Source organism: Gastrolobium bilobum, unplaced genomic scaffold (genome assembly GCF_033153095.1).
Source record: "Gastrolobium bilobum isolate Gb01-03AN ecotype WA unplaced genomic scaffold, APGP_CSIRO_Gbil_v1 utg913, whole genome shotgun sequence".
In the NCBI taxonomy this organism is placed as follows: domain Eukaryota; kingdom Viridiplantae; phylum Streptophyta; class Magnoliopsida; order Fabales; family Fabaceae; genus Gastrolobium; species Gastrolobium bilobum.
This window is the reverse complement of record NW_026900059.1, coordinates 322,200-394,288: the sequence shown is the minus strand read 5'-3', so window position 1 is coordinate 394,288 and position 72,089 is coordinate 322,200. Positions and strand designations below refer to the sequence as shown.

The window sequence follows — 72,089 nt, the reverse complement described above, 5'->3', positions numbered from 1 at the left end:
AGTTCTCAGGGAAGCTTTCCAACTAAGAGAAACATCTCCCATTGATTTGCCCGCTGTAAGAAATTTTCTGTGATTTTGATCATACTTGATTTGCTATTCTTGCTGAAATTAATTGACATGCTATCTTAATTTTTTTCTTAAAATAGTTTTATGATGTGTTCTTTTTTAGCCTTATATATTTGCTTTTCCTGATTTTCTTCCCAAATAGGCGGAGAAAGGGATTCCAACTATTGCAGGGAAATCAAAAAGTGAGTATAAAGACAAGGAGAAGAAACATAAAAAGCATAAAGACAGGGACAAGGATAAAGACAAGGAGCATAAGAGGCACAAGCATCGTCATAAAGATCGAAGCAAAGACAAAGACAAGGACAAAAAGAAAGATAAAAGTGGGCATCGTGATTCCAGTGCTGATCACTCAAAGAAACACCATGAAAAGGTTTGAGAAATTTTAGTTTTCTTCATCTACATTGTTCACATTGAGGGAAAAAAATAAAAAGTGTTCTAAAAGTCCTCTCATGCTTTACATTGTAAATTAATTCAATAAATTGGCTTCATGAAATTTTCATTTATGTTTTGCTGATGTTGTTGTTAACATTCCATTGCTTGTGATTTAGGATCCAATGAAGGACATCTTTATCATTTTTATGTTAGCACTTTAAGGGGTTTTGCTTCACATACTGTTTGGACATGTTGCAGAAATTTAGTTCTATTTATCAAACAGTTAAATATAACAAATTTAATATATAATAGATAAAAAAATGGAATAAATAAAATATATAAATATAAATAATATATATATATATATATATATATATATATATATATATATAAAATAAAGATATATCTAAAGTATAAAATAATATAAATTTAGTTCTATTTATTAATCTTTTTTTTACTCTATATTTCAGAAAAGGAAGCATGACGGAGATGATGATGCTAATGATGTGCACAAACACAAAAAGAGTAAGGTAATAGAGGAAGAATCTTAAAGTCTTGGGATGAGTTGTCAACTGTTTTTCCTGTTTATGTTCTCTTCTCTATACATTTCTGTTGTCTATTTCTTTTTGGTTCACCATGTCCAATCTTTGATGATCTTGTCTTTTCAATATCTTAATTTCATTGCAGCATAAGAGCTCAAAAATTGATGAATTGGGGACAATAAAGGTTGCAGGATAAAATGGTTATTCTGTTTAGTTCACTTCTTTTCCTGAATTGGTTGTTGTCATTTGTTGAAGTTTGGAGGGGTCTTTGACTTGACATTATCAGATTTCTTGAGGTACTTCATTATATTCGCCGCAATCTTTAATTTTCCGCTACTATCTATGCGCTCTATTCTTTTTTGGAGTTCTCTTTTATTTTATATAGATTAATATTTGCTGAATTGTTTCAGCTATCCATCTGATTCCTCCTGGTTATAGGAGTTAGGTAGCCATCATGTGGTATATAGTTAACAAAAATTTCTGAATTGAGCAGCAAAATTCTATTGTCAATTTCAAATGTAGTAGTTGGGGAGGGAAAGGGAGAGGAGAGTGGAGAGAGTTGTTTATTATTTGTGAAGAATTTTGAGACGAATCTAACCTTGGCTGCTGTGATTTTATAATTTGATCATCATACATGATATATAGTGTTCTTTTATTTCAGCATTGCAGATTCAGTTTTGGCTTTCCTTGTCTTTTAGGCACTGATTTTTTTTTTCTTGCATGTAACATCTTGAGAGCTCTATGCTTTACTATGTGTAATAATGTTCTTCCCTAAGTCCTCTCTTTATCTAATTTATTTGATCATTTTAAAGAAAAAAATTTAATAATTTCACTTTTGGAATCACTAGGAGGGTTCTCATTTGTGTAAGTTTCATGAATCTCTAACTGGATATCATATGCTTAAAAACAATGCAAGACAGAAAAGGAAAAGAACTAGGAATTTTTACTTTTTGAGTTATGGCAAAGGAATCCATCCATGCCCATCAGTGCCTGTTTTCATTTTCCATAAAATAGAAAAACTCATCTTTGTTTCTCTCTATTTCATGCTAGGCATTGTTGATGGCTTAGTATAGATGATGTGTTCCATTTTTTTGGTTGCAGTGTAGCTAGTGATCTGACTAAAGATTGGTGAATTCACCTGGTGAAGGAAAAAGGATGCAGGTAAAAGTTGCTGAAGATAAACCTTTTTTTTTTTTTGTATAATAACAACTATCTTTTATAATTGACAGTAATTTTCAAAACTTTGGTCTTCCTTTTCCCAGTTTTTTGGCGCACTGGATAACTCAACATGTATGCATTACTTTGATTTATTTTATTTTTCTTAAAAAAGTATTTTGTAGCTTATAAATTAATTATTTATTAGTTTAAACTAGAGCTAGGAGCCATCTTGTTTAGGATAACTTAACTATGGGGGTTGTGTGTATCGATAATTTTCCCCCATATCATGTATCTAACAATAGAATGCCCAACGTATTGAATGTATGGCTTAACGTGAACCTCAAGCAAACCCACTATTGTGTATATTGATCAGCATCACCTTTGGATATATATATATATATATGCCTTAATAAATGAATAATTGATTGTTAACATTGAGAGAGGTGCGTATCATTTTTGTATTAGTATATCCATATTTAATTAATTTCTCAATGGGAAGGTTATATATACAAATTTTTTGTTTACAAATTATACTAAGTATGATCGATCATATTTTAATTAAGAGTGTGACGGGTCATATTTAGTGTAATTTATAAAAAAAAATTGTAAACGGATCATTTCTCATTTCTTAATGGTAACAAAGTTATAACTTCTATCATAGTGTCACTTCATTATTAAAATTCCGTAACGCTAAGAAGGCCAAGGATAAAAAAAAAAAATCATAACCAGCTCTTCAACGAAGCAAGTTGCTCTTTGCAATTGTCTTCAGCTTATTGAAGCTTGTAGGGACTAGAGGCTGGAGTTCAAGGCCAATATTGCATATCCATATTACTTCCTTTAAGCATGTGGGAACATCATTTGATTAATCCTCACAATGCCCCACAAATTGGCCCAAATAACCGAAAAATTCCTGTCATCTTCCTGCCCCTCTAAAATTATGAGGCCTTGTACGAGTTGTGAGAGTATGTGTTCTATTGGCGTAAAATTAAATCCCAAAGGATGACAAATTTGATCAAAGAGTGGATTAATGGGGTTGAAAGGTTTCTGGTATGATTCTTATGCGAAACAATTTGGGGTAGTGGCAAAAACTTTTGCATTTTACGTAATGATAGGAATTAGTGTCATTCAAATGCGTAGGGATATCTCTAGGAAATAAAATAATAATAATAATTATTATAACTATGGACTATTTTTATAATTTAATTCCTTTTAAGTTTATGATTATAAAATTTAATCCGAAGCTTATAAGCTGCTACTGTAGTACTTTGAACGTGTTTTTGTGTTATTTAATGAACTTGCTTGAAATTCAAAATACAATACTCTAAACTTGGAGAAAAAAATTAGTGTACTGAGATTATCGAATTCAGTGTTTCTTTTTACTAAAAACGAAGAAATTTTAGGACTTAAAAGAAAATATATAAAAAAAAATGAGTAAAAAGGAAAAGAAAAAACAAGAGTTCGGTGCTTTTGGTCTCCTAAACTTCACGCGGTGTTTTGTCAACAAGATTTGACTTACTGGTGCTGAAAACGTACTTTACCTTTGAAATGTAATTACATTTGCTTGACAAAGTTCTAAAAGATGTTCGGGAAAGTCCCAAAGCTACCAAAGCATCGCTCGTGATATTAGCACTAGGCATCATATTTTTTTTATTATATTTATTTTTGGGGGTACATTAAGCATCATAATTTCACAGGTTAATAATGTTCACCTTAATCCAAATGATTTCAATAGCGAATTGCTCATCAAGTAACGTGTGAAAGTTTTTGCACCATATGTTAAAGAATTGAAAGTTGTGAACTTATGATGAGTTTGAACAATTTCATCAATGATTATACTAATCTAGATGTAACCATTTTTTTATAAAAAAATATATATGCATTTTTTCGTGTGCATTTATAATTAAATTCATTATTTCTCAATTTTAAATACAAATTATATTGACATATTTTCTGTCACCAAATTATATTCTTATAAACTCACGAGTCACGATAACACCATTCTTAATGAGATTGCCCACGCACATATTTTTAAAGTTACCCTTTTGAGTGGTGTTGGCAAGTGCCTTTGCATGTGGCCACTGGATGATCTTGAGTTATAGAATATTCGATTGATTATAAGCATTTAGATGTTTGGGACCTCCACTCTTACTACCTTTGCTTTTTTTTCTCCTTTACCAAAAAGTTTTGATAGCATTAAACAAGTTTTTTATCATATTTCTTTCGGTAATTTCCAGCAATTTGTAAGCATTCTCGTTCTCAAAATAACCAAAATTTGGCCAATAGTATACAGATTTCAATTTTAGCCTTAGTTACTATATTACTATAACATTTTCTTATTTATTGATAATATATGGGCAATATTATTTTCGTGTAGTACGAGATAAGTTACTTTCTATTGCAGAGACAAATAATATGTGGGATCCACATAATTTAAACAAAAAATAGATGGTGCAATTTTCAATGAATCTACCGCAGATGATATGTCTCTCCAACAATTGGAGAGACATATTACCCATAATATATATTACATCTAAACTTTTATTTTAAATTTATACGATTACAATCTTCCAAATTTAATGCTGAAAGTTTACAAATTCTTCACATGGTAATGGTGCATCAACATTAGTGGAATATAAAACAGATATTAAATTAGTTTAACCCTATAGCTGCCTTGCCACTTTGTAACTAAATTGGTTTTATACTTTATTTCAGCTATAGGAAGCAGACCATGTACTCTAAATCTTATGGTGCACGTAATGAGAAAATAATGTGTATAGAAACCTTGGAAACAATTATCTTTTGTTGCATAATGCAAAATAATAAGGCCTTGTTCCTCTCCTCTTCCCATGTGACACTTCACTCAAACAAGAGTAATGCTCTACTGGGTGTGCAAGTATAGGACAAATTATAAATTTAAGGGCCAGCTAAGAAAAGTATACATACACACATATAGGTAGGATCTTTTGACACCGGTTAATTTGACACCTCATCTGATAGCCGTTAGATAAAAAAAGATCAATGGTGTCACATGTTTACAAATCAGAGTCGTTGATCTTTTTTTATCTAACGGCTATCAGATGAGGTATCAAATTTTAAATTTGACACCAGTGTCAAAAGGTCCTACCTCGTATATATATATATATATATATATATATATATATATATATATATATATATATATATAGTGCACAAGTAACATTAATTTTTCAATAAAATAAAGAGACACCTAAAAAATGATCATGTAATCCTAATTCCTAATTGCTTGCAATTCAAATTCATTTGTCGATAAGACAAATCGGCCCTGCTTATTTTTTGCATTATACCATTCACTTAGTACCTTCTAAGCTAGAAGATTTTGCAATAAGGACCAATATATGTTATAAACCTTCTCTTTCTTTCTTTTTCCTTCCTTTTTCTTTTCTTTTCCACTTTTGGGGCATCCTAGAAAGTTTTTACTTTCAGGAGCTAAGAGAATGCTAATAGATTCCCTGTTCCCATGCACCAAAGTGACAAAAGCATCTTCAAGCCCCCAAATTTGGTCCTCTATGCTATATCAATAAGAAATGTTTCATTTTTGTTTATTATTAATTGATTCAGTTGTATTTGTGATTATAATTTGAATCTTAAAATTCAAAAATAAAATAAAAAAGATAGATAATCAATTGACTCATGGCTCATAATTGTGGAGGTATTCATATTGCCAATCATAAATGTCTAAGTTATAATCACTATATTATTATAAATCTAGCTTTGGTGCCAATGGAGAGACAGTTGTAGTGTTAAAAAGAGACTGAGAATTTAAACTTGAATTAATTGAAAGGATAGTGACATCTCAATTGAGAATTTAGCATATCCCATTAATTACGTTATGTCTGAAAAAGTTGTGTCCGATGATGAATTAGTCTAATGAAAATTCTAACAATAATATAGCATACACTGAAATATTATATACTTGGGTTTAGACTTTAGAGGTACCCCCTTCACTCAAAATTCAAAGATGAAGGAGGCTTACGAGCCAAAATATAGGAACAGCTAGCTTGAAGAAAATATTTCCTATTATTCACTATAGTTTAGTTGGAATCCCAAATATAAAATTCAACCTCTGCTTTATTTCAAAAGCATCCCAATAATAAATTAATGTATCAGTTTAATGGTCGATGAATATCTAAATTGTGAATTAAACACACGATCATATTTTAAATTCAATATATTGATTATTTAAGATCATACTGCACTGAATATTTTTACATATCTCTTAGTCACAATATAAATTAAATGAGTTGCCTTTGATTTAAAAAAAAGAAGAAGTAAAGTTCCTTTATACACTACCTAACTTCAATAAAAAAATTCCAATAGAGTCCTATGAACACTTAATAACGATCTATAAATTTGATAATTAAATAATAGGCCGTCAGAATTTTTCTGTCAATTTTTTTTTTTGTCAAAATATGTTATTACTAATATTGACTTCTATACAAATACATAATCACTACCACTTTTAGTACTCATTTAACAATTTTGAATCGTGATAAATTCTAACTTAATTTTGTCATATATATTTTTTTAACTTTGTTGCATTGTTCATATAAAGTATTAATATAAAAAACTTTTAAACTCAAAACTCTCTCAGAAGAGTAAGTTGGACCTAATAAGACCATGACTTCAAAACTCCAACTAACTAGAAATAGATAATATCAGTTATACAAAAAAAAAAAAAATAGATAATATCAATTGTTAAAAGAAGAAAAATAATTTACAATAGAGGCCAATTTTGAAGACTGGATTATCAAAATAAACAAATTCGAAGATGACGTAATTATAAATACATTATTAATGTATATTAATTGAGAGTATTCATTTTAAATTAATCAGTGATCTTGAGTTTAAATCCTAAATATATAATTGTGTTAAAAAAATTGATAAAAGAGTTTTATTTTTATTTTTTGTTTTTATCTTGCAATCCGAATTAATCAACTTCCGTTTGGTGATTGAATACCGGTGTAATTTATAATAAAAAAATATTATCAACTAATAAATTCTCTCTACTTTTTCTTTCCTAGTATTTGTATATGGAAAACAACCATTTTCGCCTAAATATCCAACTTATGTGGATTGATCTCAGATCTAATATGGTTTTCCAGCAGCAATAATAACTAAATTAAATTACAAAACAGAATGTATTTTTTTATTTTTATGAGTTAACCCAATCTTAATTATATCTTTGAAGCATGGATGAAAATATTTAAACATCTACCAAAGATGACATATAGGGATCAAACCAAAACTCTTTCATTTCCACTTACTATCAAAACCATTTGTTGAAAAGACAATCTACTTGATCCTCGATCTACCTACCTTGCCATTCGTAGTTCCTAATGTGTTTTATTTTCGAATCATACAGCTATTTTGTTTAATTGAGCATTGTCCCCTTTATGAGAAACATACCATGTACTCGAACTCAATACTATGCAAACAACGACAAGAACCAATTCATAATGCAAAAAGAGGCAAAGTTGATGTCTTTTCTCCCCATGTGAAAAGAACCATTTCATAACGTTCACACTAACGGTAAAAGAAAAAAAGTAAAAAAGAACAAGAACATTTAGTCCAAACTACAAATGTTGGAGACACTTATCGCTAGCATTGGTGTCAATAATAGTACGTAACCAAATCATGAAGTTGCTTTGGTTTAAATTCTTTTTTCTTACCACAACCATGGTGGCTAATTTTACAAATATAGAATAAGAACTTAGCTATTTTTTAAATAATTTTTGGGTAAAAAAACAAAAAATCAAAAATTGAGCTTGACGCTTACTAATTTCCCTGCTAAATGATGTTAATTCTTTAAAGGTACATTTGGTAGAAGAGAAAAAAAAAATTTACTACAGAAATACAATTACTAGGTACATTAGGGTGATATAAAACTAACATAATTAAAACAAATAAATCATACCATTTCCAAAATGACCAAATTAAAAAAATGTGAACATATAAACCCTAAAATTTAAGTAGTGTACGTTAAGACGTCACTAATGAATAGATAAATAATAAACGATAAAAATCATTAGGGCACATGAACGCACGCCTAGAAAAGCAACTTTTCTATTGCTAGTTTATGTTTATTATTTAATTAGTACTAATGATCAAGTAACAATGATATGATGTTCCAACTACCCTGTTTATCTACAATGAAATATGAAATTACAGGTTACTATTACTCAATATGGCATCATGATGAAGAGGGAAGACTCGATTTCCTCGTAATCATTTTCAATAATTAGGCTATATTGTGCTCAATTTCTCAATAATGGAAGTTCTCATTTTTCTTCGTGCATACTCGTTCTATTATTTTACTTATATATGGCTGTTTATATAATGATAATATCATCATTGCCCCCATTATTATCAGTAACACGTCCTGTATTTTTATCTGTTGCAACTTGCAAATATTCAGATAACAAGTTCATTACTTCACAATATTTTAAAGGAAAATGGTATTTGCACATTATTCATTTAAAATAGAGTAAATATTTTTTTTGGTAGGTAGGGGGTGAATCCCTAAAAAAAAAACTGCGTTGTCTGCTACATAAATTAATAATATTAGATTTTTTTTAAAATATATTAATTTTTTAAGTATTAATAATATTAGAATTTTTTTAATATTTTTCTTTTGTTGCAGAAAAAAAAATTTATGTCGTATAAAAATAAGTACATCTCATTGTAAAAAGAAGAGAGAGAAAAATTAGTGGCAACCATTCACTTTTATATGAGTGTGAGTGTGTGACAGAGGAATTTTTCTAAAACAAAAGTTGAAACATTAAAAAAAAATTAATAACTATTTATATTTTTAATTACTAATTTAATAATAAAAATATTTTTAAAAAACTAACGTTGTGATATGCTATTTATCTGTACCTATACTATCAAATAATAGTTCAGTATAAGATTAAGAGAAAAGACTTAACGCATATATAAGAGAACACGTAAGAAATGTATATATGCAATCTCGCAAAGCAGGTAACTAAATCCCAAGCAACACATGTCCGATACTTATGATGCACGAACACGGGAGATATGGGACACGACATGACATGCCGACACGTTAATTTTAAAAAATGTCATATTTCGACACGTTGGGACACGTTTTGATATTAAATAAAACTTTTAATATATATAATATAATTTATATTTAATACATGTAAGAGTCCATAATAAGTCATATAACCAATCAAATATTTAAATTTCATAACATAAATATAAATATAAGTAATTTTTTCGTATTTTGTTAATTTTTAATGTCAAATTTCATAACAGAAAAAAATTAATTTATAAATTATTTCTTTTATATTTAGTTAACAAAAATAAAATTAAGATTTAAAAAAAAAAAGTGTCCGAGTGTGTCCCCAAATATTGACCGCGTGTCAGAACGTGTCGGAGAGTTGACCGCGTATCCCCAAATATTGACCGCGTGTCCGAGCATGTCCGTGTCTGACACGTCCGTGCATATTAGACCAATACAATGACAAGCATCGAACTAAGTGCATGTTTGGATTTTTTTTTTAAATTAAAAATTACTTTTAAACTAAAGCAAAAAAAATAAAGCTTTTAAAAAAAATTTAAAAATTATTTAGTAATTACATAAAAAATTTAACTTAAAAGCTCAAATCTCATTTCAAGAAAAGCTGATAAAAGCTTAAAAAAATTCTTCCTATGAGCTTTTGGTTTTAACTCTTTTTATTATAGAGCTTTTGTAAAAATTTGTTTGGCCAAATTTCTGTTTATAAGAAAAAAAATTAACAAAAGAGAGGATCCAAACAGACACTAAACCTAGACAACATAGCTCACCAATTGGCATCTTGTATCGAAGATTGAAAAGAAAATATGGCTAAATAACCACACAAGAGAGGAGTAAATTGTGTGTTACTTCTTCTTTGAGAAACAATAAAAAACACAACCTTTTAACAACAACTTCAACCAAAAATAAAATTTAATGAGTATCAAACTTTTCTTACCCAAAAACAGAATTAAAATGTTTCATATAACATCCAATTCAGAGATTAAACAGCGAAATCAAAATTAAATGGAAAAAGAGAAGAAATTAATGTTTATAGCAACCTCTTTCAAGATGATATGCAAGAATAAAATTAACTAGAAAATTATCAATTCATATCCCTTAAACAGATTTAAAACAACATATACAATGAATTAAAACGAAATCAATTGATCAAAATCAAAGAGATAAGGGTAAGGAAGAATTACACTAGCATATATCATGTTTCACTCTCTAACCACTTGAGAGCTACATTCAGATTGAGGTCGATCCTTTCGCTATGTTCTAGCTTCTAACCGGTGTTAGAAAAACCGTTTTACAATGGAGTCTTTTACAAGTCTATGACCAAACCTTTGATCACACTCAACCTATCACCTATAGGGTCTCTCCAATTCCCCAAAATCAATTACAACAATTCACTCTTGTCAAACAGATGTAGAGCAGTCTCTCCACGTCCAGTACAAACAAAAAGATAAAAAAAATTAGAAATGAGAGAGTAATTGAGTTTTTCCTCTAAGATATGCAAAAGTAGCCCAATAGGGGTTCAATTATGAGTTCTGTGTGATTTCGTTTTTTTCCCATTTAATTCTTTGTGTAAAACCCTAAAGACATGTATTTATATGTTTCCACTTGAGTTAATAGTTGTTTATAGTCATTGGACATCTAAAAAATTGAATTACTTAAGCTTTAAGTCACTTGTGATAATAAGTAATCGATTACTTTTCTGGGAGTATTTGATTACTTCTTCAAACTCAGCAAGTATTCAAATATTGTTCATGATGTATTCGATTACTTTTTCAAACCCGAAAACATTCAATTACTTTGCAAAAAGTATTCGATTACTTTTATGTAGATGAAAGTTTCTTGTTGGTTTTTCGAAATTTAAAACCTCTAAGTGATTTTCTGTTACTTCTAAATGAATTCTAGTGACTTCTATCATATCTATGATAATGTCTCACACTTATATAACAACTCTTGATATGTGTGGGACTTCTATACATGATCTAAGTGTATATGTGTCACTAATACGAGTTTATGGTCTAATTATGCATTTTCCAAGATAAAGTTCAATAAACTCATTCATATAAGTTCTAAAAACTTTAAAATAACTATTACAAATAATAAGTCTAAGTTTTCTTTGATCTTCACTTTATCTTCAATCTTTGAGCTTTCTAATACTTCTTTTAAACTTGAAATACTTTGACTTCTAGCTTGACTTTTCGCATTTGAGCATCCTTATCAATTTTGCATTATGCTTTGGTCTTCTAGTACTATTTCTGACTTGTTACCATGCCTTCTATTGAGAGCTTCTATGTTGAGTTATGTTAAACTTCAATATCATAGTCTTCATGACCTATAGTTCAACAAAGGTAGGCTTAGAAAAGCCAACTAAGTTCTCCATTAAGGAAACACAACAATTATAACACCATACTAAGGCGAGATGATTAATCAACAAGCATGTCATGCCACATACGATGAAAGGAGAGATTTAAGCCCATGTATGATCATCTTTTCTCAATATACTTAAGCTTATTAAACAAATACTGACTTGAACATCAGAGTGCTTTATATCCACTCCCTCATGTTCTAGCTAAATTAATGTAAAATATCAATTCAACTCAAAAGTTTAAGTAAAGGCTCAATCATTGATTTTTATATTATATTTCTTTAACACCCCATTAGGTAAAAGCTCTTTGGATTTGAAACGTAGATTTTGAATAGGTCCATTTTTTTATTTTACCTTGTACTAACTTAATTTTACTAGACAGTGAAGGATAGTGATGATAAAACTCGGAACCCTATGGTAATAGAATTAATTCAACCCAAAAATTTAAATTTGATAAGTGAACACCCAATCAATAATGTTTATATTATATTTTTATAACAATTATACAACAACAATAGAGAATCTATCTTGAATCAAAGCAGAAGTTCTATTTGTATCAATCTGTTTGAACTTGAACTAGGCTCAACCGTACCTGATCAGGCTTAACTTTTTGTGATCAGATTAGCTATTATTTAGAAGATCGATTTAAAAAATATGTTGGAATACTTCTCTTGTTTTATTAACCAAAAACTGATGTAATAAACATAATGTGAAGATAATTTCTATTTTTAAAATATAAAATAGGTCGAACCACTATACGTGCTCTTGATGCAACTCAATTAAAATAAATAAATTCCCCATGACAAAATGCACATTTACAGCAGTATGATTGACTTAACTGTGAAAACAATTCAATATTTGACTGTATATGTAATTGATTTTCTTCAAAATCAATTGTTATGGTCATTTTTATATAAAAAAATGTAATTTTTTATTTTTCAAATGGATGCAATTTTCTCTTCTTCCGTTTTTTTTAACTAGTTTTAACAATTAAGGGAAAAGTATCTGTATTTTTAAATGACATAAATTGTGTCATTTCACTTACAAAAAAATGCGACCCGCACCTTTATATTTTTTTTGTCCACTCTCTTCCCATGATTTATTTATTTCTTTCACTTAAAATGATACAATTTTATATTTTTTAAAATGACACACACTTTTTTCAACAATTAATATATATAATTTGGAGTTTTGTATGGTGAAATTCTGCTTTTAGCCATGCCCATCATTAGTTTTCGTGCAAGTTCATCAATAACATATAGAGGAAGCGAAGTGTAGTTTTTAATTACTCTCCAAAAATGAGTAGGTGTTGTGTCTAGTAGAATGGATAATGTCTTGCTCATATATATAACCATGAACTTCCCAACAAGAAGAGGCATTCATCCACCATGTTAATGTGCTCTTGAATGTTGTACCCATTCTGAAGTTGACAAAACATTGGGAATATAAGCAATAGGCATATTATTCTCTTTCCTTTTTTTTTTTAATACATATTATTCTCTTTCCTAAACCACGCAATCTTGTAATTGGTTGTTTAACAATTGATTAATTGGAATTGGTCCTCTCATGTGAAAAAGTGGTCATGTTATTTGATCACAATCACTCATTCATGATGAGATAAGAGAGAGAAAAATGTATAATTTTTAAATGAGTAGTTGTGATTAAATAACATGACCACATGACCACCTTTACACGTAATAAGATTCATTCTCTTGATTAATTGCTTCAACTTTTCAACTACCTCTCTGCAAACCGAAACCAGATTCTCACTAATTCCGCTACCACCATGTAATTAAGTAGGCCCTTAATGAAACCTTAAGGAGACTCCAGAGATACACAACCTTTTTGTACAATTTATAATTATCTCTTGAATCAATTGGAGCACTTTATTTATTTATTATTTAGCCTTAATTTTACACAACCTTGATCATTTATTATTATTTTTTCTTGTACATACTTTTGTCTGGACGTTTAACATTTCGGAGCTCCTTTTCTATTTCTGTAGATCACCTGATCAAGCACCAAACAAAGCAGTAAACAGTGACTGTTTCAACCGTATATGGTGGAAGTGGAATATGACCCTCTAAATTGTCGTGGCATGATACTCACACGTTGGGACCATCTGTACCAATGAATAAAAGGAAAATAACAATTTAATGTTCAAATAAAATTTATACCATTTTAATTCAAAGTCACATTTTTGTCACATATTTTTTATAATTAAATAGTTACGTTCTTATAACAACATAATCAGATCAAATCTAAAGTAAAATACATTTTTTTTACTTATATACGCAAAATCAGAAATATTTTTTCACATTTAATTCTTTTAGCAAATAATTTATTAATTTGATGCAAAAAGACGCACTTAAAGAATGTATTAACCTTTATCCATGATTGCGGATTTTTCTTTTCTTAATATTGACCTTTTTACTTTCTTGCATGCTCTTCGATAGGGATGAGATATAATTCTTATGAAAACACCATAAAGTTTTTTATGTTTTTCTTAGTGTGACAATTTGGGTTGATGTGACATGATACAATATAAATTTAACATAAACACGACAAGAATAAAATCAGATTAAATCACTCATTTTGCTGGTTGACATAACACGACTTAAATAATCTGTAATTTTAAAGCGTGTCTCTAATTATATAGATTAACATGATATGACACAAATAATTTATGAAAAAATCAATGTGGAATTGTTGGTCAATTTCATTTTTGGATTGACACACAACACAACACAAACTTTTTTCATATCAATTTTTGCCAATATAAATACGATATGAATTTAAAAATAGTCGATCGAACACAATTTTTTTTGTGGTGTGCTAGCGTCGTATCAACAACTCAGTGGGTCGAATTAAAAACTATTAGAACTAATTTTTCTATCCTTCTATAAAACAAATTTCATCTCTTTATGGTAATCACACCTATAATCAGATATTATGGTACTTTTTCTTTTCATAACTTCCCAATTCTTTAGTCAAATTAATCTTAGTCCTTTACTCATTAAATCAAAATGTTAATTAACATTAACTTTATACATGAAAGTTGAAACACATGTAGGTCTTACACAGATCACACGGTTAAGCAATCTAGAAAATAAATTAGACTTAAAAAGTTTTCCTAATTCTGCCCAATGATTTCACTGTAATAGTTAAGACTAACCCAACAATTTAACAATTCTACAAATTGTTAAGTTTGAAATTAAAATGTCTTGTAATTTACCCGTAATAAAAAGGATATGTATATATTTTAGCCAGAAAAAAATAAAATAAAAAATAATCCCCGAATGAATAGGAGGAACCCAATTTTGTGCTTGTACTTGTATCTCGCCATGCAATATATCTGAATCCTGGCATGGAAATGCTTATTAAACTTATTACATTGTCTTCACGTGTTTCTGATTTTGGTTTTTGAGATGAGATATTTGTACCCAAAGAAGAAAAAAATTACAAAAAGATGAAGTTAGGATCCTGAAGATTTTCTGGCAAATAGAATTGGACCATACACGTAGACAAGAAGCTTTGTGGTGATGGATTATCAGATTGCAAATTTAACATGACGCAAGCAACAGTGGTTAGTGTACTGAGTGTACGTACTGCCTGAAAAGCTTATTACTCAGTCTTCTATTGCCTATTTCAGGCACATAATGCAGTTTAATGCAATGCATACCTCCTACATTAAATGTCACCTACATATAATTTTTTTTTCGAGTAATTTTTTTTTTCTCAGCAAATTTTATGATGTTCGCTTTAGTCCCTAGTAAATAAAAAAGTTATTTGTGGTTCTTAAGAAATTCAAAATAGATCAATTTAGTTAAAATCGTGGTCTATCACAAATTTAAAAAAGACCTATATTAGTCCCTCAGAAGAACTAAAATGAGTCAACTTCAAATTTTTTAAGAACTACGAATAACTTTTTTATTTGCTAGAAACTAAAACGAGTATCATAAAATTTGTAGAGGAACGAAAAAGTATTTACTCTAATTTTTTTCCCAAGATAGATATTATGAACTAAAACAGTAACTTTAAGTGTTAGCTTAACGTTAAGGGAGTTGGCCAACACGAAAAAAAGTTAAAAGAGTTAATCTGGTTGTTAATATTAATAAAGCATGTTTCTGCTTGTTTGGTCTATTTAGATTTTTATCTCAAGCTAACATATGCAGAAATTAATTCCACTAAAGTACACTTTGATCAGATCATTTGAGAAAGAAAAATATATATTCTTGAGCCATAAAAGATGACTCGTAAATGTAATTATTAAGAACAGAAGAAAAAACATTAATAGTTTTATAAGTGTTCTATTTAGGTTATTGAATTATATTAATTAATTAATTATTAATTTTAATAAATTATAATCGTCAGATTTATAAAAATTATCAGTTGGGATAAAAAGTAATATTTCTTACTTTTATATTGGAGTCAAAAAATATTTCCTTATAAAATAAAATAAAATATTTTGACTCTAATATAAAAATAAAAAGTCTTATTTTTTATTCAACTTAACAAAAACATTAATTGTTTTTGTGCTAGCCAACATTTCACTCTATATATGATCGTACAAAAATCCCAATACACAGTGTCATTTCGTCAAATATTATTTGATTTATAGCTTACATTCTCATGAATATCTCATCTCTTTTACAATATTTATTTCAAATATTTAAATGCATATTTTTTTCATTCATCTTGTCATAGTATATTCACTGATTCTTTATCTCCTCCTCTTAGCTATAGTGAACTCACACCTTTTGTATTAAGATTTACTTTGGTTTAGCGAAGATCCTTTAGACTTCAACATATTTTTCTATAATTCTAATTTAAATATTAATACTAGGGCTGACCTCATCAATAAACATAATATTATCTTCAAATAACGTGACACCTCACCTTTAATACCTTTTGTTAGAATGTTAACTCATCCATAACTACAAAAAAAGATAACAACTCAAAGCAAAATTATAGTGTAAACTTTCAACTGTTGTAAAATAATTTGAAGTGTCATTGGAAGCCTTCACACAAATAGTAATATTCTCCTTCATTAATATCCTTGATTGTTTTTGCGTACTCTTAATTTAAAAATCCATCAAAAAACTTTTCTTAAAACTCAATAATATAAAGGATTTTACATTTTTACGGCTGCTGCTGTACGTACAATAATTAAATACTTGTCAAATATATATTTGAAAGCATTAAATGCAGAGAATCATAATTATACAAAGAATGAAAGCATTAAATATAGAGAATCATAATCATATACTATCGTTGCTGTACATAAAACGACTGGAGAAATAATTTTACCCAATATAAATACCATATATAAAATTAATTTTTTCTTGATATCTCTTCAGCAATTTTTTCTTGAAAACTTATATATTTCATAATTCTTTTTAAAAAAAATTGTTAAAAATTATAAAAGTAATACAAAACTACAACATTATCAAATAAACTAATAACTTTGATAGAAAAAAGACTGATCAGATGTCAATACAATAAGAATTAATAACTCTTCTTGTATTAAAAACTTATTTGGTTATGGATTTTAATAAGAACTTACTAATTTAATATTGAAAAAAAAATACAAATTTTTTTAAGTAACGAAATCTTGATAAAAGATTCTCTTCCCTGATAACAGCATGGACAGAAAAGTAATATGGCAAGACCTTAGGATGCTTGCTGGTAAACGCATTGAAGACGGTGCATAGGGAAGAGTGCAGTGGAATATGTGGTGGAGTGGAGGCACCCCGTTTTCGGTGACCGACATCCGTATATAAGGGTCCTTCCTTAGCTACCCAATCAGGAGCCTTGTCATACTCGTACATACAAATAAATCTTAAGTGTATCTGTTGCATCTAGATTCAGTGCATCCTATCAACGGAAGCATTACATATCAGAGGAGAGAGAAAGAATTTGGCAGAAGAAAGAGAATATTGACTGACATGTAATATTTTTATTAGTGGAATGTACTGAATCTTTGGTGCAATAGTAATACCAAAGATTTATTCCATACATACCCATGTCTTAAATTCTATTTTTTTTTTTTTTTTTTATACTTTCACTCCCTCCCCTCCTATTATTCGCCACTGAACACGTGTCTGAATAAATCTTTGCACTCCTATTATTCACTACTGAACACGTGTCTGAATAAATCTTTGCAATATGTAAACAAAAAATATCATATTATCTTTAAAAAGTGAAAATTAAATAACAGTTGATCAGATGATATAACTTTTTTTATACACGTCCATAAAATGAATGATAGTGGCAGGATACTCCTTCAAGTGCTCCGATGGAAAAATAAGATGTTATCGACTCTTAAGTCAGTATGAATTATAATTATAGTACATAAGATAAAATATTTATGTGATTCATATTGCTCCTTAATGAAGATGAAGACCCCTATTATATATAGGGTATAATAGGGACCATAGTTGTTAGTATGATACGATTCAAAAATTTTGTGATACATATTGGTTGATTGTATTAGAATGAGTTTTGTATTGAATTTTGTATCGTATGATACCGTATTAAATCATGTATTATACAATATAAAAAAGTAAACAAAAATTGGCAATTTTCATTTTTTTGAAAAGTATCTATTGATTAGGAAAGATAAATAAAGATATAATTTGTGGTTCAAATTCAAAAAAAAACTAAAAAATCATTATTAATAAGGGATGAAAACAAAGATTTGATTTAAATTCAAAAATAAATTAGCAAAACCCAGTATTAATTGTCAGGTCTTGATAATGATAGTGATAATATTAATCTTAATTATTGATAAATAGAAGAAGAATAAATTTGAATTTTTGTTACTTATGTGTTTTGTTGGTTGAATTCCTTTTGAAATTTAAATTCATATAATATTATATATTTTAAATTATACTTTTATATGTTACGATTCAATATAATTCCCGTTAAACGATATCCTATTCAATAACCTTGACAGTGGCCGGCTGCTTAAGAGTCTAAAAGAAATTAAGATTTTCTCCTTAATCATTAGACTCAACGCTTAATTAAACTAAACCGCATATATATCCGGAGTAACTTTCATTTCCATTTCCATTTCCTTGCTCCTTGCCAAAAAGTTTGAATAATGAAATAGTAATATAAGATATATAATAAAAATAAGGGTTCGCTTTTTTTTGCAGTTAAGTTATCTGCAGTAAGTCAATACGACGTTGTTTTGGTGGAAATCATGATATTTTTGTAATTTTAATTTATTTTAGAGTTATAATAGTCTTTATATTTAGAATTTTTTAAGATTTCAATATCAAAATGACGTCGTTTTGAAAATAAATGCAGATAATTTATCTGCTGCAGAAATATTTTTCCCTAAAAATAATGGGTAACGCTTATTCAAAGACACTTTGGTTTTTTTTTTTTCTCTCTCTTTTCATCTTATTTTTATTCTTTATGGTTAATTTCCTTTGTTGAATCTTTCCCCCCACCTTTTAGGGATTAAATTGTTCTCACTGTTTTTTTTTTTTAGGTCTAGTCAATTGTCAAACTTAAAAGTGTTCCCATTTATTCATTCTTATTAAAGAGTGACCGCATTGAATTGGAGTAGATATTTGGTAGTAAAGCTTAACTGTTTTACAAGAAGAGTAAAAGGCTCTGCCAAATTACACAGTGAATATAGATAATATTTTTGAACACTGATTATAAATAGTTAGAAATTGTCCATTTAACGAAATAATTTACTTTAGCTCCGAGACTTTAGAGGAAGGAAATTTTTTTGGTGTTTCAGATTGCATGTGATCCTTTCATCTGACACTTTATATAATTTTTTATTTTTTATTTTTTCCCAATAATTATTTGATTTCATTTAGTCTGAATTATTGAATTAACAATAATTCGGAATCATCGAAATTCTTCTCATAAAATTTAAATACGATAATATAAAAAATTAAAAATACAAATAAGTGATTCGCAATTAATGCTCTGTTCATTAAACACCAATTTACCTTGACCAAATAATGAAACTACTGCCTTTGCAGCATTGCAAATTATTCGATTCCCCCTACCCTCTTATCGCTTTGCATCACACAACGCTAATTTAGTTTGGTTTGAGTGTTTTTGGTAAGATTTAAGAAGGCAAATTTTACCTCATTTTTTCGCTTTTTAATTATGAGTTAGGATATTGTTATTTTTAAGTTTTTCTATTACCAATTTATTATTATTTTAATGAAAAAAGTTATATTTATAATATATTTTTATTTATAAAATAAAAATATATTACAATTATATTTTAATTACTGATTTCCGTCAATTAACGGTTTATCATTTATTGTGAATTAATAATTAATTAATGAATTTGATTTGTGAAATTAATTCATTATAAGAAGTTATAAACAAAAACAGGTTATAAGTATAATGTTCCTCTGCTCCAATATAATTATATATTTTGGGTAGTATATTAAACGTTGTTTTTCTTTTCTCTCTGTTCAAAACTTTTCAAATATTACCAATTAAAAAATAAAATCCAACAATAATTATAGTAATAATAAGTTCGTAGCAAATGAAATTGATAGTAAGAATATCTACTTCTTTTGATATATTTTCAACTTTGTATTGATTTTATTCGAGAATTTTTTTTTTAGGCCGATAAACTTTTTTTTGTACCTTTATCAAAATTTAACAGTTTTTTTTTTTAACTTAGAAAGTAAATTACACTTCAGTCAAATGTTTTCTTTATCCCTTTAATATATCTACCAACAGAAATGTAAAGAAGAATAAGAATAAAAAATTATAAAAATTTAAGAATATCCTACTTCTTTTGATATATTTTCAAGTAGCTTTCAAAAGAACTATATCTGTAAAATATTTTAAGCGGCGTTTGGTTGAGTAGAAATTTTTTGAATACTAGAGAAATGTAATTGATAGGGAAATGATTAAAAAATAAGTTTGGTAGGAAAATGTAAAAAAAATTGTTTGGTTAGAAAAAAATTTAATGGGCAAATTAGATAAGATTTATAAAGTCTATGTTTGGTTTGAGGTAAAAAATAGATGGGAAAATAACTTCAAATTACAAATATAACCCGATAAAAAAAAGTGAAACCTTGGCACTTTAGATGAGGGTATTTAAGTTTATTAGTGAGTTGCTCTTTTGCCATTTAGCTAGCTAAATGTAAAATACCACCTCAAGTTATCTTTCTAAATAGTAACTTTGCCTTACTTTCTATGAACAAATAAGGAATGCTATGCAAATACAAATACCTAAGAAAATTTTGTAAAATCATCTACCAAACATTACTGTCTTACTTTGCCAATTTGATTTACATAAGTAAGTTTTAAGAAATCTTCAACCAAACACCATCTAAATATTAACAACATAAAACTTTCCTTTAAAACTAGTTAAAAAGTAAAAAAATATCACATAATAACAAGCTAGAGAAAAAAAAAAGGGACAATGATTGATTGAGATCACATAAGGCAATAATATTAAGGGTGGAAAATGGAAATAAATAACAAAACACAAATAAAAAGACAGAATCTTAGCTGGATCCACCATTACCTAAATTTTAGTCTCTCCCTTTCTCCATTTTTTTTTTTTTTTTTTCTTTCCCATCTCATTCAACCTTTTTCACACACACACACACTCTCTCTCGCACTAACAAAAAAGAAAAACACAACACACACAAACACAACAAATCTTGTTCCTCAAAATCACATTTCCCACTCTCTCTCTCTCTCTCTCTCTCTCAACATTCAACTTTCAGAGAGAAAGCACATAACAACACAGAAGAACACAATGTTGTGCAGCTTCTCCACCATTACCCTTACCTTCACCTTAACCTTGTTCCTTCTCTTTGCACCTCTTCATTCTTCACAACCCATCATCATCATCCACCGTAGGATCCTCCATCAACCATTTCTTCCATCTCAACCTCCAAACCCTTCACCACACTCTTCTTCTTCTTCTTCTCCTCCACCTTCAAACCCCAAGTACCCTTTTTCTTCCATAACCCCCACCACAAACAACACCACTACCCCTAATGATTCTTCTACACCCTTTTTCCCTACATACCCATCACCACCACCACCTCCTTCTCCTTCAACCTTCGCTTCCTTCCCTGCTAACATTTCTTCTCTTATACTCCCTCAACCCCCCAAATCCAAATCATCTTCTACTAAGCTAGTCGCCGTCGCCATTTCCGCCGTCGCTTGCGCCGTCGTCGTCGTCGCCGTCTCTTCCTTCGTCTACTGCCGACGCAGGCGTAAAGGCTACTCCGCCGACGAGAAAACACTCAGATCCGACAGTAGCATTCGCTTGTTCCCCCGTGAAGCTGCTTCCGGCGCCGGAAACAGAAAGTCGGCGAGGCAGAACTCTTCCACGAGCTCTGAGTTTCTCTACCTTGGCACCATTGTTAACTCACGCGGTGGAGTTGATGATCTTCCTGATTCTCGCGGCGGTGGTAGTGGCGGCGGTGGTGGAGGTTTGAATCCTCGGAAAATGGACTCGCCGGAGCTTCAGCCGCTTCCTCCGTTGGCACGGCAAGCTTCGAGGCTACGCGATGATTCAACCACCGTGACGGTGGAGGATGAAGAAGAGGAATTCTACTCGCCGAGAGGGTCTCTTGGTGGCCGCGAAAGCTCCACCGGAACCGGATCGGGTTCCCGGCGAGTTTTCTCCGCCATTGCCGCCGATAATCTTGTCGGTCGTAGCAGCACTGAATCAAGCTCAACTTCTTTCTCTTCTTCCACTTCTGCTTCACCGGATCGGTCTCATTCCATTAGCCTCTCGCCGCCGGTGAGCATAAGCCCCAGAAGATCACAACCCAAGTCGCCGGAAAATGTACTAACCCACATTTCTACTCCTCCTCCGCCGCCGCCGCCACCACAACCACTCGCCGGAGGCGACGGTAGAAGCTCATTATCGTCATCCACACTATCGTCACCGCTAGTTTACCAACAACACGTGCAATCAAAATCTTCTTCAATGTCTTCAACTCCAGAGCGAGCCTTCGCCGGAGAGTGTCAGTCACCGTCGCTGTCACCGCTCACACTGTCACGGAACGAAAACCAAAACACAGATGGGTCGAGTGTTTTACCTGAAAAGACTCAGTCTTGTGGTTCATCGCCTAAGAAAAACGAAGTTGCATCATCGCCGAGACTATCCAATGCTTCAAGTGGTGGCAAGTCTGTGTCTTCTTTGTCTTCAGGGTTTTCTCTACCGTCACCTGAGAAAGTGGCAATGATGCATCACGGTTTGGATCAGTCTCCGACTATATCTGATGTCTCAGATCGGTATAGGCATTCTCCTCTTTCATCTTTGCCTTTGTCACCAACCTTGCTTTCATCACCTGAGAGAGAATTGAACACTCAATCAGCACCACCTTCTCGGAAGCAATGGGAGATTCCAGACCTCTTAACACCCATTGGTGAATCACCAATGAATGTTGAAACTGTTTTGCTTCAAAATGGGGTACCTCCAGCTCCTCCTACCTTGCCACAGAGGAAACATTGGGAAATTCCGGTTCTTTCAACACCAATTGCTCAATCTCCTAGAGTTTCAACTCCTCCTCCTCCTCCACCACCACCGCCTCCTCCGCCGTTGAATGTGCCGCTGCGGCAGCGGAAGCAGTGGGAAGTGCCTTCTCCCTCTACACCTGTTGATCAACCCATTTCGAGGCCACCGGAGCTTACCCCTCCTTCTAGGCCTTTTGTGTTGCAAACTCCAACAACAAAGGTTTCTCCTGTTGAGTTGCCACCAAGTTCTCAGAATTTGGGGGTGATTGAGGAGAACTCTGAGGAGGCATCAAAACCCAAGTTGAAGCCTTTGCATTGGGACAAAGTGAGGGCCAGCTCTGATCGTGAGATGGTGTGGGATCAGTTGAGGTCTAGCTCTTTTAAGTAAGAGATCTTCATTTCTCACTATGTTACTCTCTTGTTCTTTTGTTATAGCTTTTTTTGATATCTGTGATGGTTACTTCTTTGGAAATGGCACTTAGTAGTTGATAATTCATATTTGTATGCTGCTATCACTGTTCTTTAACTATGTAGTTTAAATTGAGTTGGCTGCAGGTTGAATGAGGAAATGATTGAAACGTTGTTTGTAGTGAACACACCAAACCCCAAACCTAAGGATACCACTCCACGCTCAAATCTTGCCCCGCAAAATCAGGAGGATAGGGTGCTGGATCCTAAAAAGTCCCAAAATATTGCTATCTTGCTAAGAGCGCTTAACGTGACTATAGATGAAGTGTGTGATGCACTGTTAGAAGGTATTGTCCCTTGTTTATAGGCTTGAGGTCATGACTTTAAATTCTCCATGTTTTGTGGTAATTATTGACTGGACCTATCTTTGAATAGCTTCTCGTTTAGGTGTTGTGGTCATAGTGACACCTATATAAATTCTTGCTTGTTTAGCTTCTTGTTAATCTTTTTTAGTTATATGTGAAGTTGATAGTTACCTATTTTAAACTGTTGCTGGATACAATGGGAGATTTTTAACGGAAAAAGACAGAGATAGGTTGACCATAACTTGGCGAAATCTTTTGATTTGGTTTAGTTGTTGTGTAGAAGTTAGGTGCAGGCTTCACTGAGAGTAAGATATGTATGCTGTCTAGATATTGGGTAATAAATGAAAATGTTAAAACAATTAGTGTGATTATTACATATCACTTGGTGAAGCTGGTGGACAATTTTGTTCTGCTGTCTTATTACTTTATTTGAGTAGAATTTCTTTTAGTTGCGTTATTTCTGTCTTCTGGTAGCATAGATGTGTGCAACCATAAATCTATGCTTTTGTTAGTTTATATATTTGTTATGTGGTTCTCAATGTTTATCAAGTACCAAATGATAAGAGTTTTTGTGGTGTCTCTTGTTCATGTTGTTCTTCTCTATAATGTTTTTTCTTTGCTCAGAAATGAAATGAATGGTTACTTCTTTATCTTTTAAAAGTTTGCTTGTGGTTGTGGCCCTTGTGCATTAGAATGTGCTGATTGACAAATGTTCTGAATGACTAAATCTATCCACCATGATCCAATTTTTAGTACTTAGATGCTGATTATGTAACTAAATCAATTTACCTTTTGACAGGTATTACTGATACACTTGGAACAGAACTACTAGAAAGCTTGTTAAAAATGGCACCAAGCAAGGAAGAAGAACGTAAATTAAAGGAACATAAAGACGACTCTCCAACCAAGCTTGGTCCTGCTGAGAAATTTTTGAAGGCAGTGCTTGATGTACCTTTCGCCTTCAAAAGGGTGGAAGCAATGCTTTACATAGCCAATTTTGAGTCGGAAGTGGAGTATCTTAGGAAATCCTTTCAAACTCTGGAGGTAACGAGTCACTCTTTTCCTACTGATTTATTTATTTCCTCTCCCATTATTTCTGTGTGTGTCTCTTCCCATTATTCTCTGGTGATAGAGGCCAAGCAAAAGCTGGTAATGATGTCATATATGATTCTTAGGTGGTTTCTCTTGTGTATGTCATGAGTTCTAGTATCTTTGCATTTACTGATTGATGTTTTTGCAGGTGGGTTGCGAAGAGCTGCGAAACAGTAGAATGTTCTTGAAGCTTCTAGAGGCTGTTCTTAAGACTGGGAACCGCATGAACGTGGGGACAAACCGCGGTGATGCTCATGCATTCAAGCTTGATACACTTCTCAAGCTGGTTGATGTCAAAGCAGCAGATGGGAAAACCACCTTACTGCATTTTGTTGTACAAGAAATTATTCGAACTGAAGGTGCTCGTCTCTCAGGTAGTAATCAAACTCCAAGCACGACTACGAGTGAAGATGCCAAGTGCAGGAGGCTTGGCTTGCAAGTAGTATCTAGTCTAAGTTCAGATCTAGCAAATGTGAAGAAGGCTGCCGCTATGGATTCTGAAGTTCTCAGCAGTGAAGTGTCTAAACTATCCAAAGGAATTGCACACATTGCAGAGGTTGTGAAGTTAAATCAAATGGCAGGATCAGATGAAAGCAGTCAGAAATTTACAGAATCAATGAACAAATTCATGAGAATGGCTGAGGAGGAGATTCTAAAAATTCAAGCCCAAGAAAGTGTTGCTTTATCCCTAGTGAAGGAGATTACAGAGTATTTCCATGGGAACTTGTCCAAGGAAGAAGCTCATCCATTTAGAATCTTCATGGTAGTAAGAGACTTCTTAACAGTTCTTGACAGGGTCTGCAAAGAAGTTGGTATGATAAATGAGAGAACCATGGTTAGTTCTGCTCATAGATTCCCTGTTCCAATTAACCCCATGCTTCCACAACCCCTTCCTGGTCTACACGGAAAGCGACATTACAGCTCCTCAGATGATGATAGTCCATCTCCTTAGCCATATAGGGTGACACATCTTGGCTGCATCTTCTGTTAGAAAAAACCTGGAAGAACCAGGTGATTTTGACGGGTCTTGGGGTGCATGTATCTGGCCCAAATGATTTTTTTCTTTCCTTGTTAAATTGTATAAATCCGTGTAAAAGATTTGAGTTATATATAATAGATTATATATATATAGAGTAGAAGATTTTCTTTGGGATAAAATAAGCTTTGCCTTGTATGAATAGGACATGTATTATATATAAGGTTGTAATGTACAAAGCTTTTCAATTGGAGACAGAACTTGGTTGCAAATCCTCCATAGAAATCTATAGTAGCTAAATTCTAACAGATCTCAGTCTACTCCACTCTAAAAAAGGGTTAAGTCAGTTAAGCTAAATTCTTACATGTCAAGTTAGCAGAGATGACTTTATGTCACCTTAACAAATGTTTGTATTATAGTTAAGACAAATATATACAAAATATCAAACTTAAATAGTTTTTATATATACACGGAGTTTATATTTTTTCTTTTTCTTATATGGTTTTATGCATTTTTACATGGGTTTGCATTCTATCATTTAACATGATCACAAAAAGTTTTTACACACACAATATTTTGTGGGGCCCGTATGTTTTGAAAAAAAAAAAATTATAACATGCAAAACGAATCTCTATAACATAACACAATCACTTTTCCTACAACATAATTTTTATAAAACCTTTTTTATATATACATATAGGAGATAATTTTATCATTTATAACATGAAAGACATTAAACTTTGATTTTATACAAGGGAGGTGAAGTTTACTAAAATTGTGTGACTGAGACCGACCAAAAATGTTATTTATATAAAGGGAAACGATTAGTATTTAACTGACAGTTAATGTTTACTTCTTCATTTGAAGGCATATTCCATGTTATGTACAATTGCAAGCACGTGATGCAGTGGGGGTGAGAAGAGTCAAGAGTGTAGTTTAGTTGACCGATTAGGGAAGTAAACGGCAAAATAGAGAAGTTTCTCCCCATGACATGAGCCATGTGCCTGCAAAAAACATGTGAAGAACACCAAAGCAGGAAGGTACATAAATTCAAGCCAGACATTGGTCTTCGTTGTCTATTAAAAACAGGTTCATTCATGTACAAGTTATCTAAGCACCAGTTGTGCCTACTATCCGTTGGAAATATAAATTAACCAAACATAAAAAGGCTAACGGGTCAACAATTAAGTCAAACATGTACAATGAAATAGATGTTCTACCAAATAAATATAGTGTTTCAATTTTTGTTATACAGGAGAAAATTTTATCATGCTATAGACATATTTTATATGAAATTCATATCTACTAAAAACAAAAAAATATTGCACGAAAATTGAAAAATCACTTATAAAAGAAAACAATTCTAGAAAATGCTTTCCCGTAAATAAATATATAATTGTTCAGCCAATCAACTAGAAGCTGAAACTTTAGTTATTTAAGAATCATAAGTACTAAGTAGGCCCAAAAATTAAAGGTTTGGGCATGTCGGTGGCGTATGACATATTGACATGGCTAGTCTGAAGTCCATTCTCTATATAGCAATCCTTCACCATAATGGTCATTTTCTTCTTCTAGAGTGAATAAGCAAAATTGTATCTATTCTTGGATGGGGAAGGATGAACTGCAAGTCTAAAAATTATTATTTTTAATAAATGAGAACTATAGATACAAGAGTTGAAACCAAAACTTATAAATTCATATAAACTATTCAAGCACTTCACAATTAACTTTTGGGTAAGTCTAAAAGGTATCATCATTCAATCACCTTTAACTATCTTGTCCGTAAAGTACGATTCTAGAGCTAGCTTCTTATTAAAATAGAGGGTGTATTAAATTAAAGGGTAATGTAAGATTGATCCCCACCAAAACTTAGAGTGCAAAGGTTTCATCTCTAGTCCTAAATTTTTTTTCTTCAAGAATTGAATGAATATTTATTTAATGAATCTTGAGGCACACTCCATTATAAAGTATATTTATTTAATGAATATAAGTATATACAAGAATTTTATGTAATGTGAGATTTGAACTACACATAAATGATAATGATTAAGTTTGAAAGAAATTGATGGTAACATTGTTATATATAACTTGCCTTTGAATTTCGGCGTACCGCGTACACCATCTTTGTTACAGACACCAAAAAAATTTACTAGTTAATTGCTGTTTCTCTTGCTACTCTCATGCTCTCTAGAATTCATGCGCACATGTTCCTATATATGAATAACTGCAAGTTTTCATTATCTAAGCTCTCTAATATTCGATTACTAAAATAAAAATAAGATCTCTAATATTCAGGATGCTTCCTCCTCTATTGGTGGCACAACATTCCTAAGTTCAGTAATTAACTATTGCCTCAGGATGTAATCTGAAAATGAAATAGAAATTATTCGACACCTGTAAATTAATTTTCAGCCACATTGTTTTTTTTTTCTTTCTCATTTGTTTTTCCCTGTAAATTTTCTTTCAATTTCCAATAGTTTTCAAATGTTGAATTTAGATAATTTTATCTTATGCACACACAAAAAAGTGGATGAAACTTGCTTTTTTTTTTTATCTCTCTTTTCCTTAATAGGCCCCATCCATTTTTTTATGTATGTTGCGTGAGACAAAATTATCTCATGTAACATAAAAATATAATACCCTTTAATTTATCGTATAAAATCTTTTTTTAATATTTATCTACTCATTATTTTTCTTATTGGCTTTCGTTTCCTTCTCATTAACAATAACTTATCTACAATGTCATTTTGTAGGACCGATTTCAGTCAATTGAAGCACTTATACAAAGTGATTTTCTGAATTCAACTTATTCAAATGACTATAAAATTTCAATAAAAAAGGTGCATCATCATATTAAAAAAGTTTAATATGAATTCAACTTATTGCTTATGAAGGTACGTGTATTAAATGAAGAGTAGGTAGAAAGAATTGGTCATTTCAAACAAAACCAGACAGAGCCATAAAACTCGCGGGAATGTTGTCCCCCCACAGAACCGTTCACAATGAATGTTTGTGTGATCAAGATCAAGCTCACCACGTTTTCCAAAAACATTCTAATCTTGCACTAAAACTCACACAACTTCCCGGAAAATTTGTTGTTGTTCTTTGCTAATATTACAAAGTTCCAACATTTTACTATAGGCCATTTTGCATTTTTTTTTTTTAATTTTTTGTTTTGTTTGGTTCCTTACATAATTCATTCCTATGCCAAGAATATTTGATTCTCTTGGAAAATTTGTGGCATCACATCTTGCATAGAAAACACACAATTCAATTTTTTTTTTTTTTAAATTTCCTATTCATTTGAATGTACTTGAAGGAAGGAATTTTAATTTGGTTTTGTACCAAATTTGAAAAGCTTTGATCTGCATCAGTTTCACACTAGAAGGAGCTTGATCTCAATCTCCTTCTTTCATTTTTTGATTGGTTAGCATCTAAACTCATTGATGAATTATATTTGTTTTCTTTTGTGAATGAATATTCAGCCCCCTCTCTTTCTTTTCAGGAATTGTTTTAGATCAAAACCAAGTTATGGAACAATTTAGACAGATTGGGGAGGCACTTGGGAGTTTGAAGGCTGTGATGTTATTCAGGGAGAACATTCAAATCAATCAGAGGCAATGTTGTCTCTTGTTGGATGTATTCAGCTTTGCATATGATTCTATTGCAGATGATATTGTACAGAACCTTAAATTTGAAGAGAAGAATGGGAAGTGGAAGGTTCTTGAACAGCCCTTGAGAGAGATCCACAGGATTTTCAAAGAAGGAGAAGTTTACATTAGGCATTGCTTGGAAACAAAGGATTGGTGGCCTAAAGCCATCACATTGTGTCACAACACAGATTGTGTTGAGTTTTACATACACAACTTGCTTTGTTGCATGCCCATTGTAATTGAAGCTATTGAATCTGCTGGAGAAACATCAGGGTGTGATCAGGATGAGATGCAAAGGAAGAGGCTTATCAACTCCAACAAGTATAGGAAAGAATATAAAGATATGAAAACTTTCCAGTGGAAATTTGGGAAGCAGTATCTCATTACTCAGGACTTGTGCAACCGTTATGACAGAGTTTGGAAGGAAGATAGATGGTTTCTTCTCAACAAAATCCATGAAAAGAAAATGTCAGGTGCAACAAAGTATGAGAAGAAGTTAATAGATCTTCTTTTGAGGAATTTAGAAAGATCAGAATCACTGGAAGGGAAGCTCCTTCCAAGCTCAATATTGGTTGGGTCTAAGGACTACCAAGTGAGGAGAAGAATGGATAATGGGAGTCAGTACAAGGAGATTCTATGGTTAGGTGAAAGCTTTGTCATAAGACATTTTTGTGGGGAAATTGAAGCCTTGGGAGCTGAGATCAAAGAACTTTTATCTCTTTCACATCCAAATATAATGGACATTCTTTGTGGTTTTACTGATGAGGAGAAGAAGGAATGCTTTTTGCTAATAGAAATGATGAGCAAAACCCTTTGCACCCACATCAAAGAGATTCATGGCCCAAGGAAGCGAATACCATTCTTGCTTCATGTGGCAGTTGATCTTATGCTTCAGATTGCCAGAGGAATGGAATATTTGCATTCAAGGAAAGTATATCATGGAGAACTAAACCCTTCAAACATTCTTGTTAAGCCTAGAGGTACATCCCCAGAAGGTTACTTGCATGCCAAGGTATCAGGGTTTGGCCTATCTTCTGTCAAGGACTTGAACCAGAAGGGGAATACAAATCAGAATGGAACTCTCCCATTCATTTGGTATTCTCCAGAAGTTCTTGAAGAGCAAGAACAACCAGGGGGTGCAGCACACTCCAAGTACACAGAGAAATCTGATGTGTACAGTTTTGGAATGGTTTGCTTTGAGCTTCTAACTGGTAAAGTCCCTTTTGAAGATAGTCATCTTCAAGGGGAGAAAATGAGCAGAAACATAAGGGCAGGAGAGAGGCCACTTTTCCCACTCAATTCACCAAAATATGTTATCAACTTGACAAAGAAATGTTGGCATACTGATCCAAATCAACGTCCGAGCTTCTCCTCCATATGTAGAGTTCTTCGTTATACAAAAAAATTTCTTGCAATGAATCCCGGTTACAATAGCCAGCCAGAACCACCATTGCCACCAGTAGATTACTGTGATATAGAGTCAGCTCTTTTGAGGAAGTTTCCTTCTTGGGGAAGTTCTGAAGCATCATCAATATCAAAAGTTCCATTTCAAATGTTTGCCTATAGTGTTCTAGAACGAGAAAAAATAAGTACATGCTCTAAGGAAAACTCTGAATCTGGAAGTGATGCTTCAGCCTGTGGTGATGATCATGTTACTTCTGGGGATGAGCCATTTCCATCTACAACTGAAAGGAGGTCATTATCAGTAGGATCTGAGAGTATGATGAGGAGGCTTACAATGAACAGGAAATCTCTAGATTTGAAGATCATCAAACAACCAGGTTACTTTCTATCTTTTTTGCTTTTGTTGGTATCCATGAAATTCTTATAAACAGCAATTGATGATTCTTAAAAAGCTAATGTTTGAATTATACATTCACTATACAAACTCCATCATGCTAAGGATGCAAAAATGCCTGCTAAAAAGAGCCTAATATAATTACAGAAGTATTTTAGATATCAAATTTTTTTGCATTCCATGCTGATATCATTGATTAATGAAAAAAAGAAAACGACTATTATGTCGCATATTAAGTTACCTGAAAATGTATCATAATTTGGTGGACCGAGTAGGATTTCTAACAGCATGTGGATATCTTTTGTGAGAAATTTCAACTCAGAACAAGTACAATTTATGGTCTCTGAAATGGTATATAGCATTACAAGGAATTTAGCAAGCCCAAAAGAAGTACTTCCAAGAACTACTGTTACTTGAGTTGACAATACATCATGTTCTCATAATTTTACAAAAAAATTTCACATCAACACTACTGAACGAAGTAATGCATATAAACAAGAGAAATTATTGAAATATACAATTTTTTACCATTCTGTGCATGAACACTTAACACTGAGTAGAACAGCATATGAAAGCATGAAATTCTGAGAAAATATCCTAGGTACATCAGCAATAAATACTTTCAATGTTACATCAAGATTAATACTTAATTGAATGCTAATTGTTTCTTGACATGGTCTTGTGTTTTTCGATGCAGGTACACCAAGAGGGAGAACAGCTAGACCTCCACAAATATCTCCTCGTGGAAGAACTCCGAGGATTAATTCAGAGAACCACCTAATATCAAGTCCAAGAATAATAAGAAGAGCATCTTCTGGTCATGTCTCAGACTCTGAGCTTTCTTAGATCACACAGCATATCGTCATCAGATAGCTTGACCAATTATAAACTCAAAGACTCTTCTCAATTGCAAGGAAGGATTCACATAATTAACTTAAGTAGTTTAAATTAAGGTATTCTTGACATAACTAGTTTTGTGACCAAGGATAGTAACAGCAAAACGTACTGTGACTGACTCCTTGTCTTCATGTCACAGCGAGTCTCTAAAAAATGCATTAAAAAATTTTCCCCCACCATTTCCTTGTCCTCACTGACTAGGTGGAAATAGAAACTGGTCAATTCAACACTGTAGTTCTGCAAAAATCTTTCAAACATAACAGGAAACTAAAACAAAAGATAGAAAAGGTTTCATCAGTTCTACCTAAGGTCTCATTCTTTACCAATCTTTGACAGGATATTCTTTTTCAGTAAGTGATAACAAAGTACTTTGAAAGAAAAAGATGACCAAAGGAAGATAGAATTCTGAGCATCATAGGGCTAGAATTGGCAGCACATAGGAATAAACATGCAAATTTTGCATAATTTTAAATGATGATGTACAAGTAATATTTTAAACATCGTGTCAACTACAGTTAGTTTTTGCAAATAAATGCAAACCATAGATGATATCATGTACATTTTTGATAAATTACAAGTAATTTGGAAGTTAAGGCAACTAGTATATCTCTAGACTGCATCCAGATCTGCTTTAGTAATATGTTTTTCACTTCCTTTACAGACTGCAGTCTCAGGACCATGGATGTATTGATGCAAGGAGCTATTATGAGAAGGGACTTGTGAAACAAATTTGGCTGTTTCAAGTTCAACAAAACTTTCAGGTCTGTCTGGTGCCCCTCCCATTGATTAGAAGTTCTTGAAGGAAAAAAATTTGCATTGCACTTTGGAGGGTGTGCTAATACACAGGAGCAGTAATGGATCAGAGGAAATCACAAGTCATGGGTGATATTTTGAAGAGACTTGCATGCTCCAGCTTCACCAGTGCTTCAGTTCAAAAGCCTATATTTGTACATGCTTCATACATTTCTTCTTCAGTTTATTTTGGTTCAGATTTTAAGAAAAAGTGCTCCTCATGTTATATTGTAGAAAACAAACTCCTGACAGGATTACCCATCCGTTGAAATTAAAGAGACACCTCTGTGAATTAAAGCAAATGGTGACCCCACTCTTTAAGCTTTATTCCCCATTAATCATTAAATCCTGAATAAAGCACTGGTTTGAGTTCATCCCAAATAAAGTGTATGCCAAGTCGGGAATGAATCCTCTCATGTGACATGAGGTAATGAGAAAGAATCTCTTACCATCCACAAACAAATCAACAATTATCTTTTCCCATTTCCCATTCTAATGTTCACTCTATGGAGTTAATTTGTTTGTGGACGGTTGAGATTCTCTCGCATGATCTCATGTTATATAAGAGAATCTATTCCCGCGCAATAAATCAAAATATTATGGTCTCAGGAACTGAACTGCTTTTCAGGTTTCAGTGTTAATGAAATATGTTATCTTTTCTGTCAGACCATCTGCAGTAGTTTCACAATTCCAACTGAGTTGGCGGCAACAAGCATGTTAGATTTCTTTCTCCAGCAAACACTAGAAACAAACTGTCCATTATTATCACCACTATTTGAATGACCAGAAATGGGATCAATTGACTCAAATTTGTGAGAAGCAATTGGCACTGGCAAAGATTTGTGATAACAGTATACCTGAAAGGTAAAGATGTTTAAAATGAATTAGAAGTTTTTATCTTTTTATCACATATTTAATAGCAAAGTCAATTAAGAGAAACAAGCTTCAATAGATATTATTGGCGTGATCTAAATAAGAATAACCCAATCACCTTTCTCATCTGTTTTAGTTTGGTAGAATAGGGTATATTTTATCTGAGGCACAAGGGCCTAAGCTCAATTAAATGCTGCTGCTACATGCATTATGCATACCCTTGGCTTGATGTTTAGCCTATCTATTGGACATAAAATTTTAAGCAGTATTTGCTAAAGAAAGTGAGATTAGGGAAGGCCATTTGTTGATGAACATATGAACATCTAATCATGAATTATGGAAGTACTAACAGTGTAAAACGAGATTAGTCTACATGTAACTCCATTTTATGATCAGGCTCCTAAAAACAATGAGTAACCTAAAAGAGAAAAATCCCCAAAATCAAGAGACACTAATTTCATTGCCCACTGGTAGTGCAGAATGTGAAATATTTAGCTGGCCTCATGACACAATCAGCATTCCAGGGACTAAAAAATATACCATATTATAAAGTCAAGGTTACGATAAAATAAAAGCTATACCTCATTAGATTCTGAACCACATGCAATATATCCATCCAAAACAGATAAACCCACGAAATTCTGAAGAAGAAGATGAAAAATAAACAATTAGAAACAGACAAAAGAAGACAAAAAGTGAGGTAAAACATGTAGAGAAACCAACCTTTTCATTTCTATGACCTTTAAAGGTTAAGCCACAAGCATCAGATGACAACTCAGAAGAGCTGGTTTTCTTCAGGTTCCATAGCTTCAAAGTGTTGTCAGTGGAAGCAGAGACAACTGTTTCAGCATCTAGAAATTTCACATAGCTAACAGTTTTTCCATGACCAGCTAATGTGCACAAAGGGATTCTAGTGTGACGAAGATCATAACCATACACCTTGTAATCAGCTGATCCAAAAAATATAAGATGGGTTGAGTATGCTGAGAACTGAACACAGCATACATTGGCAGGGCTCCATATGGTTCCTAAAGAATTTCTCTGCAAAATCAACCACCATTTGAGACAATTATTGTGTGCTGTGAATAAAAAAAAAAAATTGTTACCATATCCTCTTCTTCGTTTAATGAACTTTGTTACTAAAATTGTGTTTGTTGATCGGTTAACGAATAACTAAAATTTTCACATGACATGATCATGTTAAAACAAGATTTCATATTATTCTTTCTTCTGGGGAAGGGGCAAAAGAATGTGAAAAAAATTCTACTATATAGCTTCTTTAAAGAACCAATTCAACCCAATTAATGGTTTTATATATCTCAACACGATCCCTCACACGAGAGCCCACTGGGCTTGAAAAGTGGATAATGCACATGTCCACCTACATGTGCGAATAATATAAACCATTAAAAAGATCTTCACCCAACACCTTAAGGTTTTGGGTTGAATTGGTTCTTTACATGGTATCAGAGCCTTAGTGACCATAAAGTCACGAGTTCGATCCTCACCGCCTCCCGCTTTCTAGTGAAATTAAATAAAAGCACAAAAAGATAAACCAAAAATTGGGCCTGTGCAATATCCACGCTTCAAGCCCAAAGGGCTCTTGCGTGAGGGGGTGTGTTAGAGAATAATATAAACCACTAAAAAGACCTTCACCCAACACCTTAAGGTTTTGGGTTGAATTGGTTCTTTACAGCTTTAAATATTATAAAAGGGTTGAATGTTTCTTCTGTAAGTTGGAAATAAGTTATCTCCTACATACACGGAGAGTGGGAGGATCCCTTTTTCTCTCTCATTTTGCCTCACAGGACTCCACCTACTCCCTATATTTGCAGGTATCTTCAGCTTGCAAGAGAAACATTAACCTTAATATAAAATACCAATATAATGTTTTAGTAATGGCTTGTTATTAAAATGTATAAAAGAATGCATACCTCGCTGATATTCCAGAGTTTCACAGAGCAGTCATCACTTCCACTAGCAAACATTTTTGGGTCGGAAAGAGAAAAGTGAACAGACCAAGCTCTCTTTTGGTGCTCCATGTATTGAGACAATGGCTGACCAGTGCCTGCATCCCACATCTGAATTCATCCACACAAGTTATACTGTTAATATCAATGGAAACCTAAGAAATAATCAACAGCAAAAGCAATGATATCATAGTTTGGTTGGTATGAAAGAAAGGACATGACCAAAATAGTTTGGTTTTCATCAATTATAGTTTTAATGTTACAAAGATTACACACCTGAACCACACCATCATAGTCAGTAGATGCCAGATGATTTTTTATGTAAGTGTTCCAACACACACAGCTAAGTTTTGATTTATTTGACATCTCAACTACAGGGTATTGGATGTCAATAGAATCACTAGAAATAGTATTGAGGTCAAAAATCTTGATTTTCTTTGAAACTCCACCTGCTGCAATGTAATCCTCATCACGGTCAAAACTTAAAGCACATGTTACATTAGCAGAACTAAGAAGATCTCCATTTCTTAATGTACCACACTCTTGAAACTTGCTGTAACGAGCAAACTTGCATAATCCTTCAAAGAAGGGTCCTAGACAACCAACAGAACTCCGAATTTTCCTTGGATCCTTATTAGCATTCTCTACATGAGGCAATCTCAATCTACTTTCTATCACATTTTTATCATAGCTTGCAACAGCTGAAACTTCTTTAACCAGAACTTGGGATCTCATGGAAAAGTAAGAATTCTCTAGCTGATTTATGTTACTCATAAGTCTTGCTTCATTAGCAAATGACCTTGGAATAGGTCTACTAATATCTAAAGTGGAAGGATCTTGAAAATGTAAACTGTTTCCTTTCAATTTAGGATAGCTCATTTGTGCCAGAGTAAATAATGAATCTGTCCCAGATGAATAACTCCTTTCTACTTCCTTAATATCTTCATTCAAGCAATTTAGCTCTTCTGCCAACTTGGCTGCCTGTTTTTTCTTATTTTCTTCAAGTGAAATTAAAAAGTGTATTAATTCCTCAGTTTCAGCCTTATCATCATCAGTTACTGCAGCATCATCTCCAGAATTTGATTCCTCTGGTTCACATATAAATTCAGATTCTAAAATCATCCTGTTAAACATAAAAGGAGATTCACAAAATTATAAAGGAGACACAGGATGCCCCTTCAACATCAATATCAAAATTCTTTCAGCCATATGATGATTATTTAAACATATTAAGGAAAGTAAAGATATTGTGTTACTTTTTCTGAACAGTTATCTTTATTTACAAAGAGCCAAGAAGTATCAAGGTGCCAATGGCCAAAAATAATTAGCACTAGGTGCTAGAATGAAGTCTGGATAATAAAGAAATGCCAAAATTCAAAACCCACTAATGAATGATTACCACCTGAATAGCATGTCCTCAACCAAGGGAAACTAATAACAAAATACACTAAGCTGCAATCTGTTTCCTAGTCTTTTTACATGGATATTTGACCAAGTTTTTATGGAGCTTAGAGACATTTTATAAACACTCCTTTTTATCCCTTTCTCCCATTTAGTGCTCTGGTTTGTCAAGCATTATGAACAATAAGAGTATCAGTTTGGCTATCCTATCACGTTAAGAAGGAGCTTCTTTTTATTCTCTAAAAGCTAAGGTTGTACAATAAGAATATCAAGCAACTCTCTCATGAAACAAGGGTTGCAGAAATCAAATATTAATGAGTTTCACATAAAATTTAAAAGTACTTGTAACTACTGATATTATGATATAAGCTAATAAGTAGAGCAGAAAATAATTGATGTAACCAAATGGAACCATGCTAATTACACAATTATAGCAGTCACAACTTTGCACTACTGCATACATTGCTTCGTAGACTAAAACAGAGACATGTACAGTTCTGTAGATAGTATTGCTCAATCCTATGTAAGGCCAGTCAAAAACATGGTAGAAACTTTAATTTTTCCAAATGGTGTCCTAAATTTCGTTCAACGTCACTACTATCATCGTCCATCATGAAGCCGGTAAAGATGATACTGTCAGAATGCACCTTCTGAGTATGAAAAATTTTACAGATTCAAATGAGACAGAAACATAGCACCACGTATAAGAACAACAGCATATTACATTACCTGGTATTGGGGCGAGAAGAAGGTTCAGGATGCAGAAGCCAAAGACAAAAACCAGCTTCCCTTGGATTTTCTGACAGAAATCTTGGCGGTAAGATTCTATGACACAAATCCAACATCATTGTTGAATGCGCCTCCCATGACTCAAAATTGCACAGCAACTAAAGGAAGCATTAACATAAATGTCAACAATATGACTGAGAAGCAACTTATGCAGTTAAAAAGACCAACATATTTAACTACTCTAATCCAAGAAGTTTCAATAGAACTCAGTAACTTGAACATCAAGGTTTCCATGTCATTTCCAAAAATTAAGGATAAACCCCGGTGCCCAAGGATCCCAACTTGTGAGGGTAGGGGTAAAGGTCGATTGTATGCAGCCTTACTCTAGCATTTTTGCAAAAAAGCTATTTCCCATACTCGATCTCGTGACTTTCCAATCACAATAAACAACCTTACTGCTACTTCAAGGCTCACCCTCATTAACATACGGGGAAAAAATAAATGGTGTAAATAAGAGCTATATGGTTAGTTTAAGAAATGGAATACAACAAAATAATTTGGCTACCAAGAGGAAACACTAGAAGATAAAGCTTTACAAAAAGTAACAATGGGTGAGAAATAATACTAGCTTACCTCAAAAAGAAGAATTCCAAGGCTATAAATATTTGATGAAAACGTGCAAACTCCCTCATTGAGCTCTTCTGGACTACAATACCACTTTTCTTCTAACTGAATGGTTACAGACATACAATGCTTTTCTTCAGTAAAAGTATGTTGACAACTGAAATCATTTTGGCACAGAATTTCTTTATTCCTTGATTCCAAGGGCCTGTTTCTGTAAGATTCATTCTGATTCACTGTTGTAGACCTGCAGCCATGAATAAAGGTGGAGTGGTCCTGCTGCCTAAGAGATCTTGTTTCCTCACAAAGCTTTTGCTGATTAGCACTGAAACTTTGGCAAGCACAGATATCCTGCTCCAAAGGCCTTTTCCTAGTCACATTGCAGGTCATGACTTTATTATGTAACTCTAGTTGGCCACATGAACCAATGTATTTAATTTTACTTGCAGAGGATAAAATGAAACAAGATGGTCGTAAGTCTTGCAAGAAAACCCCTTGTGAGTGTGCAAAATCAACCAAATCCAAGATCTGCTTAAATATATGTAGCCTTTCTGATTTCTTCATTTCATGACCTGAAGATTTCAGCCACCCTCTTAAGTTGAGTCCATCGTTTAAAGATTCTGTGCCAGACATGTCAGTTCCTTGCAAGGAAGGCTTATTATCATCATCAATATTTGATCTCAGAAATGTATCAGATTGAAACTTAGTTGCAAAAGCAGGTTTCTCATCCTCTTGCCTTTTGTCTAAATCTTTGTAAATAACTCCCTTTCCCTTCATTGTTTGCTTTACAATCAATTCAGGAAAATTATATGTAGATGAAGGTTTCTGCATTGTGTTGCTAACAAGATGTGCATTGCTTGAGGTGCTAGTCTTGTCCATATTGCTTATATTTATAGGGTCTTTCAGTAGCTCATGATTTAAGTTCTTGCTACACAAAGACTTCAGGCCCCAAAATCCAGAATCAATTTCCTTAAGTCCTTTGCTTAATCTATGTGGTATCTGCTCTTCAACCTTTGGTACAATTTCTCTACTCAAAGTATTATACTTAGACTCAATAGCCAAATGATTCTTCTGAGGCTGTCTTGAATTGTGAGAGTGGCTAAGTAAACCTGTATTTGGGTTCTTATAATTCCTAACATGTAACTCTTCAACAATGTGTTCAGAATCAGTCATGGAACAAAAACTAGTACTAGCAGTTCCAGATCCAGCTAAGGAAGTAACATATCTACTCAAACCATTATCTTCATTACCAATCACATTTTCATTTGGTAAACTCTCTGGCCAGTCCTTCTTAATAGGTGTGCACAATCTAGGTGACCTTGGCATATTTTGCTGTCTCCCTGGCTTGAGAAAAGGATCATTAGTTTTTCTCTTGTGCTCCTCAGTCATGTCTTTCAATAGTCAATCCGAGCAATCCAAATGCAGTTCAATCAATTTGAAAAACCTGCAGTAAGAAAATTTCAGATCAATAAGTTTATAATATATATCATTAGTGAAAAACCTCAACATAAAGTGACAAATGATGAAAAAGACTGAAACACTATGAATGTTTTGGACAACACACGGGAACAGTGGACTCATATCATCAGACAAAACAAATGGGGTGCAAAAAACATAGATGTAGAAAAGGTATTTTCCTTTGTAAAAGGAAACAGAATTGACATTTTGATGAGAAAAGATGAAATCAACCATTTTGCTCACATGGACTACACAGATTGTGAAGCAACAACATATATAAACAATGAACAAAGTAGTCCTTCAGAGAGAGATAGTAACAATGGAACTTCAAACCAGAAATCAGAGAACAAAAGGGATAAAATAAAATGATAAAGAACATGGTTACCTAGAGTTCCTTGTAAGGGAAAATATCTTGGCCACCACACTGACAAGGAACAAATACTTGAATTCAGAATAAAGCAAAACCTGGGTTGGTAGTTTGTGTTGGATATTTATTATAATTATTATGGACAGAATTTAATAATTTTTATAAAGTTTTTCATTTATAATAAACTACAGATTTGTCCATGTCTGAGGCAAAAAGTGCAGCCACGATATTTTGTTTCATGGCCGCAGCCAGCTACACACATTTTCTTTCAAGATATTTTGTTATGAATTGTGTCGTAAGTCAACAATTTAATCTTTCTTGATTTTTTTTTTATTTGTTTTAAGTTATGCATAAAATTTGAGGCTAGTTTAGTCTTTTGATTTGCCTAGTTACTTAGGAGCTACGAAGCACTGACACATGTGTCGTATCCGATAGGGGTGTTCACGGTCTGGATTGGATCGATTTTAGAAGCAAAACTCATCCGATCCAATCCCTTCGATTCGATCATGTAATTATCTATTCAGTTTAGATTTTTTTTCAAATCCGATCCGATCCAATCCAATTTTTTTCGGTTTCGATTGGATCGGTTTTCGATTTTTTGAATATTCTAAAATTAGTTTCATAATTATTGTGCAAATAACATCTTTTGTATATATTGGCTTTGTAAAAAAAAAAATTGAAATAAAAAAATATAAGTAAACAATACTATAGTTGATGAGACGTGGCTAAGTTTTTTCTTGGGTTTAGTTGATGAGTTAATGAGTCTTGAGTTTAGAAATTTTTGGGCTATGATTGGGAAAAAGACCAACTAGGTAGAGGAGAATTAATATATTGGATCGGTTTGGATTGGATCGATTTTCATCAACCCATCCGAAAACCGATCCAATCCAAATAAAATTTGCAGTTTTTTTTTTCGGTTTTCGATTTTTCGGTTTTCGGTTCGGTTTTCGCGGTTTGAATCGGTTTGGATCGGTTGATGAACACCCCTAGTATCCGACACTTCTAGACACTCAGTAATTGCAAAGATTCAAAAAATATTTAAAGTTATGTTGCATTGCATTTTGAGTTCCAACAATTATATTTGTTAGATTACAATTACAATTTTATTGAGTTTAATATAAATATTTAGAATATCTTATGTTTCTTTGTAAAATTAATGAGTATTATAAGTATAGTTTTATTTTTTTTTGTTAAATTATTGAATATTAAATATAATATACACAACATAAATTTAAAATATTATATAATATCAAAATGTGTCCTGACATGTCAAAATCTAACATATTTTAAAATTAACGTGTCGAAGTATCGTGTCGTGTCATATCTTGTGTTTCGTATCGGTGTCGGTGCAACATAGCTTAGGAGGTCATCCTTTGTGGCATGTTAGTTAAGAACAAGATAGGAAAATTGAATAGATTACTCAAAACTCATATAGTTTAATATTTCTTGTGTTATACGAGATAAATCTATCTCCTGCACACATAATAATACGTAAGGCTTATATAGACCCATGTGAGAAGAAAAAGAAGAAGAAAATAACATGGATATGTCATGTGTATATAAAAAATAAATTTATTTTTTATAATATGAAAAATATTAAATCCAAACTCAAAGTCGGGTTTAACTTTAATGCCATCACAATTTTATATTTTTATTTTATTTTAATGGAATATAATAATAGGAAAAAATTACTCTCATGCTACATGTGATAAATTTCTCTCCTACACATCTTTTGATAACTGTGTCACTTTTTTCTTTTCTTTTATTTTTATTTTTCAGGTGGTGAAACCCACAAGTTTATCTCTATGACATGAGATAATTAATCTTCTTTAACATGAGATTAATAAAATGGGAAAATAGCTTCTCCTGTTAGGAAGAAGTCTATTCTCCTGCTAAGTGCTAATCAAAAATTACAACAATTAATTTTTTTTAAAATAAAATAAAACATGGTGGGTCCTATGATTAAATCTCTCTATAGGAATGGAATCAATTCTCCTGTTACCGGAGAATTGATTACCCCTTAATAAAATCCATAATAATAAGGGCCTAATATTTTTATTATTGTTGTAGAATTTTTTTTTTGATCTAGTGACATTCGAAGCTAGTTTCATTCGTGAGAGTTGTAATTACTGGCAAAGTAAAAAGGCTTAAACTAAATCTCAAGGGTAGTTCAGTTGGCAACTGAGTTCTCAAGGATTTGCTTGGAGCAGAGATTTAAATCATATCTCAAGCAAATTTTTGAAAAATATTTAAGGGTAAGAGAATGTGTCTCTCTCCTTTAAGGATAGTCTCATCTTTTCTCTGATAGCGAAGTTTAATACACCTATTATTCTAATGAGGAGTAGCCTTTAGACCATACTCCAAAGAACCGGAGGAGGTTGAACAAGAATACCTCCGGGCCTCCTGGGTTATAAAAAAAAAAAAAAAAACCCTCAAACTGAAACAGGATTAACGGAGCCCATTGGAATATAATATGTGTGGTTAGTAAGATTACACGAGATAAGATACAACGATCAATGGTTACACGTAGCAGCAGCGTGATCTGATTGTAATTAATGCCAGCATTAGTGGCATTTATAAAAGCGTAAAAGGAGAGGTCTGCGATGTTTTGATGGGTCCTACTTTGAACGTGCCGCTGATATTATTTAGATCATATCATATGTCGTGGCTACTTTGTGGCCACATTCTTACTTATTCACGTCACGCAATGACGCCAGCCAAAAAATAAAAGAAGTAATAGTTATTTTTATTAAAATTATTATTTATAGTAAAAATAATACTGTTTTCAATTTTAATTTTGTATTCATATTATATTATATTATATTTTTAATAAATAAAAATTCTACTACAACCAAACAAACCAACGTTTTGAGAGTTGAAAGAAATAATGACGGATATTTTAATAAAATTCATATAATAAATAAATAAATAAATTTTTAAAGAAAAAAGTTCACCTATGTCCGTGTGATTTACTTCAGAATCATCTATATTCTTGTATTTTTTTATCATATATACCTCTATGGTTTGCAAAAAAGAAAATTATCATGTCATTTTGCTTAACACTGTTAAATATTATTCAATTCTTCTAATTTTGCCCCAGAAAACACTATTTAATAAAATAAAACTTAAAATCTTGCCTAGCTAACATATTTGGAACATCGACCAAAGTGTTACTGTTTGGCAAATTTTTTATTCAAATATTACGCGAATAGTACTTTTTACCAAACTGTCATGCGACATAATTCACTACGACTGGTAGCGAATTACGTTTGCCAATGATTTTGTGACACGTGATACATTTTCGCAGAAAAAAACTGAATGAACGAAATTCGTTACTAGTGGTCGCGAATTTGGTACGCAATGTGGCCAAGTATCACGAAATCATAGGCAAGTTCGCTACCAGTCATAGCAAATTACGTCACATGGTAGTCTAATAAAAAGTACTATTCGTATGACATTTGAGTAAAAAAATGATTAATTAGTGACACTTTTGTCACTATTCCAACATATCCCTTAAGGATTTGCCACGTCCCTTAAGGCATAAAAGAAACATTTATATGAACTAGCTTATTTAAATTGGAAATTTTTGGCTGTCTATCTGATAATAATTCTTGTCAATTTTGGCTGTCTATCTAAACTAGCTTATTCAAATTAGACATTTTCTTCTCTAAACTAGCTTATTCAAACTAGAAATTTTATTTTCTGTTTATAGCCAATATTAATTCTACACAGCACCTCAATCAATATTTCTATACACACTTGTTGAGTTATATTCCAAACAGAACCAAAATAAAGCAAGATAGATTTCACAAATGGACTAATATAACCTGTTCAATTTGGCAAATCAATTTATATTAACTCAATAAGCAAGTCTACATCATAACATGCTCCATCTATTATATTTACATTATATCAAATCTAAAAGCAACTCTACTTGTAGTTTGCACTTCACAAAATGTACATGAGTGCATTATACTTTATCATATCAAAATTTGTTTTCTTCCTGCTGCTCAATTTGTCAATTTGTCATGTTGAATATAAATTGATTTTCCAAATTGAGCACGTATGTACGTCCATTTGTGAATTCTATCTTGCTTTATTTTGGTTTCATTTGGAATATAACTCAATAAGCGTGTGTAGAAATAATGATTGAGGTGCTGTGTAGAATTAATATTGGCTGTTAATAGTGAAGAAAATGTCCAGTTTGAATAAGCTAGTTTAGATAGATAGACGAAATTGACAAGAACTATTATCAGATAGTCAGCCGAAAATGTCCAGTTTGAATAAGCTAGTTCAGATAAATGTCCCTTTTATGTCTCAAGGGACGTGTCAAATCCTTAAGGAATATGGTAGCTGGGTAAGATTCTAAGTTTTATTTTATTAAATAGTATTTTTGGGGGCAAAATAGGAAAAATCAAATAATATTTAACAGTGTTAAGCAAAAAAGACATGGTGGTTTTCCTTCTTGCAAATCATAGGACATAGGTGATTCTGAAGTAAATCACAGGAATATTGGTGAACTTTTTCCATTTTTAAAATATTTTTCATTAATTTCTTCGATTCTCAAAATAATGTAATTTTGGAATTACTGAAAAATAACTTTATCTTTTGTTACGAGACACAGTAAACCCATAAAAATAAATGTTGTTTAAAATTGTGTTCTTGAATCAGAAAAACCGAAAGAAACAATAATATATATGCATGATACTAAACTATAATACTGTAATACATCGAATGTCTAGCTATGTTTGATATGATAATTCACTTCATACTTCAAGAACAAGGAAGACTTACTCTTAGTTTGACAAATTTTTTTTATAAATAATGATTATGTGAAGTTTATAGGATAAATATTAATTGAAGTAGGATATTCATACTATCATTTTTTCTATTATTAATCTGTTAATACTTTAATTATCATTGGATCAAACTTTTAAGCAATTTTTTTTTCTCTATTCAGCCCATTTTTTACTAAAAAGTTTGATCCAACGATAATTAAAGTGATCGTAGATTGATAGTAAAAAAAGTGATATAATATGAATATCCTACCTCATATTAATTATAGGATAATAGTCAGTAATGCTCTTAAAATAATTGACATGATAACTAATATTTAATACATTAATTTATATTTATCTTTAACGATAACAAATTTCAATTATTCATTTGTATACTTGATGGACGATTCAATTGAAGATAAAAAATTAGTGAATTTATCATTTCTCCCTCCATAAGGTATTAAGGTTGTAATTAACATCTGAAAGAATTGAAGTACAGAAAAGAGATAAAAATTTCATCATGATTTCTTTATTATAAGAATAATCAGATACGGTTTCTCAGTGAAAAATTTATATATTCAACATCTTAAAGATATTAAATTTAATTTTCGAAATGCTTGATCACGCGTCATGTTTTTACAAATTAGAAATAACACATACGTGTCTATCAAAAAAAAGAAAAAGAAATAACACATACGTTTCTGTATTCTCTCCCATTTTATGATTAGTTTTTACCTTGTATGCTATATAATATGATTCTTTTATTTTAATTTAAAATTTTACCTAAATTGATTTATTACGATCTATATTGTACCGAACACTTCACAAAATCTAAAGTGTTGTATCTGACACGCTCCGACATCTATAATATTTAAAATTTCATTACATATTATGAAAAATTGATCGATATTTTACCAAAATGATATAATAAACATTCAAAATGGATACAACTCACTGGAGAGTATTAGAGATTTTCATTTTAAAAATATAATAGTACATATTTACATTTTATGTTTCTTTGCAAAATTGATGGGTAGTTGAGATTCTGATCTAACCAATGTTATAAAAACCGACCCGGTTATCGAACCGGTCGGAGTACTGGGTCATTGGATCACTGGTTCAACCGCATGACCCGAATATATTTATATATATATATACTTTTAAATTTTTAATTTGGGATACTAGTTATAATTTTTTATTTTAAATTAAAATAAATATGAACATATTACCATTAATAAATTAATAAATAAAAATAAAGGTGCACACATGTAAATAGAAGAAAAATGATACATGAAACAATATGAAAATATAAAAGATTTCAAAATTATTAAATTTTTCTTTGTGGGTTTTTAGATTTGGCCCATTTATTTCAAAAAGGATTGAACAGGCCCAACTTTCCAAAACCCTAAGTTCCTATTTCACATTTAACATTTATTTTCAATCCCAGCCGCCTTCTGTTGAGTTTTCTCTGGTTTTAGCCAAAACCAGAAACGAAACCATGCATAAATGGTTTTCGCATGTCACTAACTCGCAAAGTCTAGCGGCCTCTATCTTATAAACCCTGATCTGGTTTTCTCTTCTCTGCTTGTTTTCTGGTTTTCTCTCTTATGGTTCCATTTCTGGTTTCTCTCTTCTTGTTTCGGTTTTCTCTTATGGTTTCGTTTTTGTTTTTTTTGTTTCTTAAGCTGTGCCGACTGTTTTTTGAACAGGCGGGTCACCGGTTTTAGGAAAACTCGGCCGGGTCTCACCGAGTCAAACCTGTTCACACCGGTTCACCTGCAAGTCCGATTCAATATGCTATCTGGACTGGTCACACGACCGGTTTATCGGTTTCCGGGTTGAACCGGCCGGTCTGATCCAATTTTTACAACACTGGATCTAATGGTGAGAGTAATAGGCAAAGGTAGGCAGAAAAAGATATAGGTAGAATAACTCATCCCAAATATTCTACCTACCTCTTTTTCTTCCTACCATTTTTTATCACTTTCCCGTTAGATCAAAATCTGAATAAGAGAAAAATAATAACGGTAGTTGAAATTCTGATTTAACGGTGTTGGAAAGTAATAATCAAAGGTAGACAGAAAAAGATGTAATAGAATAACATATTCCTATAAGTTTAGTTTCATTTTTTTTGTTAAATTATTAAATATAATATACACTACATAACTTAAAAAATATTATTTAATATCAAAATGTGTTCACGTGTCAAAATCTAACATTTTTTAGAATTAATGTCGTGTCGTGTGTCGTGTCGTGTGTTATGTCCCACTTCGTAAATTATGATGTTATGTTAATTTATTTCTTAACATATTACATAATATTAAAAATATATAGGTTTAATTACGGTCGGACTAATAAACCATGAACTTTTGTGTAACAAAAAATTCTTTTTGAAAAAATATTATTAGATTTCCTAAGATCTAATGCAAACACACTTAAGCATTACAGCTTTTTAAATAAATATTGACAATGTAGTAAGAATTTCCTTCGTGTTATTTTTATTCCTATCAAGTAGAGTATAAATAGGTCATAAGCCGTAGGCCTGGTTTATATAAGGCTAGACTTGGCCTATCATATATAGCCAAATAAAACACGTTTAGACTTTTAAAAATTTTATTTAGAAAATAGGTCGTGGACTTATTTTAATATACTGGGTATATAAGTCTATAGGTCAGCCTATATCATATTATTTATTTTAAATAAAATGAAATAAAATTATTACTTTAATAATTTTGAATAATAAAGTAATATTATTTTAATTATTGAATGCTTAATTGGCTTAAACAAATTAACAAGCTTAGATCAAAAAATTTGTTTTTTAAATATAGGACAGACCAGACCTATAATTTGAGCCTACATAAGGCCTATGAAGCATCGACATTTCAAAAATCCTAACGTATTGTGTCTGACACTTACCGACACTCCAATACTCATTGTAAAGACTCAAAAAATGTTCAAATGTTACACTGCGTTGCATTTTGAGTTCCAACTATTAGATTCGTTAAATTACGATTACGATTACGATTTTATCGAGTTTAATATAAACATTTGGAAGAATATTATGTTTTTTTGCAAAATTGATGGGTATTATAATTATAGCTTTATTTTTTTGTTAAAATACTGAATACTAAATATAATATACACTATATAAATTAAAAATATTATATAATATCAAAACGTGTCCTACCGTGTCAAAATTTAATATTTTTTAGAATTAACGTATCGGAGTGTCGTATCCCGTGTCGGTGCAACATAGCATAAGGCTAATAGACTAAGTCGGACTTATAATATTTTACACAAATCTGACAAATTTAAGTCAAAATCCAACCCATTTACACCTCTACACCAAGCATAATTAGTGAAAATACTCAAACGAAAACTGATGGGGTGGGAAGACTGAAAGTTAATAATGCAAGAATTAGGGTAACCTTTCAGGAATTGAACTCTTCTAAATTTTAGTGATACATGATTGGTGATATGAAAAGTTAATTCAATAATGACCGTATGTTGAAAGAAAAAGGGAAATAAGTCCTTACGACTAAACTGACGGCATGCCTCATTTCACAAAGCAAAAAAGAGAGTTTCACCGTTAGGATCTGATTTATTCTCTCACATGCTTTACCACTTACCACATTAAACTAATACATGCAATGCCATTCGTCTGTAAGCCTATATTTACCTCATGGACAAAGTAGCCTCAACTAACTCTTTCCCTTTCCTATTTTTTATTTATTTTTTTCTTCCTTTTTTTTGGTAGCGTTTGAGAACCAAACAAAGATTCAAGAGTTGATTAACAACCTCCCAATTTGAAAAATAAAAATAAAATTGGAAACATGGAATTGAGAATAAAATGTAACCATGCTTGAGGTTCAAATTAGGCTGGTGTCTTTCATGGGGAATCCTCAATCAAGGTGAGTCTTACCAACTTGCAATTATGCACATAAGTAAGCTCAGATTAATTAATTTGTGATTCGTGACATGTTTTTTTATAGGGAATATGGCAGAACCAGCGAAAGAAAAAGACACTGAAATACATAGGGAGGAAGAGTATGAAGAGGAAGAAGAGAATGGTGGTGTATCGAGTCACTCGCAGCAGCAAAACAAATCTCTGCTGAGCTAAACATGTTGCTTGTATTCATTTCGTTATTTTCATTCTCTATTGATGACTCCACGGAATATGAGGAAAGTGAGCATAATGTAAGTGATCAGGTTACAGGAGCTAAAACCTGCATATCAAGGTTACAAACTAAGAAAGGAGAGATACATGAACCCAAGCTTGAGAGGAGGTCATCATCAACAAGATTTCAAACTACAATAAGAGACTCCAGGTAAAACCTTCACACTTTATTTCCAGAATATGATGCAAATTTAGACCTTAAGACTGCATTTTGTGGAGGCTTGAGAGAGACAAAGAATTGAGGAAATGGAAGTAAATAATAGTATTGCATTCTATCCTAATTTTCTTATTCCCCTCGAATAGAATTGTAACAGAGTCTTTGCTATCTAGCATTAAACGTCGTTGTCATGTTATATGTTCAGGCATGGAAGAAAATTGTAATATCTTTCTACCGCGGAGGATCACACAAAGTACAACAAAGAAAAAGAGAACCATAAATTTTTCCCCCATCCCAAAACTTTGTTTACAAAGGTTTTTCTACATAAGGCTACACCAATACGATCAGAAGCTGTCGAACATCAAATGAGGAGGATGCCTGAAGCGCGGACACATAGCAGTGAACTCTTGTACCCATGGTGTTATCTAGCATTGTGCATTTCAGTTGTCACTCATCAGGTAACCAATACACCAGAATATGACAAGTTTTGTTAGCTCCGACGTTGAAGACAGAGAAATTGATTATTTGTCCCTATCATATAGTTACTACTAACTATAGTATTTGTGGCTAAACCTCCATTGCCCACTTGATGTCCCAGCTTTGTCTTAGAATGCTGAATAGATGTTTGGGAAACAAAATTAAGTAACCATAAATGGGCAGATAAGGTGTTCTCTACAGTTCAATGGCTAACAAAAGAGTTATAAGGTGTTCGTCCAGCCCTGCTATTTGTAATTGACTTCCAGACGATCAATAAAAATGCTTATGCCCCCATCCTAGGAATTGAAACATTATCTCATCACTTACAGTGCAGAAATTCTAATAGGTAACCCCGTCCTATTTCATTTCATTTTTGAAAATATTTCAATCGGTTCATCACTTCACGACTAGTCCGATTCGGGACGGGTCCAAAATTAAACTTTTAAACCCCTCCCCAAGGTGGTACTAGGGAAGATCGAACACATGCTCTCACCCCCACCTGCTCAGCTCCCATGCGCCAACTGAACTACCATCATTTGGTATCCCATCCTATTTTCTCACGGCAAAACTTGCAACATCATGGTTAAACAACATGAAGTAAAATGAAATGATTATTTATTGTATTTAATCTGTCTGCTTAGAAACATGCACACAGCAATGCAAAAGTTTTAATACATTCATTCAAATGGTATATTTTTTCTATGGATTGGGACAGGGTAGGGAGAACACAAATATCAGTCATTACAAATTCCACTAAGAAAAATGCTTTCTTAACTAGTGCATAAAGCTAGGCAGATATGTCCTTGCATTGTTTTTCCACAACACTTATTGACATAGAAGATGAATAAGAAGCTGAAAACTACAGCACCACAAGGAAAACAAATAGGAACAAGGGAATAAAATTTATGGACACTAGATCTAGAGTTTCTAAACTCATCGTTGGAAAGATGAAAAACAAGAAAATTACTGTAAGTTACCATCTCTGCATCCCCTTGCCTACAAAAAGAAAAAACCACACCTGGTAAACAGATATCATGTGGTTATCAAACTTTAATCTGATATTCTGATCTCAACTCCTAAAATGTCCTTCACCATCTCATATGTTACAAATGCAATCGCTATGGATGGGACCACCTGCAGAACACCAAGTGAGGTAAAGAATGTTATAAATAAAGGAAGAGAAAGGCCATTAAACGATAATTTCAGGTGAAAATATTTTCAACAAGAAACACATGTATTTTCACATTACAATGGCTACAGTAAAAGGCAATTGAGAAAATTTCTAAACACCGAGCTTGAAAATACCATGCATTGGTGTCATTAAACAAATGGTAATATCAAAATAACATCTTGAATCAACCCATAAAAGTTAAGAGCATGAGTTGATTACATTACAAAGAGCCTGCTATGCACAGTGCACTGCTTTGCATGGTTCTGGACCACAACAAACAAAATTCTAGCAGCAGCCCAAAATATGGTGACCAATGCATAAAGTCAAAGATTTGTAAACAATGTTATGAGTTCAACTTAGCTTGCATATTTCTGTAGTTTGTCTTTATTTATACGTTGATCTGGAACCGATCTTCAAGCAGTCAATAATTCTAGGTCAATATAGCAAAATTTGGCTCAAGCCACAGGCAATGAGTAATGCAATGGTGGCTTTTGGCTAATCAGGTAGGCTTATTATTTACAGTTCTAATCAGAGGTAATGTCAGCAGAGTCTGATTGGGGGAATCCAACGTGGGAATCATCCCTGTGACATGAAAGTGTCCCACAAATTGTTCCGCTGACATATAGAAATAGTAGTACCTTTGTAAAGAGATGGTAGGAAATGCAAGCCTTCTTTTTCAGACAAGTCAAAGACAAACACAATTTTGGCAGAATAGATCATGAGCATTAGATGAAGACTGACCTTTACAGAATTGGGTACCAGACCCTTGTATAATGCACCAAATCCCTCATGCCGAACAGTTTTCCTAAATGCATCGACCATTCCAGTGTATTCGAGCGGGACTTTGCCTCTTCCATCACCAGTTAGAACAGAAGCAGCATGGTTCCAACCCACCATCTGCATTCTCCGACGAATGACATCAAGAGGGTAAGCAACAGTTTGTCCAATGGTCCCAGCAACGGCACCACAAGCCAGGCGTGTTGTCACACTCAACTCAGAATCTTTAACTATACCAAATGGTTTGGATGTAATTAACCAGTCTTTGAGAGACTCATAGACAGCAAAGTTGAGACCTACATAAGGAATCTGGGGGGAAAAAGAGAGACAGAGAGAGCAAGATAATATCAATTCTAATGGAAGCATGTTTCTATGCAAAATCACAATATAACCTAGTCAATTATAATTACGAAGCATGCCGAGAACATTGCAAAGTAGTAACCTTTCATATCTCCAAAAATTATTAGATATAACCTGACAGATAGATTTACCCCAATTTTTGTTTCAAAATATCCGCTACTAAAGGTAATGCAGCAATAGATAGAATGATAGACATCTACCTACATCCACCAAAAACTGGGAAACTTTATCACCAAACTCTAGTAGTAGTAAGTAACAACTACCAGAATTCATTATGAAGAGAACCTGTAACGCATTAGCTTGCCATTGTTGGACCTTTAGGGAATCATGCAATCTGCCTTCCCTTGCATAAAGTTGTGAGGCTCTATCTAATCAAATACCTTAATGTTGCTCCTAACTATCTTCTTCCCAACAGTAATGCATGAGTAAATGAATATATGTACCTAATTACAGATCCTACCATAACCAGTTATAACTGAGAAACTAGTTGCACACCCTTCCAAATATCATCGACCCATAAGTAATGCAAAAAGGATCAATAATAAATAGCAAAGAGCCAAATATTTTTTGAAGTTTGCATGAAAGTTTCCAAAAATAAAATGAATTGAAAAAAGGCTCAACCGACTTAAGCCATTTATTAAGAGTTTATTCAATAGTTAAATTAATTTTTTTTTAAATAAACATGTTCAAGCATGTGATTGTTCACGATAAAAAGATAAAGGAAGGAACATGATATGCATAGAACTAAATTTCCAAGCAATCTAAGCAGAATTTCAATTTCTTATTTCAGAACTTTTTCTCTCATTCTTGGGGATAAATTTCTCTCCCTCCCCCAACTGCAGGTTCTATGTTGCTTTTAAATGCAGTAAGAACCACCCATGAAGATTTTAGTCAAAGCATGTTTCACATTTGTTATAGATCTGTCTTTAGGATCATGACCATAACCATCATCTTCATAAAGAGAAGAGATATTCTGGAAATATTACTCACAACTCCAATTACTGAAGGAAGCCAGCCCTTATATAAAGCACGCGGACCTTCTTCCCGAAGCACAGTTGACAAAGCATGGAACATTCCTCTGTACTGATAAGGGGATTTCTCAGTCTGCAAATACAAGGCAAAGAACTTTCTGTCAAACATTAAGACCACAAAGAACATGGATATACTTAACATAATTTTTTTCTCCAATTAATTTTTTTCTGCAAATAAATATCTTTATGCATTTTCAGCTACCTACCATTCTAATCCACAACAAGCAAAGCATGCATTTGGTAAAAATAAAAATGAAAGAAAAAAGTACCTGTACAGTTATCCTGCCTCGAACCATGTCCATTGGATAAGTTGCAGACATAGCAATTATTCCAGCACATGCTCCAGCTCCAAGACGTAAAACAGGAGTCAGCTGAGCATCCTCTGCAGAAAGTACAAGAGAAGATACTTATACAACTAGAAGGGTTTTAGTACTAACAAAGTTATAAACAATTTAAAAAAGATGAATTTCAGTTAGTGTTGCCATAAGTGGCTGAGTTATTAAAGGAGACTAATTTTTAGTAATGAAAATTTAAGCACAAAATTTGTAATTGAAAAGATTTTCATTTAAACAGGCCCCTAGACTCCACATAGCTGTAACATATACGATGCATGAGTACTCTGAAATGGTTGCCATATTCTGCACTGGGTACGTATCCAGTATCAGTACTGGTTGGGTACATATGAGTACACCCAATACTCTCTTTTTTAAAAAAAAAAAAATTCTATCAAATACTTTTGGGTACATCTTGGTCAAGCATTATAATGAGTCAATATCACTCAAATACAAGCTAGCCCTTGCAAAACACAAAGTTTTGCTACTAAGTTGTTTGTTTTGCTATTAAATGAAACAAAATGCTACTTCATCCATTCAAATCTTGTGCCCTTTTAGATATTTTAGCTTACATGATATGTTTTATGGAGTTTATGGAGTTAGATTAGAACATTATGAAAATTGTATTTATTATATGATTTATCCTCCCATAATCGTACCCGTACCTTTACCAGTATTCATAGTGTGCCTTTAATCAAGATGTACAAAATCTAAATTGTTAGAAAGGGATTCATAATCCTAATCAGATGCTACCTCATCAACCAAGCATTCTCAGCATGATTTACGAGGTGATAAATCTTAACATAATTACATAAGTTACTAGTCATTATGATAAAGTAGGAATCTCATAGTATATGGATAGAAGTACAACTGCACAAGAATAATAAACCAAAAATGAAGAAGTTTCTAGAGAGAAAAACCGCCTTGTCCAATTCATCAACTGTGAATCTAATCTACACTTGCCCCTGCTCTACTCCAAATAATTATCCAAGCTAACACAAATTATCCACAAGTAAAAACAGTAAACATGAACATACCATTTCCAGTTTGCTGCCGATACAAATGCAGTATACCTCTGTCAGACCAGGAAGGAAAAGTCAGAAAAAAAAACAGAAGAGAAGGTTAAAATTATATGAAGTGGGATGCACTGAAATAATTGAAAAATGTTAGCCACTGAAGTGACCCTATTTAAATAAAACTGTGCAGTAAAAAAAAAATGTTAAAAGAGGATTGTAGAGGCCAATTTGCCATCATTATAAGTTGATTGATATAATATTGCACCTGAATGAAAAGCCAACAAAAAGAATGCTATAAAAAAGACAATCAGTGCTTCATTTTGTATTTAAAGTAAAACTTACTTAGAAGCTTGCTCGTAACTGAAGAACTTCACAGCAGAATTAGGGACGATTCGAGCACAATTAGTGCCATTCCCTTTGAACAGTCCACGGAAACCTTCAGTTCTCCATATATATTTTAGGCCTTGTATTGTTCCATTGTATTTTATGCTATGAGGATTCTGGACCTGCATATGGCAAGACCCAGAGAAATATCACATGTAGGAACTTGGATACATCGAAAAGCATGCTCGCATACAGATATACTATTTGTCTCAGGCTCTCAGCACACACAAGGAAGAAGAAATAATAGCTAAATCCATGTAGATCTAAACAACAAAATAAACTAACCTGTAGCAAAATTTTCAACCGTTCCAGGGGAGCAACTGCTGTTCGTGATCTGCATAGATACAAAAAGTTTTGGTTTGGTTAAAATTCAAAATAACACCAATCTTGGAATAAGAAATAGTTTCCAGGAAAATTGGATAGTAGATTGTAAATTATATATCAACTTGCTGAAATGAAAATGGCATTCAAAGTATATATTCTTTTATTGGACGATATTTCAATGTTAGCAGTTAAGATATTAAGGGAATGGAGATTTTCTAGTGACTTTCATGATAACTAACATATACAAGCACAACAAACTATATCTTTTTCCAAAGCCCCAAAATTGGGAGTGGTTCTTCACAAGTGATCCAATCCAAGTAAATGGAATGACATGAACAAGACTACACCTAGCAACTCCCCAAATGAACAGCAGCGTCTATATTTAACTGATCATATATACTACTTCACCAAATACAAAAGCCAGATTTATAATTTCCCGTATTAATCAGTCTATGAAATTAACCAAAAAAATTTATATATACGGTATTACAAAAGCCCGATGCTTCAATCTTCATTGTTCCCTGACAATGAAAACATCCATCACTTGCATTATCCATCAAAATCAAACCACAAATACTTCCAATTAATTTTTATATATATTTTTTCATCGATATGTTCAGAATTAAAAATCTAATTTCAAAAAAAAAAAAGGAAATGAGAAACGGAACTGACACTCCTCCGGCGACTCCACCGGCGACGAGAGACTTGCAGATGCTCGCGAGAGCATGGTTGGGAGACTTGACCACGCCTTCTCTGGCGAGCTTCGCCTCCTCCGCCAGATTTACGATCTTCGTTACAGCGGATTCGCCGGTCTTCACATCCTCCGAAGCCATAAATACAAATAGCCTATAAACCCTAACCTAACCCGACCTTCCACTAAGAAGAAAAAAGAGAGCTATCTAATTCGTCGGAGATTGTGAGATCTCGAATTTCCGGCAAGGAAACGGCGAATTCCTCCGGCGATTAGCTCAACGAAGCTATCATTTCTCTCTCGCTTGCTCTTGAAGTAGCACTGTGGTGGCTGCGGAAGCTTAGAAAAAGAGTGTGTGAGTTTGTGTAAGCTCACTGCGACAACTACTACAACGAGCAGAGAGTAACGCCGTTTAGTTACAGTTTATACTATGGATATATTAAGTGAAGATTATTTTACAATTTTCATCATATTTATATTTAAGGATTCTTATTTATTAGACTCATAAGATGCAAGTCATTAAATGCAAGCCAATTAATGATGAATATTATATGTGTAAAAATAATCCACCCATATATATTTTATATAGAGAGAGGAATATATTATCACTGAAGCAAGAATAAAACAAATTTTAAAAATAATGTTACATAATTGTGGGGAAAATAACCCATAATCATCATATTTCAATTTAATAAATGGTGAAGTATAATTTGTTTGAGTTTTAATGACTTTGTTTTCATAAAGACGGCATTAATGAATTATTAGATGCTAAATTATTGTGATAATCCATAGATGGCATTTAAAGATTCGTGGACACTTTTCAAGAAAAACACCAGGTGTCAGTGGATGATTGATTAGTGCAGCATCGTACGGTCCACAAATTGGAAGAACAAGAATGGGGGGTAAACAGAGAAAGATGGGTACTATTCTTTTTGCTAATTTTTCTGGTGCCGCTTTTTCGGGCTCTGCATGATGGAAACCTAGAATGATTTGACGGCGTTATGTTGTGGTGCCTGGTACTCGTTGGCTCAGAGGGTGTACGATTCGATTCACCTTATTAAAAAAAACATCACCTAAAAATAGTGCATGGCTCATGAGTCATGACCATGCCAACCATACTAATAGAGATAACAATGATCTTATTTGTATATAATTATAATTATAATACATCATCCTTATATTTTTTTTATAATAAAACAAAAAAACATACCTTTCAATTCAACATATTAATTCTGTTTAAAAACCTGCCTAAAATTGCGCATGAGGAGTCATGACCAGTCAGCCATATTAATAGAACAACGATCTTATTTGTATGTTATTTTTAGGGGTGATTATATTTTTTATTATTTTTATTATCCGATTGATTATTATTAGATTAATTTAAAATCAAAGATTAAAAAATGGTAAGATTAGTAAGAATAATTTTTCTCATTCTCTAATCGTTGATTTCAAATTAATCAAACAATAACAATTAGGTAGTAAAAATAATAAAACTAAAATAATAATAAATATAATATTTCCCGTTATTTATAAGTATAATACATCATTCTTATTTCCTTTTATAGTAAAAAAAATACATTTCAACATATGATTTCTATTCTTTCCGAACAAAAAGAATTGCTAAGAAATGATATATAAAAAGTAGCGTGTCAAAATCATCAAAGAGAGCTATTTTCAAAAGTTTACGATTTTTTTCATGTTATTGGAAATAAAATTATTTTATACATACATATATATATGTATATATATTATTTTTTTGTCTTTTTTTCTTAGATAGTCCGGTCTTATAAATTTTTATATGTGTGTAAGAAATAATTTTATTTCTTACAACATAAAAAAATTTTAAACTAATGTGGTGTTTGGTTGGGAGCTTTTCAGCGGATATCTATGTTTCTGAAGTAGGGCTTTTAGAAACACCATGTTTGTTTCAACGTATTTTCACCAAAAACTCATCTATCCAATTTGTCTGGATTTATGAGAAACATAGATATCCGCACTGTTTAGAAACCCAATTTGAAGGTGGAATTTTTCGGAAAACCGGTTATCTGACTTTTAATGCACTGTTGATTTCATAAAGTTACCTAATTTTCCCAGTAAAGTTTTTCCCCACCAAACAACTTTTTTTTACATTTTCCTACCTATCTCATTTTATCTATCTTTCCAATCATTTCTCTATCTATTACATTTCCCTACTATTCGAAAAAAATTTCCAAAGATTTAATCAGTGAGCCAGGTTAACTTATCTCAAATAAATTTTGGTAAGTGAATAAATATGTGATCTTAAACAATTTTTTAGGTCATGAATAGGTCCCAACATCAATGAATGTGTAACCTTGAGATATAAGGACATCAATCATCATCATCAACACGACTTAGGAGTGCTTATTATGAGAATGATAGAATTCTCCTTCCTCGAGAATGGGAATCCACCACATCTTGCAGAATTATCAATCCTTTCACAAGTGCCATCCATGTGTAGTTTAACCTACCTTCTGGTGGAAAGTGTCAACACTCATGCAAAACATTCCTCTGACCACTACCTACTACCCCAATTGGCCATTATGTTTTCTTTCACCTGACTCAAATAACATATATAAGAAATTTATAAAAGCATCTTCTTGGTTAGTGGAATCATATCACCAAAGAACATCTCCATCATCTTATTGAGATTTTTTAGGAAATAAAATAAAATCAGTGTGAGTGATGGATAATTAAATATCATATTTATTACTAAATATTCTTTATTATTTTAATGGAGAAAGAAATTTTTAACTTTCAGTAACCAAAATTTAAAAGTCTTAGGAATCTATTGAAACAGGGTTAAAATGGTGAATCAGCCTTATTATTATTGTTTTTTAATCTTTTTAAAAAAAAAACTTACATGATTATACTGTTTTTGAAAAATCAAGAAAATAAAAACTCTTAAAAACAAGCTTTATTCTAAAAAAAATAATTCTCGAAAGTAAAAACAATTTAACCCCAGTATCCGTTTTACTAAAGAACTTTCTGTTTATTTTTTATGATTATTTTCTTAAAATAGAAAGGAGTGTAAACGATAGAGATTGGGCCTGAAAGCTTAAGGGTCTGCTTTAGGCTTCGAATCAAGCCCAATTGTACCTGATTTCATGAGGTGGTCTAGTAATCCAAGTAGACTAATTGTACTGGGCAGAAAGCAAGAAAATCACCCTAATACACGTAAAGCTTTCATCTCCTATCATATAAAGGATTTATAAGAGTTATGTTTTAAGAAAAATGATTGTGATATGTTTTAAAGATTCGTTTCGCGTGCTATAATTTTTTTTTCTTCAAAATATGCGGGTACCACAAAATATTGTGTATGTAGGAAACTTTTTGTAGTCATGTTAAATGATGAATACAAACCCCTAATATAAATATTAATATGCTTTTATGTAAAGTTTTCTTCCCTATGTAATACAAGTATTTATATTTGTGATTTGTATATTAATATGCTTTCGCGTAAAGCTTTCATTCTATGTGATGTATATATTCATAGGGAAAAAAGTTTCTGATGTTACTTTAGATAACTTTATCTAATGTTTATCGAAACGACGTCGTTTTGGGGTTAAAAAATTAAAAAATTAGAGTGATAAAGACTATTATAACCCTGAAATAAATTAAAATTACAAAAATACCATGATTTCCGTCCCAAAACGACGTCGTTTTGATGAACATTAGATAAAGCTATCTAAAGTAACATCAGAAAAAACAAACTCATATTCATAATTTAGATATTATTCTACTTTCATGTAAAACATAAAAAAAAAAATTAAAAAAAAGTAGAATATATTGCAAAGTTAAAACTTGCTATTTCTTACAGTTGGATATAACTCATATTTCGCATATTAACAAGGGTCCTTATTGGCGGGGTCAGTAGAAAGACAACTGGGGTATGATACTGTTGTGACCCTCTAACTTATTGTAATTTTATTTTTCATAGTAGTTTGGGCTTGAGGCCATGAATAACTGTTGTTAGGATTTTCTAAATCCTATTTATATTTTCTTGTAAACCAAGTGATTTGCAACGAATGGCTGTGGGGAGAATATAGTACAGATAAGCTGGATGTAGCCTATATTGAATAAATTAGGGTAAATCACTGTGTCAAATCTCTCTTCCTTTTCTCTTTTGTTTTTCGATTTGTGTGATCGTCGATTTTCAACACTTATATCTCACCCAGCTCTACTAATTAAGTTGTCTCACAAAACTATTACTACTATTATTATTGTTATTTGTTTTTATAAATTGTGTGTGAGTAGCTACTAAAAAAAAGGCCAGCTTGATTAAGAGAAAAAAAATTATTAACCTAACTATTTGACATTTTATGAATCAAATATGTAGCTTTCTAATAACACTACTAAAAAATTATGAATTAGGGACGAATTTTAGAGACGAAAATATTGCGTGTCTAATTGGGACAGATTTAGAGACGGAAAAAATAATATGTCTCTATTTGGGACGGAATTAGCTATGAAATAAATTCTGTCTCTAGTAGAGACTGATTTTGAGATGAAAAAATATTTCGTCTCTATTTGGGACGAATTTAGGGACAAAACATTTTTAATTTCTGCAATCTGTCCCCAATTTCGTCCCTAATAGGGACACAATATTGTTCGTCCCAACTTGGGATAAAGTGAATAAATAGATCAAGCAGTTGCGTTTGTAACTACTATTAGAAATGGGGTGGCAAAACGTGTCGGCGGATCAAGTTCGTGTCAAGACTGACCCCAAACATGTTCCATTTTTGTTCGCGGGTGAAAAATTAAAATCCGGACATAACCCGCCGCGGGTTGCGGATCATACTGGTTGACCCGCAAAACTTGAATATTTAATTTTTTTCTAAAAAAAGTCAAAATAAAAGGGAAAAATTGAATAAAATATACAGGTTGACCTGTGACCCATAACGAGGTATGTTAAAATTAAATCACCAAAATTTTAACTTTTTTTTATTTTTTTGACAAAATATATTTTACGAATTGACACATGGGTCAACCTGTCACACGACAAGATATTAATTCATATTATTCATCTAAATCTGCATACAACCTATTTTATTGCATGGGTCCACATTAGTGGCGGACCTATTTGATTTTCTATGTGCAAGTGCACACATAAATTTGGTCATATATTTTTTTTAGTAAAGAAGAGATATTTTTAATTAATTATGAGTGTGACTCAAGGAGCAATTTTAGTGGCTGTATTACCATGAATAAAGCACAGATATTAATAAAGAAACACATCTTATTTATTGCTTATGTTTTGGTGATTTTATATCATTAAATTGATTACTATTTTTTTTTGTTAAGTTCAAGTTTTCTTTTCTTTTGATGTTTGATCCCACATATTATATGAATGAAATATTTTGTCAAGTTATATAATATTAAAGAAAGTGAGATGACACATTATTCAATGAATTAGTCTTGTCTTTTTTTTAACATGACAAAAAATTTGGTTCATGTAACATAAGTGATATAATTTTTTTTATATTCTTTTATTTTTTAATGCAGTTAAAACTTTGTTTAAATTTTTTTCCGGAAGCATTGCCCCCAAATCTCCTATACTAAATATTTAGACTAAATATGCACACATAACTAACATTTTCTGAGTCCACTATTGGTCCACATGACTCATATTTTGACGTGTCGTGAACTCGCGATGAACTCATGGGTCATGACACACCGTGACACCACATTTCTTGCCACCCTATAATTAGAACGGTATATAGAAGAAAATTTGACACAGATTATGACATGACTTCAAGAGAATCATGTTTATTAATTCCTTGATGGATTTTAATGAATCAGCATAAGCAGAGACAGTACTAATCAGATTGTTGGCTTTGGAAATTCAAAGTTGACAATTCCATTCGTTAAGTAAAAAATAAAAATAAAAATAAATCACATCATAAAGTTATCATCAATGTTAGGAATAATGCCTTTCCGTAATACATAAGCATGCCATTGACGTTATATATTTCGGCAGAACATGCATGAATGGGGAACGCAAATACCGACATTAAATCAACAGGAATCACTACTAAGTCGTTATTTGTAATGAGGAAAATTTCTTTTATTCTTGGAATCAATGATTTATATCTATGGTTTCTTGTGAATTTTGCCATGACAAATTGTTGCTCAAGAATCAAGACCCTGTGCTGGGTCCTGATAAAGACCTAGAAATCTCAAGTTTTCAAAGTAAACTTTATAAGATGCTCATATATTTATATTTGCATTTTTTTTTTCTCTTGGTCGGTATTTCTGAAACCAGCAGTATTTCAATTTGGAAATGCTTTTAATCATGAAATGAGAAGATTTTCGAAGAGCCAATGAGCTGATATTTTAGTCGGTAGCAACCGGACTGGATGTAATTAGTCTGATTCTTATCTTATTCGGTTTTCTTCTTTCTATCCTTATATTGTAGGACTTTCTGTATAACATTAATAACAAATATATATATATATATATATATATATATATATATATATATATATATATATATATATGAGGTATGATCCTTTGACACCTCATTTGAGAGCCGTTAGATCAAAAAAGATCAAAGGTGTCACATGTTTGCAAATCAGAGTCGTTGTTCTTTTTTTATCTAACGGCTCTCAGATGAGGTGTCAAAATTAAAATTTGACACCGGTGTCAAAGGATCCTACCTCTCTCTATATATATATATATTGTATATAATATTAATTACGAAGTTATAACATACAATATCTTACAAATTATACAACACCCTCACCATCAATTCACTACAATTTTCACTTGGCACAGTTCAAATTATTAAAGAAAAAGAAATTTTTTTCTTGAAACTATTATGAATGGATGTACACAATCAAAATGAATTTTCTTAGGCAAGAACCAACTTAAGGCAATACAAAATAATTTTTAATGTAACAAATCTCTTAATGTGATAGTAAGCATTACATGACCTATTTAGTGTCTATCCAAATTTTTCACTATAAGAAAGTGAGATTACAATGTCTACAAATAACCCCTAAGGGTATCATTTGGCAACTGAGCTTCCAAAGGTTTGTTTGGGTCAGGAGTTCAAAACACTGCTTTAAACAAATTTTTTAAAAATCTTTGGGGGCCAGAGTGTTGGGCTTCCTCCTTCAACGCTAAGCTCAAGCCCATTGAGGAGTTTCCTAAAAACCCTAAACCCTAGATCTCACCTCCTCTATATATTCATTAGTTGTGGGAGGAGGCTAGGTTAGAGATTGAGAGAAAATTATTTGAGAGATTTGTGAGCAAAGCTTTGAGCTTTGTATTTGAGAGATCTCTAGAGAGAGTTTGAGCGAAACATCTCTAGGGAAGTTTGATTATCACCATTGTTGGAAAGGTTGTGTTAACCATCACATTGGTGAATTTTGATTCTTTGTATCCATTATTTTCATAGTGGACGTTTGAACTGGACTAGGTCCTGTGGATTTTTACTTCTTCATTGAATAAAATTTTCCCACATTAAAACTATTTGTGTTCTCATTCTCTCTCTCTCATGTTTGAGTTTTTTGTTTTTCCGCTGCGCTGCCCGACCTGGTGAAGTTCATGCCGAGGTAAGATTGTCGAGATTCGAGATCTAGGATCTTGTTGACTGACTTCCGCGAAAAGGCTTCTGAGCCGAGTTGAGGGAACCGAGTTCCCAACAGTGGTATCAGAGCATACTTGGTTCGCCGACTTGTGAAGTTGGAAAACAAGGATGACATGAGCATGATTGAACACCTTAACACCTACAAAGGGATTGTGAATCAGCTGTCAAAAGTTGAGATGGAAATTGATGTCGAGATGCAGGCTTTGCTGCTATTGCGCTCGTTGCCAGAAAGCTAGGATACTCTGGTGGTGACTTTGAGCAATTCGGCTCCAGAAGGAAAATTAAAGATGGATGTCGTTATAGATAGTCTCCTGAATGAAGAAGCCAATAGAAGATAACGAGGTGTTTCTAGCACGTCTGAGGCTAATGTTGCTGAGAACAGAGGGAAATCCGACTCCGGGGGTAGAAGCAAAAGTCGGTCGAGATCGTGACAAAAACGGAAAGTCGAGAGGACGGTCAAAGCCAAAATATGAGTTGAAGTGCTTCTATTGTGGGAAGACAGGGCATAAGAAGCCAGACTGCTGGACTCTGCAGAATGACGAGAAGAACGGCTCTGTGAAGCCAGATCAGATTATTCCCAAGAAGAAGAAAGACAAGAGCACCACTGCGGTGGCTGCCAACTCGGATGCCGAGATATTCCTCCTAGGTGAGGATAATTATTTGAATGTTGCATATGATGACTGCACCTGGATTGTTGACTTCGGTGCCTCCTTCTACGTTACTCCACACAAAGGTTTTTTCTCCTCTTACCGAGGTGGTGATTTTGGAGTCGTGAAGATGGGAAATCAAGTGACCGGCAAAATTGTTGGTGTCGGCGATGTAACTCTGACCACAGATGTCGGGTGCCGACTTTTGTTGAAAGATGTAAGGCATATTCCTAACATACGATTGAACCTAATCTCGGTAGGCAAGCTTGACGATGCCGGGTTAGTGAACTACTTCGGTAGTGTTAGATGGAAGCTGGCCAAGAGAAACTTGGTTGTTGCCCAAGGTAAGAAGGAAGGCTCCTTGTATATGATACAAGGAAAGATAAATAGCGGAGAAGCTAATTCTGTCCGAGATGGACCTAGCTTGGAGCTATGGCACAAGTGCCACGGCCACATGAGTGTGAAAGGACTCCAAATCCTACACAAGAAAGGACTACTGGCCGAATTGAAAGGCCAAGTGTTAGAGAGTTGCACGCACTACCTAGCTGGAAAGCAACACCGGGTTTCTTTTGTGAGACCGGATCAACCCAGAAGGCGCAGGTATATTCTTGACCTCGTCCATACTGATGCTTGCTCCATGTCGGAGAGATCTCTTGGAGGAGCTCAATATTTTGTTTCATTCATTGATGACCACTCTCACAAAGTGTGGGTTTATTTGTTGAAATCTAAAGACCAGGTACTCCAATCCTTTAAAGAGTTTCATGTTATGGTTGAAAGGGAGACTGGCAAGAAATTGAAGGTGGTCTGATCTGACAATGGTGGTGAGTATTACGGCTTTTTTGATGCATACTGCAGAGCGGCTGGAATCCGACTTAAGAAGACGCCCCCCAAGACACCTCAGCTGAATGGACTTACTGAGCGGATGAACATGACTATTGAAGAGAAGGTACGAAGTATGCTATCTAATGTTGGGTTGCCGAAATCATCTGTGGAGAAGCCGTCAGAACTGCGGTTGACTTGATCAACCTCTCACTATCACAGCCACTTGAAGGAGAAATTCCAAAAAAAGTCTGAACAAGTCGAAAAGTGGCCTATAATCAACTGAAGGTGTTTGGATGTCGAGCTTTCGTGCATATCCCTAAAGATGAAAGGGCAAAACTTGACGCGAAGAATAAAGAATGCATTTATCTTGGTTCGCCGAAATGTGAGTTCGGGTTCCGACTTTGGGATCCAATCAATAAGAAGATAGTGAGAAGCCGAGATGTGATCTTTCATGAAGATGAGACCATTCATGATATCTCGAAGCCAAAAGTCCAGGTTACTATCAGACGTGAAGAATCCATCCCTCCTGTCCTAGCTGAAGAAGGGGGAGAAAATCTAAAAAATGAAGAAAATGATGACCAACAACATGTTGATGATGAGGTCTGAGTTGATGATGAGATCCGGGATGAAAATGATGAACCAGGTTCTCAAGCTGAAGAACAACCGAGATATCCAACTCGAGAAAGAAGACAATCTACAAGATACCCATCTGATGAATACACTGTTGTAGCTGAAGACGGTGAGCCTCAGAGTTACGATGAGGCTGTGACGAGCTCAGAGAAAGAAGAATGAGAAAAGGCAATGCAAGACGAGATGAAGTCTCTGCACGAAAATCAGACTTATGAGCTGACCGAGTTGCCTAAAGGAGGACGAGCTCTGAAAAAAAAATGGGTCTACAAGATTAAGAATGAAGATAACGGGAAGAAACCGAGATATAAAGCCCGAATTGTAGTGAAAGGCTGCAATCAGAAGAAAGGAGTAGATTTTAAGGATATTTTCACTCTTGTGGTGAAAATGACCTTGGTTCGAACCGTGTTAGCCATAGCGGCTTCAATGGACCTCGAGGTAGAACAAATGGACGTGAAGACGACATTTCTTCACAGTGATTTAGAAGAAGAGATATATATGGAGCAACTTGAGGGGTTCCAAGCTCCCGAACAAGAAGACTTGGTATGTCGGTTGAAGAAGAGCCTCTATGGCTTGAAGCAAGCACCTCGGTAATGGTATAAGAAGTTTGAATCATTCATGACTGACCACAACTTTGAGAAGATAGAAGTCAACCACTGCGTATTTGTGAAGAGGTATGAGGCCGGAGATTTTTTGATTTTGTTGTTATATGTTGACGATATGCTTATCGTAGTGAAAGACAAATTGAGGATAGTCGTCCTGAAGAAGGCGTTGAGGTCGTCCTTTGCAATGAAAGACCTTAGCCCTGCAAAGAAGATTCTCGGAATCAAGATTATCCGAGATAGACAAAAGAAGCTACTGTGGCTAAGTCAAGAAAAGTATATTGAGAAGATTTTGAAGAGATTCAGCATGGACAAAGCCAAAACAGTGAGCACCCCCTAGCCGGACATATAAAGCTGAACCATAAGCAATGTCCGAGATCTGATGAAGACAAAGACGAGATGCTTAAGATCCTATACCAATTCGTTGTCGAAAGCTTGATGTATGCAATGTTTTGCACTAGACTCGACTTGACATATGCTGTTGGAATGGTAAACCGGTATTTGTCAAATCCCGGCAAAGAGCACTGGGAAGCAGTGAAGTGGACCTGCAAGTACCTCCGAGGTACGACCAACTTATGCCTCCGATTTGGAGAAGGCACAACCAAGGTGCAAGGCTACTCAGATTCTGATTTAGGAGGAGATTCCGACTCGAGAAAATCGACGACGGGATATATGATGATATTTGCCGGAGGAGCTGTCTCTTGGCAATCAAAACTTCATAAGTGTGTTGCACTATCGACAACCGAGGCTGAGTACATTGCCGCTATTGAGGCAAGCAAAGAGATGCATTGGATAAAGAAGTTCCTCATGGAACTCGGCCATGATCAAGACAAGTACGAGCTGGGTTGTGACAATCAAAGCGCAATCCATCTTGCGAAGAATTCAACCTATCACTCCCGCAGTAAGCACATTGATGTGAGGTATCACTGGATCCGGGATGTGGTGGAAGATGGAGAGCTCGAACTCGTCAAAGTGCACACTAACCAAAATTGGTCCGACATGATGACAAAGCCGGTTCCAGCAAGAAAATTTGAAGACTGCTGTGAAGGAGCCAGATTGGTGCTGAAGCCGACGCATTGAAGTCGGAGGGAGAGATTTGTTGGGCTTCTTCCTTCAATGCTAAGCCCAAGCCCATTGAGGAGTTTTCTAAAATTCCTAAACCCTAGATCTCACCTCCTCTATATATTCATTAGTTGTGGGTGGAGGCTAGGTTATAGATTGAGAGAAAATTATTTGAGAGATTTGTGAGCAAAACTTTGAGCTTTGTATTTGAGAGATCTCTAGAGAGAGTTTGAGTGAAACATCTCTAGGGAAGTTTGATTATCACCATTGTTGGAGAGGTTGTGTTAATCATCACATTGGTGAATTTTGATTGTTTGTTTCCATTATTTTCATAGTGGATGTTTGAAATGGACTAGGTCCCGTGAGTTTTTACTTCTTCATTGGAGAAAGTTTTTCCACTTTAAAACTGTTTGTGTTCTCCTTCTCTCTCACTCCTGTTTGTGTTTTTTATTTTTTCGCTGCGCTGCCCGACCTGGTGAAGTTCAGGTCGAGGAAAGAATGCTGAGATCCGAGATCCAGGATCTTGTTGACTGACTTCCGCGAAAAGGCTTCTGAGCCGAGTTGAGGGAACCAAGTTCCCAACACATAGGACGTGATTTATCCTTCGCACCCGCCCTTCCAATAAAAGGGTAACCTTCGGGCCGTACTCTGAGGACAAGGTAACCAGATAAGGTATTTTATCAAAGGAAGAGTACGAGAAAGGAACATAGCATATTGATTGAATTTGATGACGAACCAACAGTTAATCAAAGAGATATATATGTCTCTTTGAATCTCATTGTTTGTTAAAATATCCTCTGTTTGAAGTTGCAAAATAAACTTTTGACCCCTTTGATTCAAAATACTAACAGTCAAAATGTAAATCTTATGTGATGAAACCCTATCAAAGAACATTTATTGCTATCTTCTCTCTAGTTGCTTTTTTGCCACCAATGATACCGTTCAGCAAAATTCGAACTCATGTCCTTATAGGATACAAAGCCGGTGCTTAATCAATTGCATCCACCATAACTAGCTCGTTTTATTTTTATCTACACTGGTTGCTATACATTTGCACAAGGAAATCTTGAGTTCATTTCTTTTTTATTTAAATTTTATTATTTTAAGGACAAATGCGGTTTAAATAGGATGATAATGGGTAGATATCCTACTTTATGTTGTGATGGCGACTATTTAATAAAAACAATAGTAATTAATAAAAACTTAAGAAGTGCTAACATTAAAATCATACTAAAATAAACTCTTAGGGTGTGTTTGGTACAGGAGAAATTTTTTGGTGACCGGGAATCATGATTAATGGGAATTCAGTAGAAATTGAGTTTACTTGGAATCTTACGAAAGATGTGTTTGGTTCGCCAAAATATTACCGGGAATACTGGGTAAAAATTACTGATTCCATATTTGGTTTAGAACGAAATATGACTTGGAATATGAGGTTATTTTACAAAAATAACCCCAAACTATTTTTACTTTTGTAATTGATAGATTGAGTCTAGATTTTTATGTGTATTGGGGTATTTTTGTCTCAAAATTTATTGTTGTGCTTTCCCTTTACTTGGTATTCTGATTGGTATTCTGAATTACCATATTATTTTTGGTAATCTGAATAGTGACTTTTCTTTATAAATCAAATTACCGGTAATCCTTGGATATCCGGGAATCGTAATTTATTCTTTCTACCAAACGTGGTAATTACATTTACCAAAGAAGGATTACCGGTAATCCTCTCCAAAAACTTGAACCAAACACCCCCTTAAGGGCTCATTTGGATGGATTTTTGAAAAAGAAACTTTTTATGAGTTATTTTTTTTAAATGAATTTTTTTTAAAAGTTAAAATTATTTTGCATTTGAAATAATATTTGAAAATTACTTCTAAGGAAAAAAGTCATTTAAATACTAAAATAAAAAAACAATTTTTAAATATAAAATTAACAATGTAAGAGTGTTGGAATCGACACTTAATCTCATCCACCCTCCACCACCCATTGGGTCGCCGACAAGCAACCCCACCACCGTACAACACATTCTCAAGACTCGCTTCTCCATTTACCAAAAGGGTGACAACTTTATCCAATCCCTCTCTGATTTCCTTGACATCAGAATCTTCAACACCAACGGCGAAAACTGGAAGTTTCATGTTAGCTATAGGAAATAAGATTCTACAGTGAACTGACTATTCATCTTTCTGTATTCATTGAGAAAAAGTGAAAAGTACAAGAGCAGTATATATCAGCAAAAATACAAGGAAGAGTCATAACAGAAGGTAAAGTGCTCACGCTACCCACACATGGGTCCGGACAATATCCAACTCAGCTACAATTAGTTACAACTGAATAACAAAAATAAAGAAAATAATACATTTATTGTAATATTTCAAAAACAAGTCGCCAGCCACGAATTCAACACAAACTCTATGTGCAAATTTGTAGAACACATCGCGACGTCGAGCTCTCCAAGCGCGAGCTGAAGAAGAAGACATCACTTGAATCAGTGGACTTGTTGTCGCAGTTCTTTGAGTTCTAGTCACTCCGACGAGGACTTTGTCACAGACATTGTCATAAGCTTCACACAGGTCGAAAAAGACACTATGTCATCGACGTTAACCTAGTTTTTCTAGCTACTCTCGAAAAACCTACGTGTGAAGAACGAAGTTGTGAAAGAGACAAGGGAAAATTTAGAGATCTCATAGTCGAAGGAATTGATAAATTGCTTTTGTCTTCTCCTTTTTTTCAAAAGCCATAAATTTTAGCTTCTTCTTTTTGGTAAATTACATTTTAGCTTAAAAAAAAAAAACAAGATTTTAACTTTTTTTTTCTTGATTTTTATTTTTTTTAAAAGTCTTCATCCAAATATCAAAACAATTCGAGAAACATTAAAAAAAGAAAGCTTTTAAAAGAGAAAAAAAAACTTATTCAAAGAGGCTCTAAAACTTGCAGTGATAATATACTTATCAACAAAAAAGCATGCCCATAGTTTTTTGGCATGTGTACAGGTGAGTCAATAATGAGGGCATTATGACAAAGTTTCTAACAGATTTGATTGATAATAACGGAAAGAGGTCCTTCCTGAGACTAATATTGAAGTGATGTCTTACTCTTACTATGGTGTTCCCAGAAAGCGATGCATGCATCGAATATTTGGAATTTTGGCACTAATACATATACCAAAGGACTAGTCGGAGTAGGACACCTAGGCCTCTCGAGTAGTTACTTTCATAATTTTGTCAAAATTGGAAGTTCCGCCCACGAATGACCTTTATCTTTTTTGTTTTGTTTTCTGGTTTGTAATATGAGTGTGCGTAAGCCCGCGCGTGTGTATAAGAGATGTTTAACTTTGGTTCATAGTATCGGTAGCACGAATTTCTCATTTCTAATAAAAGTAAGATCCAATTATATATTTTTATTTTATCACAAAAATATTCACCAATTATATAAGTCGACCAACTCTTTCTTACGATTTTTAATTAAAATTATAATTTTTTTTTTTATCTAAAATCAAAGCTTGCATGCAAATAAATTAAAAATAAAAATAAAATGAAATACTTGGTATGCTATTGTTGTAATTACTTTATTTTCATTGCAAATTCATTTTACAAATAAATAAAGGATTCGCTTTTTCTGCGGTTACTGCATATAAGTTATATGCAGTAAGCCCAATATGACATTGTTTTGGGGCGGAAATTATGGTGTTTTTGTAATTTTAATTTATTTTAGGGTTATTATAGTCTTTATAATTATAATTTTTTAATATTTCAATCCCAAAACGACATCGTTTTAAAAATAAATACAGATAACTTATCTGCATTAACTGTAGGAATATTTTTCTGATAAATAAATATAGCAGAGGAAAAGTAAGCCAATATATTCGATTCCCAATGTATTAAAAAATAAAAGCGGAGGAAAAGTTGTGGGCTAACTTAACTAAATTTAATGTTTTTGCATATTTATTTTCATAAAATATCATTCCATTTTTTATTTACAAAGTTATTATGGGAAAAGTATTTCTCTAGTCACTGGAGATAAATACAGATAACTTTATTTCCAGTGAGCTCAAAACTACGTCGTTTGGGATTAAAAGATTAAAATATTATAATGATAAAGATTAATATAACTCTACAATATATTAAAATTATAAAAATACCTTGATTTTCGCTCCAAAAAGACGTCGTTTTGGGCTCACTAGAGATAACTTATCTCCATTGACTGAATAAACCCTTTACCCATTTATTATACTAAGAAATAATATGTCTTAAATTTTTGAAAAAATTGATTGCATGTTATCATATGGGAGTTCCTACGATTCACAAGTCATAACGTGGTTGACTTAGGCAACGTTTATGTATGAATAAGGATGTGTATGACAACCTTTTCGGAATCAATTTTTTTTTTTTTTTTAATTTCTGTTCCCTGGAACAGAAATGGATAGAAAACTTGTTTGGTAAAATCGATTTATTTTTTTGTTCCCAGGATGAACCGGTTTAATTTTTGTGCTGGGAAACAGAAAATAGAATAAAAAAATTTCTGCTTTTTTGTTCCTGAGCACAAAATGAGAAACACTTATTTCTCTCAATTACTCTCCACCACTA

The 72,089-nt window shown here is 32.9% G+C and overlaps 5 protein-coding genes across 6 annotated transcripts in view; 3 read left to right on the top strand and 2 right to left on the bottom strand.

Annotated features, from left to right (window-relative positions):
* Positions 1 to 2,517, top strand: part of LOC133295084 (mediator of RNA polymerase II transcription subunit 19a) — a 6,659-nt gene extending 4,142 nt beyond the window's left edge. Inside the window, exons 4-9 of one of the 2 annotated variants that reach the window (XM_061493876.1) lie at positions 1 to 55; positions 209 to 436; positions 909 to 968; positions 1,126 to 1,276; positions 2,082 to 2,141; positions 2,243 to 2,517. The exon at positions 1 to 55 is cut by the window's left edge and continues 232 nt beyond it. In XM_061493876.1, the coding sequence (XP_061349860.1) occupies positions 1 to 55; positions 209 to 436; positions 909 to 968; positions 1,126 to 1,176 (394 nt within the window). In that variant the 3' untranslated portion in view covers positions 1,177 to 1,276; positions 2,082 to 2,141; positions 2,243 to 2,517. Of the gene's footprint in view, positions 56 to 208; positions 437 to 908; positions 969 to 1,125; positions 1,277 to 2,081 lie in introns of both variants that reach the window. The other variant, XM_061493875.1, reaches the window with a different exon arrangement.
* An 18,821-nt stretch (positions 2,518 to 21,338) lies between these two features.
* Positions 21,339 to 26,078, top strand: LOC133295093 (formin-like protein 1). The gene is made up of 4 exons (XM_061493889.1): positions 21,339 to 23,440; positions 23,612 to 23,811; positions 24,629 to 24,873; positions 25,070 to 26,078. Exons 1-4 carry the CDS (start codon positions 21,339 to 21,341, stop codon positions 25,871 to 25,873), a joined length of 3,351 nt encoding a protein of 1,116 aa, XP_061349873.1. The 3' UTR covers positions 25,874 to 26,078.
* Positions 26,079 to 29,428: 3,350 nt separating this feature from the next.
* On the top strand, positions 29,429 to 32,194 carry LOC133295042 (uncharacterized). The gene is made up of 2 exons (XM_061493819.1): positions 29,429 to 31,331; positions 32,046 to 32,194. The coding sequence occupies exons 1-2, from the start codon at positions 29,429 to 29,431 to the stop codon at positions 32,192 to 32,194; spliced, it is 2,052 nt and encodes a 683-aa protein (XP_061349803.1).
* Positions 32,195 to 32,725: 531 nt separating this feature from the next.
* LOC133295064 (protein SUPPRESSOR OF PHYA-105 1-like) lies at positions 32,726 to 40,503 on the bottom strand. The gene is made up of 8 exons (XM_061493849.1): positions 40,475 to 40,503; positions 38,644 to 40,075; positions 38,011 to 38,168; positions 36,157 to 37,003; positions 35,845 to 35,991; positions 34,634 to 34,951; positions 34,492 to 34,551; positions 32,726 to 33,894 (listed from the first exon to the last, which is right to left on the bottom strand). The coding sequence occupies exons 2-8, from the start codon at positions 40,018 to 40,020 to the stop codon at positions 33,700 to 33,702; spliced, it is 3,102 nt and encodes a 1,033-aa protein (XP_061349833.1). The 5' UTR covers positions 40,021 to 40,075; positions 40,475 to 40,503; the 3' UTR covers positions 32,726 to 33,699.
* A 10,177-nt stretch (positions 40,504 to 50,680) lies between these two features.
* On the bottom strand, positions 50,681 to 56,535 carry LOC133295050 (mitochondrial adenine nucleotide transporter ADNT1-like). The gene is made up of 8 exons (XM_061493827.1): positions 56,113 to 56,535; positions 55,402 to 55,450; positions 55,075 to 55,238; positions 54,754 to 54,791; positions 53,654 to 53,766; positions 53,344 to 53,457; positions 51,958 to 52,302; positions 50,681 to 51,179 (listed from the first exon to the last, which is right to left on the bottom strand). Exons 1-8 carry the CDS (start codon positions 56,271 to 56,273, stop codon positions 51,096 to 51,098), a joined length of 1,068 nt encoding a protein of 355 aa, XP_061349811.1. The 5' UTR covers positions 56,274 to 56,535; the 3' UTR covers positions 50,681 to 51,095.
* Between the last annotated feature and the right edge of the window lie 15,554 nt (positions 56,536 to 72,089).

Excerpts from the sequence above, each read along its gene's own strand:
- LOC133295042 (XM_061493819.1), top strand. The coding sequence starts at position 29,429 with ATGGAACAATTTAGACAGATTGGGGAGGCACTTGGGAGTTTGAAGGCT. Across the intron at positions 31,332-32,045 it reads GAAGATCATCAAACAACCAG|GTACACCAAGAGGGAGAACA; the intron begins GTTACTTTCTAT and ends TTTTCGATGCAG.
- LOC133295064 (XM_061493849.1), bottom strand. The coding sequence starts at position 40,020 with ATGACTGAGGAGCACAAGAGAAAAACTAATGATCCTTTTCTCAAGCCA. Across the intron at positions 38,169-38,643 it reads TTGGAATTCTTCTTTTTGAG|TTGCTGTGCAATTTTGAGTC; the intron begins GTAAGCTAGTAT and ends TGCTTCCTTTAG. Across the intron at positions 35,992-36,156 it reads ACTATGATGGTGTGGTTCAG|ATGTGGGATGCAGGCACTGG; the intron begins GTGTGTAATCTT and ends GGATGAATTCAG.
- LOC133295050 (XM_061493827.1), bottom strand. The coding sequence starts at position 56,273 with ATGGCTTCGGAGGATGTGAAGACCGGCGAATCCGCTGTAACGAAGATC. Across the intron at positions 54,792-55,074 it reads AGTTACGAGCAAGCTTCTAA|AGGTATACTGCATTTGTATC; the intron begins GTAAGTTTTACT and ends CTGGTCTGACAG. Across the intron at positions 53,767-54,753 it reads TCGGCAGCAAACTGGAAATG|AGGATGCTCAGCTGACTCCT; the intron begins GTATGTTCATGT and ends TACTTTCTGCAG.
- LOC133295093 (XM_061493889.1), top strand. The coding sequence starts at position 21,339 with ATGTTGTGCAGCTTCTCCACCATTACCCTTACCTTCACCTTAACCTTG. Across the intron at positions 23,441-23,611 it reads TTGAGGTCTAGCTCTTTTAA|GTTGAATGAGGAAATGATTG; the intron begins GTAAGAGATCTT and ends AGTTGGCTGCAG. Across the intron at positions 23,812-24,628 it reads GTGTGATGCACTGTTAGAAG|GTATTACTGATACACTTGGA; the intron begins GTATTGTCCCTT and ends ACCTTTTGACAG.